The 72,089-nt window shown below is 37.4% G+C and overlaps 1 long non-coding RNA gene across 1 annotated transcript; it reads right to left on the bottom strand.

Annotated features, from left to right (window-relative positions):
• Positions 1-45,596: 45,596 nt before the first annotated feature.
• On the bottom strand, positions 45,597-66,678 carry LOC103100551 (uncharacterized). Its single transcript, XR_461758.3, has 4 exons — positions 66,361-66,678; positions 51,567-51,731; positions 50,938-51,083; positions 45,597-50,230 (listed from the first exon to the last, which is right to left on the bottom strand). It is a non-coding gene; the product is annotated as an uncharacterized LOC103100551 (long non-coding RNA).
• Positions 66,679-72,089: the final 5,411 nt, after the last annotated feature.

Below are 72,089 nucleotides of genomic sequence, written 5' to 3'. Positions count from 1 at the left end.
AAACATCAAACAGATAACTTCAAATTCATATTCTTAACAAAATTCTAAGAACTTAGATTATTATGCTTACACACACATGAAGATGAACATGAGTAAAGCTTACTTCCATGCATGAAGATATACATATGCAAAGGTTACTTCCATACATGAAGATATACATATGCAAAGCTTACTTCCATACATGAAGATGAACACAAGCAAAGCTTACTTTCACTCATGAAGTTAAACACATGTAATGCTTACTTCCACACATGAAGAATAATTAATGAATTCTGACAAGAATAAGAATAGCTTATTTCCATTCACAAGGAAATTTTCAATCCTACATATATATGCACATGTAAGAACCTTACACACATGCATGTTCCTGATTGTTCCAGTATGTTCCTGATTGTTCCAGTTGTTTCTGACTTGAAGAACATAGGACTACAATCAAGAATGACAGCAGACAAGAGTGGTATGCAGGGCAGATGATGAAGACACAGAGTTTCTACAATCAACATCAAAGGACATGGAAGGAATTTGAAAGTTTGGACTTGTGATCATGAGGTTATGTAAGAATGCATCATACATGTTAACATCACATATATGCATATACATGCTACATAGAAATATGATGTAGAAGATATTCCATGGAATGGGTAAGTATACAACATAGTTGCAAAAACCAAAAAGCACACTGATATAAATGTCTGTGGAAAAGTCAAAGAGACAAAGATATTTCTTTGAGTTTGTACAGAAATCTAGAACAATGTATATGGATGTACATATGTAAATCTGTATAGGTACAACTTATGTACACACGTAGATACTGATGTACTAACAAGCTAATTATATTAGAATAATTTATTAATGTTCTGATGACTAACTAATGGGACAGCTTAGAGAATTTATTCAAAGTCTTAGGGAATAAAACTACTTGAGTATATAAGTTATATTGCATTATGATTTTAGGTTTGCAATTGTTAGTAATAGAAAAAATTTACTTAGTGAATTATAGACATTAGGAGATAAGAGTTATATATTCAAAATGCTATTGTAATTGTAATTGTTAAAATTGTTACATGAGTTATGATGTCAAAACTATGTTCATATACAATCCCTATTAACTAAACCTCTTTCCTATACCCAAACTTAGCATAGAACTAGATAGACAGAATAGCTAAGTTTAGGATTTGTTATTTTGGGAGGGTAAAGGAATATTGAAGATAGTACAAGGTTAAGAATTAGTTAGCAGGTTGGAGGAGATAAGACTGAAGAGAGACTCTAAATGAACACTATAATGCAAATTCCAACAACAGGGAAATGGGTTCGAGTCAAGAACACATGTGATAACCAGTGGAATCATGCGTTGGCTATGGGAGAGGGAAAGGCGGGGGGGAGGGGGGGGAGGAAAAGAAAATGATCTTTGGTTCCAGTGAATAATGTATGAAAATGACCAAATAAAATAATGTTTAAAAATTAAAAAAAAAGAATTAGTTAGCTAGATATATAACTAAAAGTTAAGTATCATTGAAAATTGCAAGGTACAATTTTTTAGGACAAAAAGGGAGGTATGTGGAGGAAAGAATTTTCAAGGCATGCAGAGGACAGAAGCTGGGGATGGATCAGCTGTCAGTCAAATGAAGATTCCATTTGGAATATGACTGGGAAACAGTTGGAGGAAAGAGCCAATTGCAAAACTGTTTGGAAGTCTTTGGCTGATGGTGGTGACTGAAGCTGATAGGCTTTTGGCTTGCTAGCTGATGTGAAGGAAGAAGCTAGTTTATCTCTGGGACTTGTGATAATCAAATTGGAGGTGACCTGGCTGATTTGAAGGAAGAAGAAGAAAGACATATCTCAGATCTCATATCTCTCTGACTGATTGTGTTTCATGCTAGTGACTGAATTGCCATTTCTCTCAATATCCTCCAATCCAACACTCACTGTAAAGAATAGGGATATCCTACCCCTCTTACCTTATCCTCCATCCTTGTCCTATCTTCCCCAAATAAACCCCTTGGCTTGACAAAGAAGATTAAGAACTATTTCATTAAAACCTCACAGCTCACACTGAGTGACTTGAAGGAGACCGAAGAAGGGGGGAGGGGAGGCTGAAAGGCTTCTGAAGAGGGAGGAAAAGGGAGGAGGTTAGGCAAAAAGGAGATAACTATCTGATCCATTAGTTATCTAGTATCCATCAATATACACACTCAAATATCATCTATTACAGCACAGGGATTGAATTTTGTACAAGAAAGAGTCAGAAAAGTCACATAAACTCAAGCAGGAGTTAGTGAGATATACAGAGAAACAAAATTCAACTCCCTGCAGCAAAATGATTGTAACAGAAAATCAAAGCACAAATTTACTGTTATCAATGAGGTTACTATTAATGGAGAAGTAAATACATTGGAAACATTCACTGATTTTCACAAGATCCCCCAAAACTCAGTTCATTCTTCAAATAGCTATATGGCACAGATATCCTTAGGGGAAAAAAACAACATCTAATCTGAATCCTGAAGCCAAAACTTTCCATCCTGCAATGATTGATTTAAACAATACAAAATTTACTGAAAGTGGAGCTGACATGACATTTGAAAATAGTCATCCTATTCAAAGTAATGGAGGTGAAATGACAGTTAAATTTGAAAAGAAGAATGGAATGGAAGACTTAGGAGCATTGTGGCTATTGCTTTCATCGTGAAGAAAGCCTATGATATAGTATTGGGATGCAAGTTGCATCCCAATTCTGCACATTATAAAAGAGAATTTGCAAGGCAAGTATACAACACAAGGCTGAGGACAGAAGAGCTGTCAATCAAAAGGTAAATGTTCCATTTGGAATGTTCCTGGGAAAAGACTGTTGGAAGCTAACCCCACAATGGAAGAACTCTCTCTTGGCTTTGGAGAGGGGAGAGAAGAAGAAGATTTTGTGTGGCTGAGGGTGGTGGCTGAACTTGAAGAGCTAATTGTGTCTCTGGACTTGAATTAATTAAGCTGAGATTATCTGGCTGTTTGGAAAAGAAGAAAGAAGAAAATAACTATCCCTGCTAGTAACTCCCTGACAGACTTTTTGTCACAGTTGTGATTGAACTGCCACTTTACCAATACCCTTTATACTCTTACCTTGTCCTCCATCTTGTCCTATCTTTCCCAATAAACCTCCTTACTTGAGAAAAGAGAGGAAACAGTATCTTCTCCAAACCTCATAGAAGGGGACTGACTAAGAGGGGGGAGGGGAAAGGAGGCAGGAGGGAGTGGGTGGAAAAACAGGTGGCATTTGAGGGAGGAGGGTAGGCAATATCTTGATCCATTAGTCATCTAGTAGTGATCAATAGGCACCCTCTGGTAGTATTTTTCTGTCCCTCAGTAGTATCTCTTTATCTCTGAAGTATTCCCTCTATCTCCAAGTTTCAATAGGCAACCCCAATATCCATTTATAACAACTGGCACCTTTAAGACTGACAGAACCTCACAATCCTTAGAAAGGTAGAGTAGAAAAGAGTAAAGATGTCTAAACAAGTTATTTGTGGAGTTGTGGTGATGGCTGTCATTGCTTATTTCTGGGTCTACAACATACTGTACAGCAGAATGATCCACATGATCGCTGAATCTATTGATTACATAGGCAACATAACCATGTCTATCTTGCAGATACCTTTTCAAACTGAACTGGTACTCTGGCAGGTTTTGGTTCAAGTATATACACTTGTTATGGCAGCCCTTCAGACTCTAACCCATTTAAAGAAGGTATTTACATTTGTGATTCCCCTGAAGGCAGAAAAGATGCTGGCTATTGATAACAACCTGGAAAGCATGATTAAGACCATGTTTGAGGAATTGATTAAAGAAAAGGGGCTATATCAGGTTATTGGCAAGGACAGGTTGACAGTGTATCTGAAGAAAAGACAACTGAAGACTTCTGGTCAAGATGGCACCTTAGAGAAAGCTAAAGTTCAGATCTCCGGAAACCCTTCCCTACCGAACTCAAACTATATGCTCCTAGGGCACCAAAATTCAAAACGAACAACAGCATAGACCCCGGGAATCCTCCTCCTGGACCTGGATCAAAAGGTACGCCCCCCCAAAAAGCCAGAACCCGAGATCACTTGGACCTAAGGGGTAGGCAGAAGGAAGGTCCCAGGACCCATCCACCCTAACCCAGAGCGCTGAGTCCAAGGCAGCAGAGGGAACCTCAGAGCCTCAGAGCTGGCTATTCTGGAGGCCGCTTCCTGAAAACAACCTGACTCAGATGAGGGGGCACCCAACACAGACAGAAGGGAAACAAAGAGAGACGGGGGGGGCTGTAACCCCCTAGCTGGATCCTTCCATCCGAGTCTCACAGAAGATCCCTGCCTCAAGGCATACTCAGTTCAACCTAGGGAAAGCTAATCCTATCAGTAGCCCTCAGAGCTCCGGGAAGCCGTAGCCCCTCCCCCCTCAGAGTGCTGGCTCTTCTGGCCGGTTAAGGCACAGAAACAAACACCCCGAGGAAAGGGCCAAGCCAGGCTCAGAGTGTGGAAGTAAGGCAATGGAGAAGCATCGGGAGGGAACTGAGGAGGGCAGTAACATGGAAACATCAACAATTCCTGCCTTCCCCAGGAAGACAGAACAACAACTGCATAGAACGGACAATCTGCCTAGCGCTAAAACCTCTGAACACCAGACAGAGATAAGAAAAGCTAGTCCTCCCCACTCAGATAGAGATGGCAAACTCCACAGAAGCACAAAAGCCCCAAAATTCCAAGAAAAACAAGAAAAAGGGGGCAACTTTGGACACATTTTATGGAGCAAAAATACAAAATACAGAGGAGATAGAAGAGGAAACAAGCAAATGCTCTGAAACCTTCCAAAGGAAATGGAAACTCTCCACAAACCCATGAAGAATTTGAATCGAAAAGGATCAAAAAGATGGAAGCATTCTGGGAGGAAAAATGGGAAATAATGCAAAAGAAATTCATGCATCTACAAAACCAGTTTGACCAAAGTGAAAAGGAAAACCAGGGTTTAAAGGTCAGAATTAGGCAACTCGAAGACAACGAGCAAGAATTAATAAAGCAAAGCCAAAAGACCAAGAAATTAGAAGAGAACATAAAATATCTCACTGACAAGGTCATAGACTTGGAAAATAAAGGGAGAAGAGACAATTTAAGAATAATTGGACTACCAGAAAAGCCAGAAATAAACAACAAATTCGACATTGTAATACAAGATATAATCAAAGAAAATTGCCCAAAGATCCTAGAACAAGAGGGCAATATAGGCACTGAAAGAGTTCACAGAACACCCTCTACACTAAATCCCCAAAAGACAACTTCCAGGAATGAAATTGCCAAATTCCAAAGCATTCAAGCAAAAGAAAATATCCTACAAGAAGCCAGAAAAAGACAATTTAGATATAAAGGAATGCCAATCAGGGTCACACAAGACCTTGCAATTTCCACTCTGAATGACCGTAAGGCATGGAACATGATTTTCAGAAAAGCAAGAGAGCTGGGCCTTCAACCAAGAATCAGCTATCCATCAAAACTGACTATATACTTCCAAGGGAAAGTATGGGCATTCAACAAAATAGAAGATTTCCAAGTTTTTGCAAAGAAAAGATCAGAGCTCTGTGGAAAGTTCGATATCAAAAAACAAAGAGCATGGAATACCTGAAAAGGTAAATATGAAGGAAAGGGAAAAGGAGAAAAATGTTATCTTTTTCTTTTATTCAAATTCTTCTATAAGGACTACATTTATATCAATCTATGTATACTAACATGTGGGGAAAATGTAATGTGTAAATAGGGGGTAAAGAAAGACCAACTAGAACAATCTTTCTCACACAAAGATTCACATGGGAAGGGCAGGGAAAGAAAACTCCTATAAGAAGGAGAGGAAGAGAGTTTTTACTTAAACCTTACTCTCAGGGAAATCAACTCTGAGAGGGAAGAACATCAAGATCCATTGGGATCTTGAATTCTATCTTACTCAATAAGGGAAGGGAGAAGGGAAAACCAAGGGGGGGAGGGGAGAGGGAACACAAAAAAGGGAGGGAAGAAGGGGGGGGAGGGAACAAAAAGGGAGGGACTAAAAAGGGAAACATATCAAGGGAGGGGACAAGGGGGACTGATTTAAAGTAAATCACTGGACTAAAAGGTAGAGCTGAAGAAGAAAGGTTAGAATTAAGGAAGGATATCAAAATGCCAGGGAGTCCACAAGTGACAGTCATAATATTGAACATGAATGGGATGAATTCACCCATAAAACGTAGACAAATAGAAGAATGGATTAGAATCCAAAACCCTACCATATGTTGTCTCCAAGAAACACACATGAGGCGGGTAGACACCCACAAGGTCAGAATTAAAGGATGGAGTAAGACCTTCTGGGCTTCAACTGACAGAAAGAAGGCAGGAGTGGCAATCATGATATCTGATAAAGCCAAAGCAAAAACAGACCTGATCAAAAGGGATAGGGAAGGTAGTTATATTTTGTTAAAAGGGACTTTAGATAATGAGGAAATATCACTAATCAACATGTATGCACCAAATAATATAGCACCCAAATTTCTAATGGAGAAACTAGGAGAATTGAAGGAAGAAATAGACAGTAAAACCATATTAGTGGGAGACTTGAACCAACCATTATCAAATTTAGATAAATCAAATCAAAATATAAATAAGAAAGAGGTAAAAGAAGTGAATGAAATCTTAGAAAAATTAGAATTAATAGACATATGGAGAAAAATAAATAGGGATAAAAAGGAATAAACCTTCTTCTTAGCACCACATGGCACATTCACAAAGATTGACCATATATTAGGTCACAGAAACATGGCACACAAATGCAGAAAAGCAGAAATAATAAATGCAACCTTTTCAGATCACAAGGCAATAAAAATAATGATCAGTAATGGTACATGGAAAACCAAATCAAAAACTAATTGGAAATTAAACAATATGATACTCCAAAATCGTTTAGAGAAGAAATCATAGAAACAATTAATAATTTCATCGAGAAAAATGACAATGGCGAGACATCCTTTCAAACCTTTTGGGGTGCAGCCAAAGTGGTAATCAGAGGTAAATGCATATCCCTGAGTGCATATATTAACAAACTAGGGAGAGCAGAGATCAATCAATTGGAAATGCAAATAAAAGAACTCGAAAGCAATCAAATGAAAAACCCCCAGCAGAAAACCAAACTAGAAATCCTAAAAACTAAGGGAGAAATTAAATAAGACAAGAAGCTGGTACTTTGAAAAAACAAACAAAATAGACAATGTACTGGTCAATCTAATTAAAAAAAGGAAGGAAGAAAAGAAAATTAACAGCATCAAAGATGAAAAGGGGGACATCACCTCCGATGAAGAGGAAATTAAGGCAATCATTAAAAATTACTTTGCCCAATTATATGGCAATAAATACACCAATTTAGGTGATATGGATGAATACATACAAAAATACAAACTGCCTAGACTAACAGAAGAAGAAATAGAATTCGTAAATAATCCCATAACAGAAAATGAAATCCAACAAGCCATCAAAGAACTTCCTAAGAAAAAATCCCCAGGGCCTGATGGATTCACCAGTGAATTCTATCAAACATTCAGAGAACAGTTAATCCCAATACTATACAAACTCTTTGACATAATAAGCAAAGAGGGAGTTCTACCAAACTCCTTTAATGACACAAACATGGTACTGATTCTAAAACCAGGCAGGTCAAAAACAGAGAAAGAAAACTATAGACCAATCTCCCTAATGAATATAGATGCAAAAATCTTAAATAGGATACTAGCAAAAAGACTCCAGCAAGTGATCAGAAGGGTCATCCACCATGATCAAGTAGGATTTATACCAGGGATGCAGGGCTGGTTCAATATTAGGAAAACCATCCACATAATTGACCACATCAACAAGCAAACCAACAAGAACCACATGATTATCTCAATAGACACAGAAAAAGCCTTTGTTAAATTCCAACACCCATTCCTATTAAAAACACTAGAATGCATAGGAATAGAAGGGTCATTCCTAAAAATAATAAACAGTATATATCTAAAACCAACAGCTAATATCATCTGCAATGGGGATAAACTAGATGCATTCCCAATAAGATCAGGAGTGAAACAAGGATGCCCATTATCACCTCTACTATTTGGCATTGTACTAGAAACACTAGCAGTAGCAATTAGAGAAGAAAAAGAAATTGAAGGCATCAAAATAGGCAAGGAGGAGACCAAGTTATCACTCTTTGCAGATGACATGATGGTCTACTTAAAGAATCCTAGAGATTCAACCAAAAAACTAATTGAAATAATCAACAACTTTAGCAAAGTTGCAGGATACAAGATAAACCCACTTAAATCGTCAGCATTTCTATATATCTCCAACACAGCTCAGCAGCAAAACTAGAAAGAGAAATCCCATTCAAAATCACCTTAGACAAAATAAAATACCTAGGAATCTATCTCCCGAAACAAACACAGGAACTATATGAACACAACTACAAAACACTCTCCACACAACTAAAACTAGACTTGAACAAATGGAAAAACATTAACTACTCATGGATAGGATGAGCCAATATAATAAAAATGACCATCCTACCCAAACTTATTTATCTATTTAGTGCCATACCCATTGAAGTCCCAAAAATTTTCTTTACTGATTTAGAAAAAACCATAACAAAGTTCATATGGAAGAACAAAAGATCAAGGATATCCAGGGAAATAATGAAAAAAAAACACACAAATGATGGGGACCTTGCAGTCCCAGACCTTAAACTATATTACAAAGCAGCAGTCATCAAAACAATTTGGTACTGGCTAAGAGACAGAAAGGAGGATCAGTGGAATAGACTGGGGGCAAGCGACCTCAGCAAGACAGTATACGATACACCCAAAGATCCCAGCTTTTGGGACAAAAATCCACTATTTGATAAAAACTCCTGGGAAAACTGGAAGACAGTGTGGGAGAGATTAGGAATTGATCAACACCTCACAGCCTACACCAAGATAAATTCAAAATGGGTGAATGACTTAAACATAAAGAAGGAAACCATAAGTAATTTGCGTAAACACAGAATAGTATACATGTCAGACCTTTGGGAGGGGAAAGACTTTAAAACCAAGCAAAACATAGAAAGAATCACAAAATGTAAAATAAATAATTTTGACTACATCAAATTAAAAAGCTTTTGTACAAACACAACCAATGTAACTAAAATCAGAAGGGAAACAACAAATTGGGAAAAAATCTTCATAGAAATCTCTGACAAAGGTTTAATTACTCAAATTTATAAAGAGCTAAATCAATTGTACAAAAAACCAAGCTATTCTCCAATTGATAAATGGGCAAGGGACATGGATAGGCAGTTTTCAGATAAAGAAATCAAAACTATTAATAAACACATGAAGAAGTGTTCTAAATCTCTTATAATCAGAGAGATGCAAATCAAAACAATCTGAGGTATCACCTCACATCTAGCAGATTGGCTAACATGATAGCAAAGGAAAGTAATGAATGCTGGAGGGGATGTGGCAAAGTAGGGACATTAATCCATTGCTGGTGGAGTTGTGAACTGATCCAACCATTCTGGAGGGCAATTTGGAACTATGCCCAAAGGACGATAAAAGAATGTCTGCCCTTTGATCCAGCCATAGCACTGCTGGGTTTGTACCCCAAAGAAATAATAGGGAAAAAGACTTGTACAAGAATATTCATAGCTGTGCTCTTTGTAGTGGCCAAAAATTGGAAAACGAGGGGATGCCCATCAATTGGGGAATGGCTGAGCAAATTGTGGTATATGTTGGTGATGGAATACTATTGTGATAAAAGGAATAATAAAGTGGAGGAGTTCCATGGAGACTGGAACAACCTCCAGGAAGTGATGCAGAGCGAGAGGAGCAGAACCAGGAGAACATTGTACACAGAGACTAATACACTGTGGTATAATCGAATGTAATGGACTTCTCCATTAGTGGCGGTGTAATGTCCCTGAACAATTTGCAGGGATCTAGGAGAAAAAAACACCATTCATAAGCAGAGGATAAACTGTGGGAGTAGAAACACCGAGGAAAAGCAACTGCCTGAATACAGCGGTTGAGGGGACATGACAGAGGAGAGACTCTAAATGAACACTCTAATGCAAATATTAACAACATGGCAATGGGTTCAAATCAAGAACACATGTGATACTCAGTGGAATCACGCATCGGCTATGGGGGCTGGAGGGAGGAAAAGAAAATGATCTTTGTCTTTAATGAATAATGCTTGGAAATGATCAAATAAAATATTATAAAATTTAAAAAAAATCTAATTTAAATCCTATCTTCTACAGGCAGTATTTCCTGATTCCCTTAGCTGCTAGAACCTTCCTTTCTGAGATTAATTTCCATTTACTATCTATCTATCTATCTATCTATCTATCTATCTATCTATCTATCTATGTCTGTCTGTCTATCTGTCCACAAACACATAAGTGTATATGTGCACCCAATTGTTTACATGTTACCTCCCCCACTAGAATGGAAGGTCTTCATGAGCAGGAATGATTTATATGGTTTGGGGAACAAGGGGTGACCTTTTTCATATTCCCAGTGCTTAGCACAGTATATAGCATATAGGAAGTATTTAATAAATAAATGTTTGTTGACTGTTAAAAAAAAGAAAAGAAAAGACAACTAAAGTCACTGATAAGGGTCATGAAGGTGACAAGTACACTGTGTCTGCTAGTGAACTAGAGAAAATCTGTTCATTAAAAGAGGTCACCAAGCTATCCAGTACAACTGGTGTGCTACAGTCCAAAGTCCATAAGCAAATCACCTCACAGGAACTTGAATCTCTAAAAAGACATTTCCCCAAATACATAGAACAGTCATTCAAATCTCAAAACAAACTGAAACATGCTTTTAGGATTTTTGATCCTGATTTTGAGGATGTTGAGTTCCTACTGTCAGAACTGTTCAGCCCCCATGAACAAAGACAATTCTTAGAGAAGACAAGATCTGATAGTAGCCTGACTAGCTGTCCCACTGTGGAGCAAAGGGTAGATATGGACTTTGCTAACCCTACTAGCATGTCCTACCTAAGGAAATACAGGGAGGACTTACTTCAGGTTATAAAACAATGCTGCTCAAAACCAAATGCATGGACTAGGATTGATAAGATTGTACAGAATAAAGGGGAACATCCTGCCACATACATTGACCATTTATCACAGATGGCTGAATCAATCTTAGGTCTAGAAACAAATAGTGAAGAATATTCAAGCCATGTCTGTAGGCAATTTTTAAGGGGATGCACGCCTAATTTAAAAAATTTCTTCAAGCACTATTTCCCTAAGTATGACTCAGTTGGCCTGATAGAACTGTATGACACAGCAAGTTACTTGTTTGATAATCAGTCAGAACAAAACTAATAAGTCCAAGACCTAAAAGAAAAATTAGAAATGACAGAGAAAAATATTAAAGATGAGGAGATAGAAGAAATCAAGAGACTAAACACGGTTAAGACTTTCACAAAATCTAGTTACATAAGACCTAGTTACAAACCTAAACCTGTGCAGAGAGAAACTAGGGAATATTTCTTTTGCCACAAGAAAGGTCACCTGATTAAAAATTGTTTTTTAAAGAAGAAATATGAAGTCAGTAACAGCAAGAACACACAAAATTCACAAACTAGGTACAAAAAGTCCTCTTGCTGTTCTCATTGCATGTTAAAATCTTCAAAGCATGCTCCTGATTTGCAAGAGATGCAACAGGCCATAAGAACTGGAGCCAAACCTAAAAACTCAGATATGGTTAGGAAAGAGTTATGAAGCCAGGCCTTTAAAGTATATAGTGTGACAACTGGAGATAGAAGAAATAGTGAGAATGAGGCTGAAGTTGAAAATAGTAGAAAAAGAAGGGAAATGGTGTAAAATTTGTGCAAGAAAGTGAATCTGTGAATGATAGCTATTGCAATAAAGCAAGAGAAAGACTGAGACAAATTAAATAAATTGATGCAGAAATAAAGGATATAACATCTCAAATAGTAAATGAGATAAGAGACTTAGAGAAGAGCTGTACAGTAACCACACAGGAAAAAAGTTTAAATGAAATAAAATCATTGTTAGAGAACTTTCTTCAGTGTAGAGTGAGCAATGGGATTGAATTGTGCAAAAGAGAAAGAAAAAGTTACTAGAACTCAAGCAAGAGTTTGTGACAGATACATAGACACATAATTTCAATTCCCTACAGGTTACTGTTGCTAGAAATATAAAGGCTTGGAAACCATTCACAGATTTGTATCAGGAAATCCCACCAAACTCAGTTAATTCATCCAATAGCTACATGGCAAAGGTACCCTTAGAAAAAAACATCTAATTTGAATCCAGAAGCTGAAACCTTCCATCCAGCAATAAGTGATTTAGATAAGACAAAATTAACTGAAAATGGATCTGAAATTACTTTTGAAAACAACAATCCTATTCAAAATAATGGAGGTGATATAACAGTTAAATTTGAATATGGGGATGGAATGGGAGTCTTAGTAGCAACCAAGGATTCAGTTGAAGCCAACATTCTAAGTAGCAGAGGGGAATCTGACCAAGTAGACTTATGTAAAATAAACAGCTATGATTTAGATTCATGTTCCAATGTGGTAGAGAATATAATCTCAAATGAAGACTTCATAGGTAATGAATTAAATCTAAAAGAATTAACTGATCAAAAAATACAACTGGCTGAGGGTAGCAAAGGAATGAACACTGATTCAGTGGTTATGAACACCTTAGTTACAAAGCCAAAAACATGTATGTACTGTGGGACAAAATGAAAGCACACATGCGACTGATGATGCAGGGGGCAATGCAGATATACTAAACTTATTCCCAGAACAAGATAATAACATAGAGGGAATAATTCCTATTTCTACACAGTCAAAAGACAGGGTAAATGAACATAAACCTCAGACTGGTGATAGAGTAGTACCTATGATTACTAACTATGCTGAATATCTGCAAGAATAAACTATTCCTATACTATCAAGTTTATCAATTCAAAATGTAATTCTATAGCTTAGTAGTGACAAGCAAACAGAAACTGATTTGAGAAACACAAAAGCTGGTGATATAAGCTTAGATCAAAACACAAAGCCTGAGTTACGAACATCTGACAAAAGTTTACAGGACACTGAACAAAATCCATATAACATAGTGATTGGATTCAGTGATTCTGATACAGATACTGAATCATAAGGAATACCAGAAGGTGTAATAATAGTGAATGAATATGATTTAGAACAAATGCCTTATCAGTTTTATAAGCTTTATGAAGAGGTAGACGAAGAAGGGGATGTGTGGGGCACAAGTGAGAAAACTGAATACCTGAAACCAGTACAATCAAAATCTCACCAAGACTATGATGATGAGATATTCTTTGGGCACAGAACAAGTTGCATACCATTATAACTTTATGCAAGATTAGGGGGTTGATAATGAAGATGACTTTATAGAGAAGTTGAATTACATGGCTTGTACAGATACAGATTTTGAATGGGAAGGTGGATATCAAGGAACATATTGCGATATGGAGGAGGAGAGATAGATACACAATTTCATTTCTATTCTCTAACTTCAAAAACATTACAAGTACCATTCATGCTGTAACAGTGAAACCAAGATTTGTTGGCGTTCCATAGGGTAACATACTACACAAAAAACCTTAGGAGAATGCAGACTAGTCTTAGGTAGCATAGAAAATAAATATTCCAGCAAAAGAAGAACAAGTAATTCAACAATGAGAACAGTCCTAAACTTGTAGCATAAAACTTCAACTTCATGACTAGGACAGACAAACATCTAAAATGCTATACAGTCAGCCTCTTTGGCATGGTAGGACAGTAAAATCACCTTACTTGTCCATGTTAAGAGAGGAATGTATTCTTCATGAATACTTAAAACAGATACAACATAGAATTGAAGAAATAAGGAAACTAGGTTTGCTTGTGCAAAGAATACCACTAGATTTTTCATTGCATAAGATAAAACCAGGTGATAAGGTATATGTCAAGAACTTCAATAGAGAATCTCCTACAGAACCAAGATGGATCGACCAGCTATGGTTGTAATAACAACCCCAACTTCTATAAAGGCTGATCAAAGAGATCCATGGTTCCGTGCTTCACATGTAAAATTGCATCGCACCCATAATATTGAGTATCCCTAGGAAAATAATCAATAAACAATAACAGTCCCTACTGAAAACAAAGGAAAGCACATGAGAGTACTTGCCACCAGAATACAGACAAGAGAGCATTGCACATGTTAAAATGACAGGAAAGCACCCCTGAAGCACATACAGCCAGTAACACAGACAAAAGGAAAACATGCATTTGAAAGTTTAGTAACCATAAAAAAAGCCTCTCTATATACATATTATATATGAAGTCTCTGCCGGCCACAGTAACAGAACAGAAAAAAAACCAACAATGTTATTTCAAATGAATACATGATTCTTTAAATTTTATCTTCAAGAAATAATTACAGTAACCATACAATAAGCCTCCTTGTGAAACAGTCAAATAGTGAAAAGATTAGAAAAAACTTCAAATCAATATTCATACAAATAATCCTAAGAATTTATGCTTACTTACACCCACCCATGAAGATATACATATACAAATCTTACTCTCATGAATGAAGATATACACATGTAATGCTTACTTGCACACATGAAGAATTACTACTGAATTCTGATAAGCATTCATGAAGATCTCAGCTTACTTCCATGCAAATGTAAATTCCAATCTTACATGCATGCATAAGTAAAAACCTTATATGCATGCATGTTCCCAATTGTACCAGCATTTCATGATTGTTCCAGTTGTTACATAATGGAAGAACACAAGTCTTCAATCAAAAGTGTAACTGGCATGCTGACCAGACGAAGTACCAGAGATAAAGACAGGTTTATACAATCAACATTAAAGGACATGGAAGGATTTTGAAATTTTGGAACTTTTGCATCATACATGCATCATACATGTTAACACCACATATATGCATGCACATCCTACATAGAAAAGGAAGATATTTCATGGTATGGTTAAGTATGCCACGTACGGCATAGCTGCATAACAAGTGACACACTGATAAAAAATTTCTGTGGAATATTCAAACAGATATATTTTCTATCCACATGAGTTTGCACAGAAATCTAGAATGGATGTACATATGTAAATCTATATAAACAACACATGTAAATTCTAATTTACTAACACACTAACTTTATTATAATAATTTATTAATATTCTAATTACCAATAATAGTGACAGCTTAGTGAATTTGTTCAAGTCTTAGGAAAGTAGAGACAGACATAGACCTACTTAACTATAGAAGTTAGATTGCATCATAATTGTAGGTTAGCATTTGTTAGTGATAGAAAATTTTCTTAGTTGAATTTATAGACATTAGGAAATAGGACAGTTCCATGTTCAAAATGTTATGAAAATTGTTGGAATGATTTGAAAATTGATACATGATTTGTCATTATGTAAAAACAATATTCATGTAAATCCCTATTACTTAAACCATTTTCCTATACCCATTCTTAGTGTAGATCTAGGTAGACAGAAAAGCTAAGATAAGTTAGGATTTTTGTTATTTTGGGAAGGTCAAAGTATATTTAAGATAGTACAGAGTTTAGAATATATAGAGTCACATATAAGGTAAGTATCATTAATTTTGCTGGTTGCAAAATTTTTTTAAAAAGGGAGGAATTGTAAAAGAGAGAATTTGCAAGGAAAGCATGCAACACAAGGCTGAGGACAGAAGAGCTGTCAATCAAAAGGTATGTTGGAATGTTCCTGGGAAAAGACAGTTGGAAGCTAACCCCACAATGGAAGAACTCTCTCTTGGCTTTGGAGAGGGGAGAGAAGAAGAAGATTTTGTGTGGCTGAGGGTGGTGGCTGAACTTGAAGAGCTAATTGTGTCTCTGGACTTGAATTAATTAAGCTGAAATTATCTGGCTGTTTGGAAAAGAAGAAAGAAGAAAATAACTGTCCCTGCTAATGACTCCCTGACAGACTTGGTGTCACAGTTGTGACTGAACTGCCACTTTACCAATACCCTCCTAACTCTTTGTATAGATTAGGGAATACATCCCTCTTACCTTGTCCTCCATCTTATCCTATCTTTCCCAATAAACCTCCTTACTTGAGAAAAGAGAGGAAAGAGTTATCTTCTCCAAACCTCATAGAAGGGAACTGACTAAGAGGGGGGAGGGGAAAGGAGGCAGGAGGGAGTGGGTGGAAAAACAGGTGGCATTTGAGGGAGGAGGGTAGGCAATATCTTGATCCATAAGCCATCTAATATAGATCTATTAGCCATCTAGTAGTGACCCATAGACATCCTCTGGTAGTAACTCTGGTAGTATCTCTCTATCTCCAAGTATCTCCTTTATTGCAAATAGAAATATCTCCTGAGTATCTTTTTAGTACAACATCAAATAGAAAAACTGCTAAGATCACAAAATAGGTATTCTTTTACAGATGCAAGAATATCCTAGTATGAAATCATTTTTGCTAGGGATGATGACATCACTGTTCAAAGATGTGCACCATTAAATGCAGCTACACTGATTCCAGATTTGCCACTAGGTGGAGAGCAATTGCATGACTGCAACCAAGTTGTGGAAATGATGCATAAACCTAACAAAGATCTTAAAGACACACGTCATAGTGATCCCAACATGGAGTTATACACAGATGGATCCTTGTACATTGATGAAGGACATAGGGTCACAGGAGCTGCTGTAGTTGACAATGACAAAATGTTTTGGTATGCATCATTACCAAGTCATGTTAGCACTCAAGGAGCCAAGTTACAGGCTCTGCTCATAGCTCTGGAGTTATCAAAAGGCAAAAGAATGAACATTTTCATAGACTCATATTATACTTTTGCAACAATTCATTCTGCATTGATTTGGAAAAACAGAGGATAAAGACATCAGCTGGGAAACCAATTGCATATGGCAAATTAATAGATTGTCTTATAAAAGCTGTAGAACTTCCAAAGGAGGTGGCCATAATTCAGTGCAATGTACATACTCATGGAAAGGACAGAATATCCTTGGGGAATGAAAGAGCAGACATTACAGCAAAATACGCTGCAAAGTTCGGTCCCCACTGTTTGCTGAATTTCTCTTTGGTTGCTAAGCATAATTTCACTGAGGCTTACAATGGAGATGAGATTCAGTCATGGAAAGAGCAACTTGGTGCTAAATTAATCAAAGGCATCTGGATTGCTTGAGGGGGCAAACCAATTCTTCCTAGAAAATTATATCAATATCTATGCACCATAATTCATGCAAAAGGACATTATGGGGTACAGGGTATTCTGGATACAGTTGTGATGAAGAATGAACGGTTTGCAAAAAATTGAGAGGTGAAAACATCAGAGTGAGTGATTGACAGGAGCATGTGACTAAGAGTCACATGGGAGCCTAAGGCTAGAGATCTGGGATAAGAGTCTATGCCCCAAGGGTCAGACATCTTGCCTCCTGAAGGACCTTGGAAAAACAGGTATTCTAACTACTCCTAACACCAGCTAAAGAGGAAAATCTTTGAATCTAGCTGCTGGCAGTTTGAGGAAAAGAAGATTGAAGGCATACATCACTTCTGGACCTGTTTGGAAAGTAATCTACTGAAGATTCTGGCCTTTTTACTGGACTCCTTGTATGAGATTTGACTATGGGGAAAATTGCTGTTTAGTTTAGAAAAATAGTTTAGATAGTTTATAGATATTAGATTTTAATATAACTAGTATAATTTTCTCCTAAAATCCCTATTCCTTCCTCTCCTTCCCAACCAATAAATCTGAATTATTTATATGTTCCCTTGTGTTCATTCCTCACCAAAATTCCCAACATAACAGTTTTGGCAGAGCCAGCTAGGTCTGTATGTTAATGAGATAAAAGGTAGGGGGAAAAGGCAAGGTTTATTTGTATGTTTGTATTTCTCAAATAGTCATAAAAAAAAAGCAGTTTGAGCCAACATTCTAATCTATCTTTAGGTGGCTAGGAGTTTAGGGGGTAAGTCACATAGAATTCTAAGGGATTGGTTTGCTCAAGGGGGTTAGTGAGGCTGCACCACAGACCCCCAGCAGCCATCTTGGAGTAGTCATCTTGGGAAAACTGATTTTTTTTATTTGAAATTTATTTCTTGTTTATTTCTTTGTTGTATGTATAAATTACATTGTGATGATATTTTGTATAATATAACTATGGAAGTTGACATGTCAGCAGATATGTTTAGTAATGTGATAATGATGTTATTTCAATATGTTATGTATATTTCCTATATTGTGTTAGTATTCTTTCCTAGCTACTATCGCTATATTTTTGAAATGGATTGTATGAAACCACTAATGGATCTGAAACTATGTGATGCTATGGTATATGTACCCCTTGCTGTTATCTGTGGGTGTATTGTGTACAAGTCTTGTGCCTCTGTGTGCCTTTGTGTATATCGCCTGAAAGATCTAGAAGCTTGGTTTAGAAGGGATTATGGCTTAAAACTCATGGTTATACATATGAAACATCAAATGGATACACTGGAGCAATTTATAAACAACATTAATATGAACCAAGGCTGTGTAAGTGAAAAAAAACAAATTAAACAATAAAGGAAAAAATTAAATAGGCTAGAACAGGAAGAAGCAGCAGGAATAGTAAATTTATGTCACCTAAGAGATATGCCAGTGGTTGAGCAAAATAAGATACAAAAGGTTAAGATGCACAAGAGATTTTCCCCAGAGGACCTTGAATCCATCAAAAAGAGAACCCCAAATTTTAATGATGATTCAAATAAAGTGATTAAAGAAATGTGCAGGGCAATTGATTTATATGATCCTGATTTCAATAATTTTGCCCTATTAATGAAAGAGATCTTGACAAAGAGAGAGAGGAATAAGTTTATAGAAGAAACAAGAACAGATCCTCTATTACAATCTTGGCTAGAGGACTTAAAGCTGAATATGGCAGATGATGAGGGTTTATGATATGTTAATTGAAGCAAGAGATGCAATCCTAGAGGGTATGGGGAGATATACTAAAAGGCCCAATGCATGGGCAAAATTTGAGGCTATAAAGCAGAAGACCTCTGAAGCTCCTACGGTTTTCCTGGAAAGGATAACTGAGGCAGCTGAAATTCTATTAGGGATGGATGCACTGGAATAAAACACTATTGTACACATCAAATGGGTCTTTGTAAATAATGAAGCCCCAAAAATCAGACAATTTTTTAAATCAAATTACTCTGATTGGGAAGAACTAGATCTCAAAAATTAAGGAGAAAAGCTATGTATTTGACAAATGACCCAGAGGAGAAATTTGATGAAAGGGATTCCATTGTTGAGGACTCGAAAAGGAAATTAAAGGAACCTGAAATGAAAACTAAAGACAGTGAAATTAAAGAAATAAAGGCTGTGGCTGCTTTGAGATCTGTACAGCCAAGGTATAATAATAACTATAAGCCTAATGAGAGGAGATCAGGTCCTAGGCACTGTTTTCTTTGGGATAAGATTGGACATCTGTACCAGGACTGCAGATTCAGAAATCAAGTTAGAAGACAACTAAATAGGAATAATGGGTTTAATAGGCAATACAATAACTGGAGTAATAATAACAACAACAACAACAACAACAAATGGAACAAGAATAATAATAATCAAAGTAGATATGCAAATCAATGCTAGAATGCCTATTGCCAAGGGCAACAAGTACCGGATCTCAGTACTATGCAGTCTTGGGCAAATTCTGGAGCTAGACCTAAATACAGCCAAGTAGTAAAAGGTGACCAGAGTAAAAATTCTAGTGCCTTATGAAGGTTTCCCCTAAGACTGTGACAGAGACTGGCACTAAAGAAAAAGTGCCAGGTTGAAGAGTGTGTGAAATTGACAACCTCAACAGGGGAGGGGCCCCAAGGGATTGGTATTTGGAGGAGGAGAGAACTCTGGCTGGTTGAGGAGTTGGGCACTCTCAGTCTTGAGAAGTTGAAGGGAGGGGGTAAAAAAAAGATTTTCTACTGAGGGTTACCCACTTTTCTTGCTAGTGACTGGAAATCTTTCCCCCCAACATTTCCCAAATGAACAGACTTTCTGAAAAGAAACCTGAGCAGACTTTACCTCAGCTCCTATTGCCCAGGGATGAATCAACCTGACTTTCTCTCAGGGGGCTCAGGCTGCCAAGGCCTGAGCTCCCCCCAAACTTGAGGAGGGAAGGGAAAGAGTTTAGATAGAGCCAGGGACCCCCTTTCCCCACTTTCCTTTTCCCATTCTTCCCTGCCTATTATTCCTTTTGTATTACCTGATTGAGTTGACATTAAAAGTTATCTTTTCCCCAAGCTGTGTGAGTGAACAGATCAAGGAGAGACCCTTTGGTCTTGAGTAGTGGAGGGGGGGACAGGAGGGACAAGATCTAATTGGGGGGAGCAGCTTTGACTAAGGAGAAAAGGCAAAAGGGGGAAAATCTTTAAACCTCCTCTCCTCTCTCTGGGCCAACCCTAAACATCAGCTGCTCCTCTGAACCCTGCTTTGTGAAGGGAGGTTCTCCTCTATTTTCCCTCACTCAATACTAAAAGTCTTAACCCCTCCGTTACCACTTTCCTCTCCCTTGATAATACAGGACATATGAAAATGAATCAAGAAATGAGTGTGTTATAAAAGAAAATGAGTTGAGGATAAATGAAATTGGGAGTAATGATAATAAAATACATGGTGATACAAATGAATTAATTGAATCAAAGGAGGATATAATTGGTGTAAATAATTGTATGAATAATATTGTAATATAAACTTAATAGAAAATACTAATGAGTGTAGAATAAGAGAAATTAATGAATATAAACTAAATAATAATGAAATTATAAATGAGATCAATGATACTAAGATGGGGAATTTAAGGACCAATGAGAGTAATATAAAAGCTGATGATACAAAATCCTGAGAAAGTCATGTAATTCAAGCATATGTAGACATGGATGGACAGGAAATGACTGAGCTTTGTACTGATGTGACTGTGCTTGCACCAATTCTTGAAACTTTCCAACCTCCAAATAGTACTGAATCCTATGTTTCTGTTACTATAAGGGATCAGATATATGATCTTTTGGTGGATACTGGAGCCAATAAATCAGTTTTGCAAAGTCTTTCTAAAGATTTTAAAGCTGTTGGTATTATGGAAGTGATTGGAACTACTGGAAAACCAGAGAGAGTAGCAAAACTACAACCTAAAATGATAAATCTAGGTCCTTTATCTGTGGAACATGCATTTCTTGTATGCCTAAATGTCCAATGTACCTTCTCAGGAGGGACTTTTTTTGTAAATTACGAGCAACTATTCAATGTACTAACACTGGGGATATATCATTACAACTCCCAGAAGAATCTCTGAAAGCTTTTCCATTGCTGTTCTTAGATTAAGTCAGTACAGAGAATGAGTTGGATTCCATCTATCCTGTTTCTGAGGATATACCAGAAGACTTATGGTCTAAGTCTTCCACAGATATAGAGCTATTGAAATCAGCTACTCCAGTAATGGTGAGAACCAAGGAAGGACCAGTTCCTTGTGTTCCTCAATACCCTTTGAGTAAAGAAGCTATAGACAGAATAAGACCTATTACTGAGTCCCTAATTCAACAAGGGATCATAATACCATGTTTCTAAGAATACAATACTCCCATACTTCCAATAAAAAAAAAAAGCTGGATCAAGATGGCAGCATTGTCTATAGATTCATACAGGATTTGAGAGCTGTAAATTATCATGTAATAAAGACTCATCCTATAGTACAAAGCCCAGCTGCTATAATCTCATCCATTCCAAATCAAGCAAGATATTTCACCCAGGTAGATTAACATTCAGCGTTTTTCTCAATATCAATTCATGAGGATTCTCAAAAGATCTTTGCTTTCACATGGGAGACTAGCCAGTGGACCTGGACTCATCTTCCACAAGATTTCTGTGATAGCGCAAGTCAATTCTCTCAAATTTTGACCATATACCTTAAAACAATAACATTCAAGGAAAGTAAAATAGTGCATTTTGTAGATGATATCCTTCTAGCATCTCCATTTGCTAAAGTGTTTTTAAGAGATAGCAAGATTCTTTTGATTGAATTACATAAACAGGGATACAAAATCTCTAAAGCAAAACTTCAGTGCTTTTTGCCATGTATTTAATATCTTGGCTTTGTGTTGTCAGAGGGTTCCAGAAGTATCACTAAGAAAAGAATAGCTAATATCCAGAAACTGAATGCACCTAAGACCAAGAAGCAACTCAGAGCTATTCTTGGGACAATTGGTTTCTGTAGGCAATGGATACCTGGGTATAGTGAAATTACTAAATGTTTAACAGATCTAACTAGGAATATAGAACAAGAACCTCTAAAACTCAAACCTGAACATCTGCAAGCCTTAAGTAAGCTTAAAGAAGTGATTTTATTTGTACCAGCTCTTGGAATCCCAGACTATACTAAACCTTTTCAATTATTTGTGAATGAGACCAAAGGAATCTCATCTGGTGTACTGACATAGACTTTAGGACAAAGTTATCGTCCAATTGGATACTATAGTTGTCCGCTAGATTCAATTGCTGCAGGTAGAGTTCTTTAAGGGGTGTTAGTTCAAAAGTCATAAGAATTAGTTTTGGGATGGCCATTGACAGTATTCACATCAAACAGAAGCACTAATGAGGAAGTTTCGGACTTAAGCATATTCAGACCAAAGAATATCTGTTTGAAATTGTACTTCTAGGTAGTAAAAACATTCAATTGAGGAAGTGTAGGATATTAAATCCAGCTACACTTCTTCCTGATTTGCCAAAGAATGGTAAACCATTACATGAATGTGTAGAAGTAGTAGATCTAGTCGATATGCCAAGGATGGATTTAAAAGACACTCCAATCAAAAATCCAGATTTGGTTTTATTCACAGATGGTTCTTCATATTTGTGTAATGGAATTAGATGAACAGGTGCTGCAGTTGTCACAGAATTTGAGACACTGTGGTATGGATTATTTCCTAGTAATCTCAGTGCTCAAGGAGCAGAGTTGGTCACATTAAAGCAAGCATGTCTTCTGGCTGATGGTAAAAGTGCAAGCATGTACACAGACTCACATTATGCATTTTCAGTGTGTCATGCTACAGGAAAGATGTGGAAACAATGAAGTTTTATTAATGCATTGGGAAAACCAATTGCTCATGCGGAAATAATAAATGAGTTGTTGGATGCTATCCAGAAGCCTAAACAGCTAGCAGTAATCCACTGGAGGAGTCATACTAATAGAAGAGATTCAGTTGCTAAAGGAAATCATAGAGCTGACATAATGGCAAAATTTGCTACCAGAAATGCCCCAGTGTATTTCATGAACTTATCAACTATAGAATCTGATGATCTAGAAAATGTTTATGTAGATTCAGAAATACTAAAATGGAAGGAGAAGTTTGGAGCAAGAAAAGAACATGGTATATGGTTAACAGATACAGGAAAGTCACCATTACCAAAAGACCTGTATACCTATTTGTGTCAAGCCATTCATACAAAAGGTCATTTTGGTACTCAAGCTATAATCGACACCGTAAAAAGGCAATGGGTTGCTCCTGGAATAAGTACTGTAGCAAATAAGATCTGCTCAAGCTGTTCTGTTTGCCAAAAATTCAATAAGGAACATTCAGACAGAAAGGATTAGGTGGTAGACCTTTAGCATATTGTCCATTTGAGAGTCTGCAGATTGATTATATCAGCATGCCAAAAGATGGAAGATACAAGTTTTGCTTGGTAATTGTTGATAGATTAACTAAATGGCCTGAAGCTTTTCCATCAAATACAAATACAGCTAGCTTTGTGGTGAAAGTGATGATTAAAGAAATTTACCTAGATTTGGAGTACCACTAACAATAGACTGATAAAGGATTGCATTTCACTCAAGGCATCCTCAAAAGAGTCTATGAGAATCCAAGAATAAAACCAAAATATCATATGCTTTCTCATCCACAAAGTTCAGGGTAAGTGGAGTGCATAAATAAGGAAATAAAGACTATGGTGGGGAAGCTCTGTGCTGAAACTCATCTCAAATGGCCAGAGATTCTTCCCATAGCTTTGTTTTACCTATGTACGAGATCAAGAGCAGATTTACATATATCATTCTATGAAATGCTCTTTGGGCATGTTCCACTACAAGCAAAAACTTGTAAGACAGTCTATACATCTCCCTTAGGAGGATATTGTCAACTTGCTTCTGTAATAAAGGATGTAAAGGCTTGCAATTTGCAAAACTGTTGAAAAAACTGAGAAATGCAAACCTTAGGAATGATTGACAGTGGCATGTGATCAAGGGTCACATGGGAGCCTGAGCCTGAGGATCTGGGAAGATTCTATGGACCAACAGTTGGTCTTCAGAGCATGTCTGCTCTCCTTGAATGACCTAGTCTACTCTCATGGAAGACCTTAAGAGAAGTTTGCCTGTGATCAACAGAGGAAAGAATTTTTCTGGTTCTGGCTCCTGGCAGCATCAGTCTGGATTTACTTGAACATCTAACAGCAAAAGATCCTGGATCTTTTGATTTGGACTCCTGTTGCAGTCAGATAAGTGGACTATCTTTTCTGGTCATAGAGGGAGCTGAACTTCAGTTTCAGTCATTCAAAGACAAACAGACCTCTTTGGACCCCTGCTGTTTCCTCTCAGCAGGGGGCATCTCCCTCCCTTGCCTCACCAAGCAATATACCCTCTCTCCCCTTAACTCCTCATTACCCCTATACAAACCTCCCATTATTCCCCATTTATTCCCTGTTTTCCAATCTTCCTATTTCCTTTCCCAATAAATATTACAATTAAAAGAGGTCACTAAGCTAACCATTAATGCTGGTATGATACACTCAAAAGCCCATAGACAATTCTCACAGGAACTGGAATCCATAAAGTGCCATTTCCCTAAATTTGTGGACAATCCTTTTAAGACACAAAAGGAGCTTAAACGTGTATTCAGGATCTTTGATCTGGATTTCAAAGATGTCGAGTTCCTATTGTCTGAACTGTTAAGCCCCCATAAACAGAGGCAATTTTTGAATAAAAGTAGATGTGACAGCAATTTGATTAGCTGGCCAACTATAGAACAAAGAGGGGGTATGGATTTTGCCAATCCAACTAGCATGTCCTACCTGAGAAGGTGCAGGGAGGATTTGCTGCAGGCCATTAAATTATGCTGTTCTAAACCAAATGCATGGGCCAAGTGTGGTAGAGGCATGGAGAGAGAGAGGGTACTTGTAAGCCAAGATGCAAGAACCACGGCTGGGGGCCTGCCTGTCAATCAAGAAGAAGGTTCCAAATGGAATGTTCCCAGGAGGAGAGGGAGTTGAGCTGGCCAGGGGGAGAAACTTGTGACTTGGTCTCTGTCTCTCAGGCTCTGGGAAGTTGAAGCTGGCCGGGGAGAAGTTTTGGACTTTGTTTCCCTCTCTGGAGTTGAGGCTGGCTGAGGATCCTTGTGGGGCTGGCTTGGTTTTGGGGGGGCTTTCTAACCAAGAGAGAAACCTCTACTCTCTCTGAGATTTTGACTGATCAACAGTTGGAGGAAAGCCAAGATGAAGGAGAGATGTTTAACTTTGTTTCTCTCTGGGGTTAAGCTAAGAGAACCTTGGTGACTTTGTGAAGAAGAAAGAAGAGTTTAAACAGCTCTTGTCCTCCATCTCTCTAACTGTCCATCACATTAATTGTCTCAGAGTCACAGTTGTGACTGGACTCCTTTCCCAAACCCTCAATTCTCCCTCATATTAGATTAGGGACATCCTCATCCCTCTTACCTCAGTTTCCCATTCTGTTATCCCAATAAACTCCCTGACTTGAAAAGGAAAAGAAAAGAATAACCTCAGCCAGATAGTATACGATAAACCCAAAGATCCCAGGTCTTGGGACAAAAATTCACTATTTGATAAGAACTGCTGGGAAAATTGGAAGACAGTGTGGGAGAGATTAGGAATTGATCAACACCTCACACCCTACACCAAGATAAATTCAAAATGGGTGAGTGACTTAAACATAAAGAAGGAAACCATAAGTAAATTGGGTAAACACAGAATAGTATACATGTCAGACCTTTGGGAAGGGAAAGACTTTAAAACCAAGCAAGACATAGAGAGAATCACAAAATGTAAAATAAATAATTTCGACTACATCAAATTAAAAGGCTTTTGTACAAACAAAAGCAATGTAACTAAAATCAGAAGGAAAACAACAAATTGGGAAAAAATCTTCATAAAAACCTCTGACAAAGGTTTAATTACTCAAATTTATAAAGAGCTAAATCAATTGTACAAAAAATCAAGCCATTCCCCAATTGATAAATGGGCAAGGGACATGGATAGACAGTTTTCAGATAAAGAAATAAAAACTATTAATAAGCACATGAAGAAGTGCTCCACATCTCTTATAATCAGAGAGATGCAAATCAAAACAACTCTGAGGTATCACCTCACACCTAGCAGATTGGCTAACATGACAGTTATGGAAAGTAATGAATGCTGGAGGGGATGTGGCAAAGTAGGGACATTAATTCATTGCTGGTGGAGTTGTGAACTGATCCAGCCATTCTGGAGGGCAATTTGGAACTATGCACAAAGGGCGATAAAAGAATGTCTACCCTTTGATCCAGCCATAGCACTGCTGGGTTTGTACCCCAAAGAGATAAGGGACAAAAAGACTTGTACAAAAATATTCATAGCTGCGCTCTTTGTGGTGGCCAAAAATTGGAAAATAAGGGGATGCCCATCAATTGGGGAATGGCTGAACAAATTGTGGTATATGTTGGTGATGGAATACTATTGTGCTCAAAGGAACAATAAAGTGGAGGAATTCCATGTGAACTGGAACAACCTCCAGGAAGTGATGCAGAGCGAGAGGAGCAGAACCAGGAGAACATTGTACACAGAGACTAATACACTGTGGTATAATCGAATATAATGGACTTCTCCATTAGTGGTGGTGTAATGTCCCTGCACAATCTGCAGGGATCAAGGAGAAAAAAAACACTATCCAAAAGCAGAGGACAAACTGAGGGAGTAGAGACACCAAGGAAAAGCAACTGCCTGACTACAATGGCTGAGGGGACATGACAGAGGAAAGACTCTGAGCGAACACTCTGATGCAAATACTAACAACATGGCAATGGGTTCAAGTCAAGAACACATATTATACCAGTGGAATCATGCGTCGGCCACGGGGGGTGGGAGGGAGGAAAAGAAAATGATCTTTGTCTTTAATGAAAAATGCATGGAAATGATCAAATAAAATACTATAAAAAAAAACAAAAAAAAAGAAAAGAAAAGAAAAGAATATCTTTATAGTTCACTCAGGGGGGAGGGAAGAAGCCAAAGGCTTCAAGAAGAACTGGGAGGTGAGTGAGGCAGGGAGGAAAGGGTTGGAGAAGGAAGGGAATGAAAGGGAAGAGGAGATTAGGAAATAGATTGATTTATCAGCCATTAGTAGGGATCAATAGACAAACCCCAGAGCAGTTCCCCTGTGTACCAGAATCTTTGTACTAGCATCCCTCAGCATCTCTCATTCCTACCTCCATTACAACCAAGCAGTTTCGGGTTACCTTCTAGCAGCTCTCTCTAGAGTGTCAGAGTTACAAGCAACCAGAAATAGTGTAACACAGATTATCATTTCTATTTCACAAGTTTGACAAGATCAGGCAGGATAAAGGGGAACATCCTGCCACATACATAGACCATCTGTCAGAGATGGCAGAGTCAATCTTAGGTCTACAAGCTGATACTGTAGAGACAGTGAGCCAGGTTTGTAGGCAATTTCTGAGGGGATGCACACCCAATATGAAAGTATTTTTCAAAAACTATTTCCCTAAGTACGACTCAATTTCCCTGATTTAATTGAGAGACTCAGCAAGTTACCTATTTGAAAATAATTCAGAACACAGTAAGCAAGTTCAAGATCTGAAAGATAAGTTAGAGAGGATTGAAAATTATTTGAAACAAAAGGAAGTTGATGAAATTAAAAATCTGAACATGGTTAGGACTTACAAAACATCTAGTCCCCAGAAACCTAGTTACCAGGGAAGACCAGTACAGAAAGAGACTAGGGAATGTTTCTTTTGCCACAGGAAAGGGCACTTGATTAGAAACTGTTTTTTGAAGAAGAAACATGAGAGTAATAACAAAGACAAATAAAATGCACAAACTAGGTATAAGGAGTCCACTTGTTCACATTGCAAGTTAAAGTCCTCACGGCAAGCTCCGGACTTGAATGGAATACAATTGGCTATAAAAACTGGAGCTAAGCCTAAATATTCTGATATGGTTAGAAAAGAGTTATGAAGCCAGGCCCATGAGTTATATAGTGTGACACTTGGAGATAGAAGAAATAGTGAAAATGAGGCTGCAGTTAAAAACAGTAGAAAAAAGTTGGTAAATAGTGTAAAATTGGTGCAAGAAGGTGATTCTGTGAATGATAGCCATTGCAATACAGCAAGAGAAAGGCTGAGGCAGATTAAAGAAAATGAGGCAGAAATTAATGAAATACCATCTCAAATTGCAAATGAGATGAGAGTTTGAAAAGAGCTATATAGTAACCAAAAAGGAAAAATGTTTAAAAGACATCAATTCTTTCTTAGAGAACTTTTTCCAGAGTAGAATGGATAATGGGATTGAATTATGCAAAAGAAAAAGAAAGAAAGAGTCAGAAGAACTCAAGTAAAAAAAGTTTGTGACAGATACACAGACACATAATTTCAATTCACTAAAGGTTACTGTGGCTAAAGATGACAATGCTTTGAAACCATTCACAGATGACTTCCCACCAAACTTAGTTAATTCTGTAAATAACTTTATGGCACAGGTACCCTTAGAAACAACATCTAGTTTGAATCCAGAAGCTGATACCTTTCATCCAGCAATGAGTGATATAGATAAGGAAATATTAACTGAAAATGAAGCTGACATTACTTTTGAACACAATAAATATCCTATTCAAAGTATTGGAGGTGACATTACAGTTAAATTTGAATCTGGGGATGGAATGACAGGCTTAATAACAACCAAGGATTCAGTTGAATCCAACATTCTAAAGGGCAAAGGGGTATCTGGACAAAGCAAAGGTTCATGTTCCACTGTAGTTGGAAATGGATCTAATAAAAGAATTAACTGAGTTACATATGCACCTGGCAGAGAGTAGCAAAGAAATGGAAACTGATTCAATGGTTACCTTAGCTACAAAGCCAGAAACAGAGATATGTTGTAGTGGGGAACAACATGAAGTAACACATCCTGATGGTGCAGGGGGAAATGTAGATGTACCAAAATTATTCCCAAAAGAAACTACTGGAATAGAGGGAAAGATTCCTATATTTACACAGTCAAATGAGAATGGAGTTAAACATAAACCTCAGACTAGTGGTAGAGTAGGATCTATGATTATTAACAGTTTACAAGATCTAGAAGAAGAAGCTAACTCCATACCATCTAGTTACCAATTCTAAATGACATACTTAAGCTTAGTAATGAAAAACAAACAAACTGATTTGAGTAACACAGAAGCTGGTGACATAGGCTTAGATCAAAACACAAAGCCTGAGTTATCAACATCTGACAAAAGTTTACAGGACACTGAGCAAAATCCAAATAACATAGTGATTGGATTCAGTGATTCTGATTCAGATACTGAATCAGAAAGAATTCCAGAAGGCATGATAATAATGAATGAAGATGATTTAGAACAAACACCTTATCAGCTTTATAAGTTTTATGAAGAGGTAGACGAAGAAGGAGATACGTGGGACACAACTGAGAAGATAGAGTACCTGGAACCAGTGCAAACAAAATCTTACCAAGATTATGATGATGAGGGATTATTCTTTGGGCACAGAACAAGTTGCATACCATTGGAAGAAATTTATTTATTTAGGAGTTGATAATGAAGATTGTTTTATAGATAAATTGAGTTACATGGCTTGTGCAGATACAGATTTTGAATGGGAAGAATATTAAGAAACATATTGCGATATGGAGGAGGAGATGTAGATACACAATATCACTTCTATTCTCTAACTTCAGAAACACATGACAAGTACCATTCATGCTGTAACAGTGAAACAAGACTTGTGGGAGTTCCATAGGGTAACATACTACATAAAACCTTATATGAATGAAGACTAGTCTTGGGGTAGCATGGAAAATACATTATTCCTGCAAAAGAAGAATATGTGGTTCAACAATAAGAACACTCCTAAACTTATAGCAAAGTTTCAACTTCATAACTCGGAGAGGCACAAACATCTGAAATGCTTATGGTAACATGGATTCACATTGGTTGAATCTGTTATAACAAGACTTTAACAGCAAGTTATAGATGAGAACTGAAAAAGGTTATCCATATCTCTCAACCTCCATCCTATAACAGTATCTACCAGGGGAAGGAAGAGAGAGAGGGGATGCCATGAAGATATTATTATCTCATAATTTCAGATACCTCACATGTCATCAGTGATGATACATTTACAGATGACATATGAAAAAAAGTCCTACTCATGAACTGCAACATGAATAGCCCAAGAAGAAATAAAAAGCCTTGTGAATGAAAACCTAATGAAAGCACTGGCGAATACTTGCCACCAAAAAAGAGAGAGCCCTGCACATGTTGAATGGTAAGAGATTAGCACCTCTGAAGAAATGCAGTCAGTTGCAGCCAAAAGGAAAAAATTAGCAGCCATAGAACAAAGCCTCAATATAAAATATAAAATAGTCTCTGCCTGACACAATAACAAAACAGAAAGAAACAATGATGTCATAAATGAATACATAGTTCTCTAGATTCTATCTCCAAGATACAGAACTAAAGTAACCATAAGATAAATCTTCTAGTGAAAGGTGAAACAACAAGAATTAGATAACTTGCACTCACTATTCTCATGTATAATATTCACATCCATCCATGTAACACCTGTACATCTTATTTGCAGGCACAAAGAGAAACATAGGCAAAGCTTACCCCCATGCACAAAGAAATCACATGTTATCCTAACTTGCAGACATGAAGAAAAATTGATAAATTCTGACATACATGCACAAAGATTTCAACTCACTTCCATGCAAATGTACTTTTCATTCTTATTTGCACACATACGTAAAATACTCACTTGCACACATTTGTTCGTGGTTTGTTCATGTGTTCCAGGTTCCTGATTATTGCAGTGGATCCTGATTTGAAGAACACAAGTCTTCAATCAAGTGACAAAAGACAGATGAGTGATTTGCTGATCAGAGAGAAAGGAAGAGTTTCTATAAGCAACATGAATGGACATGGAAGGACTTTGGAACTTTAAAATCTTGGAACTTTTGACCATGAGGATATGTAAGGATGTGTCGTACACGTGAACATCACACATATATGCATGTACATCCTACCTAGCAAAGGAAGATATTTCATGGAATGGGTAAGTATACAACTTGCATAGTTGCATATTACAAGACACACTGATGAAAATTTCTGTGGAAAATTCAAACAGGCAAAGATATTTCTTTTCTGCATGAGTTTGCACAGAAATTTAGAATGTTGTACCTAAGTAACTCTGTACTAAATTAACTAACTTGCTAACTATATTAGAGTAACTTATTAATAGTCTAACCACTAAGAATAGTAATAGCCTAGTGAATTTAAGGCTTAAGGGAGTAGAGACATAGAAGTTCTGAAGTATAGGAGTTAGATTGCATTATGATTGTAGGTTAGCATTTGTTAGTGGTAGGAATTTTTCTTTGTGATTTTATAGACTTTAGGAAATAGGACATTTTCATATTCTTAATGCTAGTGGAATTGTTGAGATGATTTGAACGTTGTTAATTGACTTGTGATGTAAAAAACTATGTGCATGTAAATCCCTTACCTAAACCATTTTCTTATAACCCATTGTTAGCTTAGCATTTAGATAGATACAATAGCTAAGACGAGTTAGGATTTTGTTATTGGGGAGGGAGTAAGGGTATATTTATAGCAGAACAGAGTTAAAAACATAGATAGAATTATTATGAAGGTAAGTATCATTAAAAAATGCAAGTTGCATTTTTTATGGAATAAAAGGGGGGATTGTGATAGAGGCAAGCCAGAAAGAGAGAACTTCAGGCTTGCAAACAAAAGCTGGGGACATGTCTGTCAATCAAGAAGGTTCCAAATGGAATGTTCCCAGGAAAAGATAGTTGGAGGAAAGCCAGGCTGTGGGAGAGGCTTTTCTTGGTGGCTGGCTGAGAGGAAAGAAGCCCTGAACTGATCCTGTTATCTTTTGTCCCAGGCTGAAAGACCCTTGGGGGGGAGGGGCTTCTGGAGTTAAACTGAGAGACCTTGGTGGTTTTGTGAATTGAAAGAAGAAAAGAAGATTTTAAACAGTTGTCCTCCATCTCTCTAACTGTCCCTCTGAGTCACAATTGTGACAAGACTATTTCCATAACCCTCCTAAATTCTCCTTATAGATCAGGGACACCCCTATCCTTTTCACCTCAATCCCCATCCTGTTTGTTTCCAATAAACCTCCTTACCTGAGAAAGAGAACAAGAGCAGTTTCTCTAAACCTCACAGTAACCTTTAAGTTACATAGAAAGGAGACTGACTGACAAGGGGGAAGGGAAGGGAGGCAGGTGGAAGAGGGTGGAAAGGGAGGGAATGAGGGAAGAAGACTGGTAGAAAGAATATTGATTTATCAGTCATTAGGGATCAATAGGCAAACCCCAGAGCATTCCCCTGTAGCAGCACCCCTCTATCTGTAGCAGCATCTCTCTCTAATTCTATCTCTCAGTGTCTCTCAAAATACTTTTATCCCCACACTTAGGAGCCCCTAGTCCCAAGTCAGAGGGCACTCCAGTCACTGCAGCAACAAGAAATAGTGTCTCACAAATTTACATTTTTATTACAATACATGTATATATTGTGTGTATGTACTATATGTATAAATATGTAAATTATGTACATAGCTCACTAATATTTATTGTTACATGTATTTCCATAAGTGAGTTTAATGTTTGGTTTGATTTTCATTGTGAAACTTATGCAATCTTGTGTTTATTGTAATTTTCAAAAATTTTCTCTAAATTTAATGTTAATATACTGCAATAGTAGTACAATTTTCTGTATTAGCTGATAAGAGTATTTTAAGTTTGATATTTGCATGGTAGTTATGTTCATCTTTTGTTTGATGTTGTTTGCTGTTTTGATTTTGCTTCTTTTTGACATTTGTACTTGTTCATTATTTAATTCCTTTTCCTTTTTCCTTGTTAAAACTCTCTAGAATTGGTTAGTATTAGTTAGACAGTTGAGTGTAGGCTGTTTGTTATTTTGGGTAGATTTCTTAGTTTAGGTAATTGGTAAGTATTTTAGATTGTGCACAAATACAAAAATAGTGTTTCCAACACGATTTTTGATTCATGCAAAAGGGGGGAAAATGATGAAGAATGAATGGTTTGCAAAAAACTGAGAAGTGCAAACATCAGTGAGTGATTGACAGGAGCATGTGCCTAAGAGTCACATGGGAGCCTAAGGCTAGAGATCTGGGATAAGATTCTATGCCCCAAGGGTCAGACATCTTCTCTCCTGAAGGACCTTGGAAAAACAGGTATTCTACTTCTCCTAACACCAGCTAAAGAGGAAAATCTTTGAATCTAGCTGCTGGCAGCTTGAGGAAAAGAAGATTGAAGGCATTCATCACCTCTGGACCTGTTTGGAAAGTAATCTACTGAAGATTCTGGCCTTTTTACTAGACTCCTTGTGTGAGATTTGGCTATGGCGAAAATTACCGTTTAGCTTAGAAAAATAGCTTTAGATAGTTTATAGACATTAGATTTTAAGATAACTAGTATAATTTTCTCCTAAAACCCCTATTCCTTCCTCCCCTTCCCAACCAATAAATCTGAATTATTTATATGTTCCCTTGTGTTCATTCCTCACCAAATTCCCAACATAACACAGTACAGCATTTTTGGATGTCACCTGGAATAACAATAAATGCCATTAGAACTTGTCAGGCATGTGAAACATGTAGAAAATACAATCAAGGACATTTAAAAAACAGCATTTGGAGGCCGACCTCTCAGCTACATGCCTTTCCAATGTATCCAAATTGATTATATTAACATGCCCAAAGACAAGGGATACAAGTATGCACTGGTAATTGTGGATAGACTGACAAGATGGGTTGAAGCGTGTCCAGCCAAGAAAAATGGCACAGCCACAGTAGTAAGATTTCTACTGAAAGAAATTATCCCTAGACATGGCATTCCCGATACCATAGGTTCAGGCAGGGGATCTCATTTCACTTCCTAAGTTCTACGAGAAATATACAAGATCTTGGGGATCAAATGCAATTATCACAATGCTTATAGACCCCAAAGTTCAGGCCAAGTGGAATGAATGAATAAAGAATTAAAAACACAAATAGGAAAACTCTGTTCAGAAACACACTTGAAATAGGCAGATGTTATGCCTCTTGCTTTGTTTCATGTAAGAACGAGACCTAGAACTGATTTGCATATATCACCATTTGAAATGCTGTATGGTCAACCACTTTGGCATGGTAGGACAGTAAAGCCATCATATCTATCCATGTTAAGAGGGGAATGTGTACTTCATGAATATCTAAGACAAATACAGGATAGGCTGGACAAACTGAGAAAGCTAGTATTACTTGCACAAAGAATACCATTAGATTTTTTATTGCATAAGATAAAACCAGAAGACAATGTATATGTCAAGAATTTTAATAGAGAATCTCCTATAGAACCAAGATGGATAGGACCTCTAACTGTTGTAATAGTAACCCTGACATCAGTAAAGGTTGAACACGAGGATCCTTGGTTTCACATTTCACATATAAAATTACATTATACCCATGACATTACTAGCAATAAAGAAGAATAAAATAGCAGCAACAATAAGAATAGCCCTAGCCATAATTAACAATAGTCCCTATAAATGGAAAGCTATGAATGAAAAAACATAAATAGCAGACATATAATCATTGCATATGTTAATATACCAGAAACACACAAGAGTAATCATTAAAACAGAAACAAGCACTGCAAAAGGAAAAAATGGAATAGCTCTAGACAGACAGAAATACATACATACTATAATTAGCTTCAACAGAAAAAGTCTTTGCCAACAATTGTAACCACAAGAAAAAGTAACAAAGTTGTTTGACTAGGAAGACATAACTCTATGAAATACATTATATCATCACTCATAAGCTAATAGCAGAATTCTATCTCCAAAAAAACTTGTCAAGAAAATCTCTTAACTGAATATTTTAGAGAAGCAAACAATATAAATAAAGCCCCCCTTGTGAAAATCTAATATCAACAAAGATAATATCAAATTTATAATCATAGCATACATCTGAAAACTTATACAATATGACATACTACATACACCCACACATGAAAATGATCATATGAAAAACATACTTCCACACATGAAGAATCAACTTACAAACACTGACAAACCCACATGAAGAATTCAAACTTTACTTCCATGCCCAATGAAACAACTCAATCTTACATAAATGCACATGTAAATCTAACACACATGCATGTTCCTGAAGGTTCCTGTACATTAAAGAACATGAGAGTTTAATCAAGAGTGGATGACAGTCAACAAGTGTATCCAGCACAGATGAAAAAACAAAGACACGTATGTTTATACAATCAATATCAAAGACATAGAAGGACTTTGAAATTTTGAACTTATGGTCATGAGGTCATGTAAGAATGCAACATGCATGTTAATTTAACATATAGGTACATACATATGCAAATACACATAAACACAATGTGGAAGATAATCTCATTGACTGGTTAAGTATATAACACATTGCATGATTGCAGCATACAAAATTCATACTGATACACTTATAAATTCCTGTGGAAAATTCAGACAAAGAAATTTCTTATCTGCATAATTTTGCACAGAAATCACAACACTGTATTATATTTGTACATATGTAAACTTTGTATAGATACAACCTATGCACATATGTAAGTACTAATGTACTCACAGACTAACAATGTTAGAATAATTTATTAATGTTCTAATTACTAATGACAGGGAAAGCTTAGGAAAGTTCAAATTCTTAGGTAATGTAGGGACAGACATATAGCTAATTATAGAAGTTACATAATGATTTTAGTAACAATTGCTATTCATAGAAACTTTTACTTAGTATAAGTTATAGGCATTAGGAGATAAGACAGTTACATTGTCAAAATATTGTTTAAATTGTTACAGTTTATTATGTTCAAAACCGTATTTATGTTAATGAAGCCCTATTACCCAAACCATTTTCCTAAACCCAAAACTTAGAGTTAGCTAGTCAGAATAGTTGAGACAGACTAAGATTTCTTGGGGGGGAGGGGGGGGTTGAATAGTTTAATGTATCATAGTAAGGATTAGATAGTTAGGAGTTCATCAATATAAACTTATGAGGTAATTAAAGTTAATACAAAATGCAGCTTGCATTTTGACCAAAGACAAAATGATGGATTGTGGAAAAGTAAAATGGAGGAAAGCCTGCAAACAGAGGCAAAGAGGTGCAAGTTTGTTCAGGGAGGGGTAGTATCTCTGGTGTGGAGGGCTTGTCGTACCCTCCTAGGGCAGCTCTCCAGCCTCTGACCCCCACCTGACACCCAGCTGTCACTTGTGGCTCCCAGTAGCTGCTAGCATGTGGCAGCAGCCACACCCCGGGCAACGGCTTCGACAGGCCGGCTAAACCTTGTGAGGGTAGCCATCGGGTCATCGCTGACCCCTGGTGAACCAGGGCTTTGCTCACCCAGCATGTGAAGACTGCTTCGGCTGAACAGACGGAAGAAACCAACAAGAAGGTTCAACTGCTGAGAGGGCAACACAGCAAAGCAGTGTGGAGTGCTTAGGGCGTGTTGGAGCACAAAAGACAACATGGATATCCAATGCAACTGAGGAAGTCTCCAAGTGTAATGACTTTTCATGCCAATGGACCCAGGCTTCCAACGCCAAGAGTGGGACTGTCTCTGTGCAACGACTTTTCCACTTAAATCTCCTTCACGCACAAGTGTCTTTGTGTACACTCATCTATCATAGATGAAAACGCACAGAGACAATTGTCATCCTCGGTTACCAAGAGACTACTACTATACTATAATCAAGGAGCACTCTGGAAGAGAATGTCACCAGGAAGAAGCAATTAAATGAGATCCAAACTGCCTGGAAGTTTTATTTCTTTATCTCTTGGCTGCTGGCACCTAGAGATTACTGAATCTTTCCTCTCCTGACCTGGAAGTTACTGACTTTTCCTTTGGCCCTTGAATGTTACTGACTCTACTTTCTAGAAGAATTCAAAGATCCTCAATCCTGTTAGCCCTGTCTTCATCTAGGACATTATAATTTCATTCTCTGTTTGAGACTACTCAAGATCAGGGAAAACCAAAACCCTCTCTCCTATCCAAATACCCTTCCTCCCCTTCCTTAAATAAACCCTTATTCCAATAAGTCAAGAGTAGGTGAGTTATATATCAAACAAAATCAGGCAACTTACTCATTACTGAATCTCAGTTGAACTCCATCTGAAACCTAACTGAAAGTGGGAGGGAGAGGCTGGACTCAGAGTCTGAGTCCTCAATATCCCATTGGTCTGTAGGGTTACCCAGCAATCTTACAGTGTCACAAAATATTTAAAGAAATACCACCCAATACATTGCTCTGAAGATCTGTGCTGGCAAGTCATTATATCTATCTGTCATGGGAAGGCCTGAAGCCAATTTAGGCCTAATCCTGAAAGGGTTGAACCCTGCTACAAAGGGTTCACCCTAAAGCTACTCTGAAAGACTGTAAATCTTACCAAAAGTTATCTGGGAGGATTAATAGCATCAAGTAGTCAGATAACCAGGAATTTTAGACAGAGTAGGGATTTAAGGAGCTTGGAAGAAAATAGAAGAAATCCCCATGCAGGGGTTATAGAGGTGGGAATTTAGCTAGAACCTTTAGTGTTAGGATATCCTGATTCCTTAATCCTCCCCTCCATCTTACCTTGGTTCAAAAATAAACTCTGCCCTGTTTTGAAATCTGAAAGTCTGAGCAGTGCACTGGCCCTCAGAGGAGGCTCACAAGCCCCTTCCCTGGAGTCAACTAAACCTTGTTACCTCACCATTAACAACATCAACCATCCAGTATATTCACCAATTTCAGCATATATCTTGCTCTTTTTAAAATTCTCTATTTCTCAATTAAATTGGTTTATTCAATAAAGATTATTAGTCATCCTGAAGGTTCTCTTTTTGTCACCAGAGAGCTCAGGGTGAACTTTTGGAGTTTTTTTTTTTCTTTTTAAAGACTAAGGAAGGATTTTTTTTATCAATTAAAAAATTTTAACATTCATTTGAAAAAAAAATTAAGTTCTGAATTCACTCCTTCTCTCCTGTCCCTCCCCCACCCATTGAGAAGGCAAAAAGTTAGATATCAGTTATTCATTTGAATTCATGCAAAATGTATTTCCATATTACCCATGTTGCAAAAAAAAGCAAGAAAAATTAGAAAGTTAAAAAAATTATGCTTCAATCTACATTCAGACTCCATGAGTTTTTCCTCTGGAGGTGGATAGTATCTTTCATCATAAGTCTTTCAGAATTGTCTTGTACCATTATACTGATCAGAATAGCCAAGTCACTCATGGGTGATCATCATTAAAAAAAAAATGCTGTTATTATGTACAATGTTCTCTTACTTCTGCTCACTTCACTCTGCATCAGTTCATAAAAGTCTTCCCAGGTTTTTCTGAAACCATTCTGCTCATCATTTCTTATAGCACAGTACTATTACATCACAATCATACAGCACAAATTGTTTAACCATTCCCCAATTGATAGAATCCCCTCAATTTCTAATTCTATGCCACCACAGAGTTGCTATAAATATTTTTGTCTGTATAGCTCTTTTCCCTTTTTCTTTGATCTCTTTGGGACACAGATTTAGCCATGGGTTTGCTGAATAAAGGATATGCACAGCTTTATAGACCTTTGGGTATAGTTGCAAATTGTCCTTCAGAATGGCTGGACCAGTTCATGATTCCATCAACAGTAACCCAATTTTTCCACATCTCCAACATTTGTTATTTTCCTTTTCTGACATGTTAGTATATCTCATTGATAGGTGTAAGGTGGTACCTCAGAGTTGTTTTAATTTTCATTTCTCTGTTATTAGTAATTTAGAGCATATTTCATATGTGAAAAGGAAATTGCCTTTGTTATTATTATATCAGTGATTACAAAACAAGAAATCACACATAATTCTTTAGGAGGTAACTACAATTATGATTTTAGAAAGAATTAGACCCAGTAAGCAAAATAATTATCTAAGATTTAAATTATAATAATATAAACCACAATAGTGGAAAAGACAGATGTAGTGTGTGATATCAGAATATTATAGCTACTATGGAAAAGAGAAAAGTTATAAGAGAATTTGCAAGGCATGCATGCAAGACAGAAAGCTGAGGACATCATCTGTCAGTCAAAATGAAGATTCCATTTGGAATGTGAGACAGTTGGAGTGAAGCCAATGGCTGAACTGGGCTGAGGGGCTTTTGACTTCTGACAGAGATGGAGAAGAAGCTATTTGTATCTCTGGGACTGGTCTGGCTGATTGGCAGAGGAAGAAGAAGAAAGACAGTTGTCCTCATATCTCTATGACTGATTCTGTTTCACAAGAGTGACTGGATTGCTATTTCTTCAATATCCTCCTAACCCTCATCTTAGAGAATAGGAAAATCCTGCCCCTCTTACCTTATCCTCCACCCTTTCCTGTCTTTCCCAATAAACCCTTACTTGAGTTAAAGAAAAGAGTATTTTCTCTAAAGTATCATAGTTCACACTGAGTGAGTGAAGAAAGGGGAAAAGGGAAAGTTGAAAGGCTTCTGAAGAGGGAGGAAGAGGGAGGAATAGGGAGGAGGGTAGGCAAACCTTGATCCATTAGTTATTTAGTATATCAATCAATATACACCCTCAGAATTATTATCTATTACACTACCAATAAGATTAAAAGATTCTGATAATAACTGGAATGTTGTGTTCAGCTTAACTTAATCCCGATTCCTCTTAAAGCTGACACAAAATCATTTGAGTCAGTCATAGAAATTAAGAATGTTTTACAAATAGTTCCTTTTGTGACAGGTTTATATTTACTATAGGTTCCTTAGGGTTAATGACCCATCTTGGTGCCCTTAGCTTATCTTTAAGTTTCCTCTCAGATTCAGCATAATAAGTCCAATTATGTCAGTCTATTGTTTATAGTATCAATTAGAGATGCCTGAAAATTGCATCCTGATCAGATTAATTCCCATATTATCTGTTGTTATTTTCAAACTGCAATGATGAACAGTGCCTGTGACATACCATGAGCCATACATTCTAGAAACAGATATTTAACAGAGGCCCTGATCTTTGTAAATTCTTCTGATGTCTAAACAAGAAGTCTTAATTGGTGTTAAATCACCAGAAGTACAAGAGCAAATGGGGGATGCCTGTCTTAAACCTTTTATTGGAATTTATTAACTCTTAGCAAATATTTCCCAAACTCTAGTAATATATTCAGTACATTTGGTTTTGTTAATTATTTATGTTAATTGGCTAGCCAAAGTCTATCACAGACCTCCAACTTTATTTCACCCACAAATTAAAGTTTAGATCTTCAACTTAGAATGATGGCCCAGATTCCTTATTTCTAACATATGACTAAAATAGCTTTGATTTCTTCTTCTGAAAACTACTTGTTCATATCCTTTGATCATTTATCATTGGAGACTGACTCATTTTTATAAATTTGACTCCATTTAGGGAAGGAGTTTTTAACCTGGACTCTATGAACTTAAAAAAGTTTCTAACTGTATATCAATATAACTGATTTTCTTTGTAATCTTTAATCCATCAAAACCATTACTAAATCTGTATCCCAAAGAGATTTTTTTTTCTTGTGCTATAAGAAATGACAAGCAGGATGATTTTGGAAAATCTGGAAAAGACTTATATGAACTGATACAGAGGGAAGTGAGCAGAACCAGAAGAACATTTTATACAGTGACAGCAATATTTTTTGATGAATGACTATAAGTAACCTGGTTATTCTCAGCATTACAATGATCCAAGCCAATCCCAGAGATTCATGATGAAAAATGCCATCTGCCTCTGAGAAAGAACTGATGGACTGAATGCAGAGTGAAACATGCGATATTTCACTTTCTGCCTTTTTTTAAATTTGTTTTGTAGTAGATCTCTTCCACAAAATGACTAATATGGAAAAGATGTTTTCCACAATTGCACATGTGAAATCTATATCAGATTGCCTTGCCATTTCAGGAAATGGGGAGAGATGAGAGGGGAGGCAGGAGGGAGAGGGAGAAGGAGGGAGAGAATTTGGAACACAAAACTTATTTTTAAAATGTTAAGTTTTTTACATGTAATTCAGGAAAAAATAAATTAAAAAACAAATTTATAAACATTACTCTATGAAAGGATTAACAGCCTTTTGATAAAGTCTGACTATCAAAGGAGGTCCATGGCACACCCAAAAAAAATTTTAAAAAATAACAACATAGGTCATTAGTATCATGGGTTTTTATTGCTTAGTTGTTTTTCAGTTGTGTTCTACTCTTCATGATCCCATTTAGGGTTTTCTTGGCAATGATATTGTAGTGGTTTGCCATTTCATTCTCTAACTCATTAAATGGATGAGGAACTGAAGCAAACAGGGTTAAGTGACTTGCCCAAGGTCATGTAGTTAGTAATCCTATTGAGTCTGATTTTGAGCTCTGGAAGATGAGTCTTCTTGATTTCAGGCCCCACACTCCATCCCCTAGTAGCCCATCATGGGTTTGTTTTTGCTATTTTCATTCATATTTCCCCCTTCTATCCTCACTCCTCTATGGTAACCCTTAGATTACAATAAAACTTAGCTTATCTTTATCTGGAGACAACACCCATTAAAAATACATACAGCAGATAAACAAGGTTTAAAAAGAATCAATATGTTTAAGTTGTAAAGGAAAACTTTAGAAGTTTCCTCAACAAATGCAGGTTTAAAGCAAAGATGTCCTCTATTTTTACTGTTATTTAACAAAGCTCAAGAAATCCTTCTGACAGGAATAAGAGAAAGAAAGTAAAGGTATTATATAAGTGAAGAACACAAAACCATACCATTTACTGCTGTTGTTGCTGCTAGTTGACTTAAACAATCCTAGAGAATGGATATATCAACTAATTGAGACAATAGCTTCAGTAAAGTAGGGCACAAAACAAACACAAAAATTATAATATCTCTCTATAGAAATAGAAATAAAAATCCAGGAAGAAATAGAGAGGAGAACCACTTTAAAATAACTACAAAATGTATATAATATCAGGGGGTCAATCTACCAAGAAACAAGCAAGATTTTATATAGATACAATTAGAAAATATTCTTCAGAGGGCAGAGATCAATGATTTGGAAATGCAAATCAAAAAACTTGAGAATGAACAAATTAACCCCTCCCCAGAAGAAAACCAAACTAGAGATCCTAAAAATTAAGGGAGAAATTAATAAAATAGAAAGTGATAGAACTATTGCACTAATAAACATGACTAGAAGCTGGTACTTTGAAAAAATAGGCAAAATAGACAAAGTTCTGGTCAATCTAATTTAAAATAGGAAAGAAGAAAGGCAAATTAACAGCATCAAGGATGAAAAGGGGGACCTCACCTCCAATGAAGAGGAAATTAAGGCAATCATTAAAAACTACTTTGCCCAACTATATGGCAATAAATATACCAACCTAGGTGATATGGATGAATAGTTACAAAAATATAAATTGCCTAGACTAACAGAAGAAGAAATAGATTTCTTAAATAATACAAATCAGAAAAAGAAATCCAACAGGCCATCAAAGAACTTCCTAAGAAAAAATCCCCAGGGCCTGATGGATTCACCAGTGAATTCTATCAAACATTCAAAGAACAGCTAACCCTAATACTATACAAACTATTTGACATAATAAGCAAAGAGGGAGTTCTACCAAAATCCTTTTATGATACAAACATGGTACTGATTCTAAAACCAGGCAGGCCAAAAACAGAGAAAGAAAACTATAGACCAATCTCCCTAATGAATATAGATGCAAAAATCTTAAATAGGATACTAGCAAAAAGACTCCAGCAAGTGATCAGAAGGATCATCCACCATGATCAAGTAGGATTTATACCAGGGATGCAGGGCTGATTCAATATTAGGAAAACCATCCACATAATTGACCACATCAACAAGCAAACCAATAAGAACCACATGATTATCTCAATAGACACAGAAAAAGCCTTTGATAAAATACAACACCCATTCCTATTAAAAACACTAGAAAGCATAGGAGTAGAAGGGTCGTTCCTAAAAATAATAAACAGTATATATCTAAAACCATCAACTAATATCATCTGCAATGGGGATAAACTAGATGCATTCCCAATAAGATCAGGAGTGAAATAAGGATGCCCATTATCACCTCTATTATTTGACATTGTACTAGAAACACTAGCAGTAGCAATTAGAGAAGAAAAAGAAATTGAAGGCATTAAAATTGGCAATGAGGAGACCATGTTATCACTCTTTGCGGATGACATGATGGTCTACTTAAAGAATCCTAGAGATTCAACCAAAAAGCTAATTGAAATAATCAACAACTTTAGCAAAGTTGCAGGATACAAAATAAACCCACATAAATCATCAGCTTTTCTATATATCTCCAACACAGCTCAGCAGCAAGAACTAGAAAGAGAAATCCCATTCAAAATCACCTTAGACAAAATAAAATACTTAGGAATCTATCTCCCGAAACAAACACAGGAACTATATGAACACAACTACAAAACACTCTCCACACAACTAAAACTAGACTTGAACGATTGGAAGAACATTAACTGCTCATGGGTAGGAAGAGCCCATATAATAAAAATGACCATCCTACCCAAACTCATTTATCTATTTAGTGCCATACCCATTAAACTTCCAAAAAAATTTTTTACTGATTTAGAAAAAACCATAACAAAGTTCATTTGGAAGAACAAAGGATCAAGGATATCCAGGGAAACAATGAAAAAAAAAATACAAAGGAAGAGGGCCTTGCAGTCCCAGATCTCAGACTATATTATAAAGCAGCAATCATCAAAACAATTTGATACTGGCTAAGAGACAGAAAGGAGGATCAGTGGAATAGACTCGGGGTAAGTGACCTCAGCAGGACAGTATACGACAAACCCAGAGAACCCAGCTTTTGGGACAAACATAAACTATTTCATAAAAACTGCTGGGAAAATTGAAGGACAGTGTGGGAAAGATTAGGTTTAGATCAACACCTCACACCCTACACCAAGATAAATTCAAAATGGGTGAATGACTTGAACATAAAGAAGGAAACTATAAGAAAATTAGGCGAACACAGAATAGCATACATGTCAGACCTTTGGGAAGGGAAAGATTTTAAAACCAATCAAGACTTAGAAAGAATCACAAAATGCAAAATAAATAATTTGGAATACATCAAATTAAAAGGTTTTGTACAAACAAAACCAATGTAACTAAAATCAGAAGGAAAGCAACAAATTGGGAAGCAATCTTCATAAAAACCTCTGACAAAGGTTTAATTACTCAAATTTACAAAGAGCTAAATCAATTGTACAAAAAATCAAGCCATTCTCCAATTGATAAATGGGCAAGGGACATGAACAGGCAGTTCTCAGCCAAAGAAATCAAAACTATTAATAAGCACATGAAAAAGTGCTCTACATCTCTTATAATCAGAGAGATGCAAATCAAAACAACTCTGAGGTATCACCTCACACCTAGCAGATTGGCTAACATGATAGCTATGGAAAGTAATGAACGCTGGAGGGGATTCGGCAAAGTTGGGACACTAATTCATTGCTGGTGGAGTTGTGAATTGATCCAACCATTCTGGAGGGCAATTTGGAACTATGCCCAAAGGGCGATAAAAGACTGCCATAGCAGACATAGCACTGCTGGGTTTGTACCCCAAAGAGATAATGAAGAAAAAGACTTGTACAAGAATATTCATAGCTGTGCTCTTTGTGGTGGCCAAAAATTGGAAAATGAGGGGATGCCCTTCAATTGGGGAATGGCTGAACAAATTGTGGTATATGATGGTGATGGAATACTATTGTGCTAAAAGGAATAATAAAGTGGAGAATTCCATGGAGACTGGAACAACCTCCAGGAAGTGATGCAGAGCAAAAGGAGCAGAACCAGGAAAACACTGTACACAGAGGCTGATACATTGTGGTACAATCGAAGGTAATGGACTTCTCCATTAGCGTCAATGCAGTGATCCTGAACAATCTGCAGGGATCTAAAAAACACTATCCACAAGCAGAGGAAAAACTGTGGGAGTAAAAACACCGAGGAAAAGCAACTGCTTGACTACAGGGGTGGAGGGGATATGACTGAGGAGAGACTCTAAATGAACACTAATGCAAATACCAACAACACGGAAATGGGTTCAAATCAAGAACACATGTAATACCCAGTGGAATCATGCGTCAGTTATGGGAGAGGGGGGGAGGGGGGGGAAGAAAATTATCTTTGTTTCCAATGAATAATGTTTGGAAATAACCAAATAAAATAATGTTTTTTTAAAGAATGTAGAAATAAAACCATAAAGTAGAAAATGAAAAGAAAATATTCTTCAAAGAAACAAAAAATTACTTACATAATTTGAGTAGTATTCAGTTCTCATGGCTGGGCTACAGCAATAAAATTCAAATGATGGCACAAATTAGTCTACAGATCTTAGACTATACAAATCAGACTCACAAAGAAATACTTTCTAGAACTAGAAAAAAACAACAAAAGTAATTTGGAGGAATTAGAATGTAAAGGGAAATAATGACAGTAGTGTGGCATGGACTTGCTCAAAGGTATAGAGAAATGTCCAGTTTGGCTATACTATAGTATATGAAAGGGAAAAGAATAAAATAAGTATGGAAAGTTATGTTAAAGATAGATTAAGGAGAGTTTTAGATGCCAGGCTATTTATAATGGAAAACCTTTAGAGATTTGGGGGACTAGATATAATCAGATCTGTATATTAGGAATGTTATTTTGTTAACTTTGTGAAGAATAAATTAGAGGGGGGAGAAATTGGTCACATCAGAAAGACAAGTTAATTTTCACAAGTTTCAGGTGATGAGGACCTGATACTAGAAAAGCAGACACATGAATGGAAAGATTGGTATAAATAAGAGAAAGATTGTAGTGGTTAAAATTGGTAAAGCTTTGCTATATGATTAGAGAGGGTGATAGTTACTTTGAGTGTTCAGTCCTGGTTAAATAGAAGGATGGTGGCACAGGAGAAAACAGATTTGGTGGGAAAGAGGAGACTAGTTTTGGATCTGTTGAATTCAATGTCTACAGACTTGAAAATTTGCTTACCAGATAGACACAAGTGACCAGAATGATTCCAAAATTAGAGTGCCTTGTAGGCAAAGAGACAATGTTAAGATGTTAACAGCTGTAGTAAGTTTGTGAGTCTTATAATAAGAGTAATTAATAACATTATGGAATATACATAATCACAAATTTAGTTCTTAAGATATGTGACTTCCTCTACAAAGTATGCTAAGATGGGACAGAAAATTGATGTCTGAAGGAAAAAATGGAAACTACTTATTCCCTGTCCAAATTCACTCATGTTCCTCATACCTGGAAGGAGTTCAACCCTCTTCTTCATAGCTGATCCAAAGCCTATTCTCCCAATCCTCAGAACCAAGCTAAAGCTTTTATCTCCTTTATGAAAACTTCCCCAACTGTTCCAGCCCTCAGTAATCTCTGTCTCTGGACACTGAGTAAGAATTTATATTGATGTCTGAATATTTCACATTTTGACTTCCTAACTACAACTTATCTCCTTAAGGTCAAGAGCAATGTCACATTTCCTCATATCTCTCTTCAGTTTGGCAACTCTTCAAAAAAATAAAATTAACTCTGAATTGCTGAACATAGCAGCATATCTACTTGGGAAAAGAGAATCCCCTACATGGATGACTTGATAGATCCAGGCAAATACATGAATGAAAAGAAATAAAGAAAATGAAACGAAGAGTCAATGACTTACCCAATGTCACATACCTAGTAAGTGGCTAACTGGGACTTGAAGGACTTCAAGGTTCTCCAATTTTCAAGCCTGGGGGATGGTGGTCATAATTTCAAGAGAAAGTAGACTCTTGACTCTACATGATGATACCCTTTTTAATGATCAGGGTGCTAAATCTCAGAATCTTATCAATAATAAGAAAAAAATAAAACTTCTCTCCAGAAGAATAAGAAAGGTAGGGTGTTGAGAAAAGGCTGAAGAGAGCCACGCTAAGCTTCTTCTAGTCTACTCCTAAAACAGATTGGAGAAGTAATATTTGGCACATAAATTAGAGAATAAATGAACAAGAAAAATGTAAAATTCAAATGGTAAAATAAAGCCTTCTGTCTGGCTTTATCTGAAGATTGTCTTTTGGGTATGCATCACTTTGGCAATAGGCTTGGGTATGTTTTTTTTAATCCTTATCTTCTGTCTTATAAACAATACTAAGTATCAGTTCCAAGATAGAAGAATGGTAAAGGCTGGGCAAAGACTTGCCCAGAGTCACATAGGTAGGAAGTGGCTGAATCCAGATTTGAACCCAGGACCTCCTGACTTCAGTCCTAGCTCTCTATCACTAGGCTACCTTAGCTGCCCCAGCAACAGGTTTTAATGAAAGGGAAAGAAGATCCTGAACTTCACTCTGCCACTAACTAAATAACTATGAGACTTTTTCACTTATCAAAAGGATGAAGAAGTTGGATGACAAAATCTCTAAGTTTCTTTTCAACTAATATTTTATGACTCTATTATATGAACAATTTTATAATGGACTACAGACATTTATCATATTACTGGAAAATGATCAGTAAAGAGATAGCTTTTTAGGGGTCTCTTACTTAGGCCCTGGAAGGCTTTAGTCTGAAAATGTAGCATTAGATGTAGCAGCCCAGTGCTGCTTTGTGTTTTGGGAAGAAAACTTCAGAAATACCTTGCCTACAGAGCAAAAGCCTTTCCTCTGTTTCCACTGCTCACAAGTGTCCATCCAGGCTCTGGGTGGCAGCAAAATTCTCTCTTGGTTGTATTATAACCTTGTAGGCTTATTTCACATTTCCTATTGAGTCATTCAAAATTCTGTTAATGTTTCTTTCCGTAGTCTGTAAACCAAAGTTCATATAGGATGATGAAATTTTCCAAAGAACAGATAACAGCATCTGGTTTTCCAATGAGTAGATAGTAAGTTCCTTGAGGGTAGATTCTCTCTATCCCCCTCTCCTCCCATTTCTCTATCTATGAATATTCCTCCTAATTGTCCAAATATTGATAAAGATTACAGCAATTATAAGTATGATCTTCTCACATAAGAATAAGTTTAGCAATTTAAATTTATTGAATCCTTTCATTTTCTCTTTCCTATTTACCTTCTCATGCTTCTCTTGAGTCTTCTGTTTGAATGTAATATTTTCTATGGAGCTCTGGTCTTCTTAATAATGAAATCTTAAAGTTCTCAATGTCATTAAACATCTGTTTTTCACTGGAAGTATTATGCTAAGTTTTGCTGGGTAAATGATTCCAGGTTGCAGTCCTAGTTCCTTTGCCTTCTGGAATGTCATATTCCAAGCTCTGCAATCTTTTAAGATAAAAACTGATGAGTTCTGTGTAGTACTGATTATGGTTCCATGATATCTGAATTGTTTCTTTCTGACTGCCTGATTTTTTTTTCTTTGTCTGGAAGCTCTGGAATTTGACTATAACATTTCTGGAATTTTTCCTTTTAGGATCTCTTTCAGGAGGTGATTGGTGGATTATTTTCATTTTTATTACATTCTCTGATTCTAGGATACCAGAGCAGTTTTCCTTAATAATTTCTCTTAGTATTATATCTAGGTTCTTTTATGCTCTTGGTTTTTAGGCAGTCCAATAATTCTTAAATTGTTTCTCCTTGATCTATTTTCTAGGTCATTTCTTTTTCTAATGAGAAATTTAACATTTTCATCTTTTTTCCCCACTCTTTTGCTCATTTGATTGTTTCTTGAAGCCTCATGGAGTCATTCTTTTCCATTTCTCTAATTCTAATTTCTAAGGAATTATTATCAACAGTGAACTTATGTATCTACTTTTCTATTTGGCCAATTCTACTTTTTAAAGAGTTGTTTTTCTCAGCAAATTTTTGGATATCTTTTCCTATTTTGTGGTTTCTTTATTAAGGTGTTGATTCTTTTTTCATGGTTTTTTGCATTATTCACCTCCCCCCCCCACAAAAATTTTTTTTTCTTCTAACTCTGATTTTTAAAGTCCTTTTTGAGTTCTTCCATTAGATCTTTTGGGGTTGGAGACCAATTCATATTTTCCTTTGGTGCTTCACATATAGCTATTTCGTCAACACCTGTCCTCTTCTATGTTTGTATCTTATCACTATAGTAACTATTGAGTCAGCTTCTTTATTTTTTGTTCATTTCTTCTCAGTTTATTTTGTGATATTTTAATGTATAGTAAAGTTGAGCCCTGTTTGTGAATTGGAGAGGATGTCATTCCATGTTTCTTGTGCCTGGGCTAGGGGCTTTGCTTTTGATTTACACTAAGCCCTCAGATCTATTGGCTTACATTAGTAGGGGATTTCCCCTGCTGGCTTGCATTGATAGGAAGCTTCACTGCTGCCCTGCATTGGTGGGAGATCTTATTGTGGGTTTGTAATGAGGCAGAACTCACTGCTGGACATCTTCAGGAGAAGAGCTTGCTGGACAGTTTTGGGGGTGAAGCCTCACAACTGGCCCATCCCCCAAGGGTGGGGGTTCTGATTGGCCCTGGGAGTGCAGCCTACAGGTGGCTTGCTGGCTGGTTGGGGGCCTGAAGCAGGTAGGGTCCCATGTGGCCACTGGGGTGTGGTCTGCCCTCACTCCCTCCTGCCTGCTCCCACCCCAGTGAGACAGACCTCTCATGCTGGTCCTCCAGGCTGCCCTGGTCAGGTGAGGTGATTCTCTCCTCCACAGCTTCTTGTGAAACTGAAGAAAAGTGCTGTTTGGAGGGGAATTTGGGAGGGTTGATGACGGCAGCTTCCTTACTGGGCCATCTTGAGAATGGAAGTCTTCCCCAATGAGCTTGTCATCTGTAAAATAGGAACTCAAGTGATTATCAAAAATTTCTCTAACAAAATTTGTTTTGTTAGTCCAAACTTGTCATTCCATAGGTGTGGAGAACTCTGAGTATAAAAATTCTCCCTCACTTCAGATCTGGAGCTCCTCATAACTCAGGATCTTTCCCAAGAGCACTTAATGGTTAAATGACTTGTGTGGAGGTCACAAGGCCAACAGATATCTGAGATAGGCCTTGTGATCAGGTACTTACTCCTAACCCTAAGTGCATCTGCACCCTACTCCGCTCATTGCTTCTTCCTCAAACAGTGGCTCCTCATTACAGAGTCAAGTTCAGATTCATTGGCTTTGCAATTAAGACTACCAGGATCAGCTTCCTCGTACTTCTTACTGCTCTGTTGTTGGAACCTTCTGTTACAGTTGCCCCTCAAACACAAACCTTGCTGTCCTGCCTTCTCTTATATTAGGACAAGAGAATGTGGTGGTTGTATATGATAGAGGAAGCCCAAATGGAAAGGGCACTGGACTCAGTCAGGAGATGTGAGTTCAAGTCCCACTTCTGGTATTAACCATGTGATGGTGGTCAAATCACTTCAGCTCTTGGGGCTTCAAAAACTGCCCCCTATAGAATTAGGGCAATTTCAATGATTCTATGGTTTCTATGGATTCCAGATCTGGACCATATCCACCTATCCTCTTTATCCCCAAATCTTTTGCTTACCTTACTTTTCTCATTAGTTGTATGAGCCAAGAGAAAGAGCACAATCCAGGAGCCAGAAAGTAGAGCTCTAGTTTTGGCTCTATTGCCAACTACCTCTGAGATTTTGGACAATTCTTGGAATCATCCAGGTCTTCATTTTTTTTCACCTATAAAACAAGAAGTTAGACCAGTAAGGTGCCTTCCAGTTCTAAGACTCTGAATGCAAATCTGAGTAATGTCCTTCATTCTGCCATCCCACCCTTTACCTTAGACCCTTCACTTGATTTTGTGACTTCATGGCTCATTGGTAGCATGCTGTAACAGGACAAGAAGCCAAGAGTCAAGAGATTTGCATCCTAACCCTGACTTGGGTACTCACTAGCTCTAGGGAGACCTTAGGCAAATGCCTTTTCCCTCTCAACTTCAAATTTTTTATCTATCATATGGGGTGGGGGGCAATAATATCTTTTCTACATATGTCACAGAGTTGTGGATGTGAAAAGTCTCTGGAAAGAGTTAAAAGTGTCACACAAACACAAGGTCTTCTAAGAGGCTATGTCCACTCCTTGCCCTCCTATCCCACAACATTTTAGGTTTTAATGATTTAAGTACTAATCACCCTAGAGTCAGCAATATTGGGAGTTGCTTACTCCTTTTACGTTTCCTGATTGAGTAGCTCTTCATGTTCGCTGGTCAATTCTCTTTGGCAGAACTCCTCCCTTCCTTTGTCTTTCTCCTCATCCTCCCAATCACAGGGACTTTTACAAAACTCAAGTCCTCCAGTAGAGAATAGCTCTGCTCCAGAAGTGGTCCAGCTGCAACATATGAAGAAAGCAGGCAGGGAGGTGAGAAACCCCTCATTTTGTGTGACAGCCATTCAGAGGAGAGTAACCAAAAGGAAGCTGTGAGTGCACCCAAATAGGTGACCTCACTAGATAAACTCCCTTTCAGGATCTAAATTCATGATCCTAAATGATTCCAGCAGTGGAGTAGGGGGCTGAATACCTATTTAAGGATTCCTTTGCAGGCCAAGGTTGAACTAAAGGACTTTTAGAGGGTTCCATCAAATGTGATATTTTGTTTTATTTTTAAATCCTTACCTTCTGTCATAGAATCAATATTGTATATTGATTCCAAGGCAGAAGAGTGGTGAGAGCTAGGCAATTAACTAAGTTAAGTGACTTACCCAGGGCCACCCAGCTAGGAAGTGTCTGAGGCCAGATTGTAATCTAGGATCTCTAGTCTCTAGGCTTTGCTCTCAATCCACTGAGCCACCCAGCTGCTCCCAACTCTGAGATTTTATAAAAGTTGCTTCTCTATAAGGCTAAACAACATGTTACAAGTTTACAGGCAACCAGCTCAATACTGTTCCAACTAACCACTCTCTTTGTCCTTACTGTGGACCAGGTCCAGGGTCTTTCCAAAGGAAGGACAGAAATGGGGCCTGTGCTTTCCAAAGGTGGTGGGAAGGGGGGGGGGAGGTGGTTTGAGGGCATAACCTCTGAAGAGGATCTGAACAGTTTGGGAGAATGCAGCTTTTCCAGAGATACAGCTTTCTCCACCAGCTGGGGAAATTGCACAATATAATATAGAAAGAGTCTGAACTTGTAGTAAGAAGACTTGTCAAATGGATCAAATCTCACTGATATCATGAATCCCTGGTGAGATCTGGGACAGGTAGTTTTCCACTGGGCTTCAGTTTCTGCATTTGTAAAGTGACAATAATAATATTTAGTCTATTTATACCATGGAAGTTGTAAGTTTTAGAGTTAGAAGGGACCTCTACAATCATCTTTTTTTTCAGTGTCCTTAAACTTCCTAAGCCTGAACACAACCCTTCTCACATGATCTTACTAGGGCAGAACCCAGAGGAACTACTATCTTGTTAGTCCTGGAAACTATATTCTCTGATGCATCTGAAGATCCTGTTAGCATTTTTGGCTATAGTAGTGTACTGTTGACTCATAGTGAGTTTATAGGCTATTAAAACCCCCTATATTTTTTCGAATAATTTACTAACCATACCTCTTCCATATTGTATTTGTGGAGTTGATTTTTTTTAATTTAAGACTTCACATTTGCCCTATCATTTCATCTTATTCAATTCCATGTCTAGCCTTATCATCCCATTGAAATTGTTCTCTTGGAAGTTACTAACGATCTTATCTGCCAAATCCAATGGCCTTTTCTCAATCTTCATTCACCTTGGCCTCTCTGCAGCCCTTGACCATGTCGATCACTCCTCCTTCATATTCTCTTCTTGCTAGGTTGTGGGGTTTGGGTTTTTTGTTGTTTTAATTTTTTTAACCCTTACTTCCCATATTAGAATCAATTCTAAGTATTGGTTCCAGGGCAGAAGAGAGGTAAGGGTTAGGCAATCAGGGTTAAGTGACTTGTTCAGGGTCAGTACCTAGGACAGATACCTAGGAAGTATCTAATACTTCATCCCTGGAATGCTTTCCCTTCTCCATTCTGACCACTGACCTCTCTTGGCTTCCTTTAAGATCCAACTAAAATCTAACCTTCCATAGGAAAACCTATCCCTGCCCCTCTTAATAATGGTGCCTTCCTGAACAGTGGTAATAGAAACACAGAAGAAAAACAACTGCTTGATCACAGAGGTCGATGGGGATATGATTGGGGATGTAGATTCTAAACTATCGATCACCCTAGTGCAAATATCAATAATATGGAAATAGGTCTTGATCACGGACACATGCAAAACCCAGTGGAATCGCACTATGGGAGGGGGTTGAGGGAGGGGATGGAAAGAACATGAACCATGAAAAAATATTCTAAATTAACTAATTAAATAAAATTTTCCAAAAATCAAAATAAATCAATAAAGTTGTTGGGAAAAAAATAATGGTGCCTTCATTCTGTTAATCATTTCCTACTTATCCTGTATATAGTTTGTTTAGTATATATTTGTTTGCATTTTTGTCTCCTCCAGTAGACTGCAAGCTATTTGAAGGCAGAGATTGTTTTTTGCCTCTATTTTTGTATCTCAGGCAGGCAGGTACCTAATATTGATTGATTGATTGATTGATTAGCCTCTCAAGATATTTTTTCATTCTGATTCTGTCATTTTCTGCAATTTTGTTAAACTTGCCATCTATACCTGTGTCTAAGCTGTTAAAAGAAATGTTAAGTAGCATAGGACCTAGTAGCATAGAACATCCCACTAGAAATACCTACCATGTTGGTGCTAAACTATAAATAGCTGTGATTTTGATCATTTAACCAGTTCTAAATCTATTAAATTCACCTAATTATATTATGGTTTAGTATATACCTCTCTATTTTTTCTATACTGCTGACATGAGATACTTTATTAATGCTTTGTTGAAATCTGAGTAAATTATATGGGTTGCATTTCCCTCAGATTACCAGTTTAATTAATAAACCTGTCCAAAAAATAAAAGAGAAATAAAATCAGTCTGAGATGTCCTTTTTTTAAAACTTTTATCTTCTGTCTTACTATTGATAATTCGAAGACATAGCTGTGGCAAGGACTAGGCAATCAGGATTAAATGACTTGCCCAGGGTCACACAGCTAAAAAGTTCTCAAAGAAGCTTTGTGAGCCCTTTGAAATCACTAATACATTTTCAAGATGTTTACCAATTAACTTTAATGATCTTCAAGGATTGAAGTCAAGTTCACTGTCATCTTTTTTTTTTTTTGCAGATTCTATTCTCTTCCTTGTTTTTTGAAAATTGAAACAACTTTCGCCCTTTTCCACCCATTAAGTACCTCTCCTATCTTCCCTGCATTTCCCATATTTTTTCAAATGTCACTGACAGTGGCTTAGAAATCATCTTTGTTGACTTCCGGTCAAGATGGCGGCTTAGAGAAAGCTAAAATTCAGATCTCCGGAAACCCTTCCCAACCGATCTCAAACTATAGGCTCCTAGGGCGCCAAAATTCAAAACAGCATAGACCCTGGGAATCCTCCTCCTGGACCTGGACCTGGATCAAAAGGTACAGCCCCCTTCAAAAGCCAGAACCCGAGAACACTCGGACATAAGGGGTAGGAGCGCAGAGTCCAAGGCTCCAGGAAGCTGCGGCCCCTCCCCCCTCAGAGAGCAGGGTCGTCTGAAACAACAGTAACCCTCCGGGCGGCAAGACAGCCTCAGGGCCAGCTATTCTGAAGGCAACTTCCAGAAAGCAACCCGACCCAGTGGAGGGGGCACCCAAACAGCAGGGAAACAGAGAGAGCCGGGGGGGGGGGGGGGGCGAATGTAAGCCCCTGGCCGGATCCTTCCATTCCAGTTCCAAAGTCACTGCCTTAAGGCATACTCAGTTCAACTCAGGGAAAGGTCATAGAACGGATAATCTGCCCAGGACTAAAGCCTCTGAACACCAGACAGAGATAAGAAAAGCTAATCCTCCCCATTCAGAGATGGCAAACTGCACAGAAGCACAGAAGCCCCAAAATCCCAAGAAAAATAAGAAGAAAGGGGCGACTTTGGACACATTCTATGGAGCCAAAATACAAACTACAGAGGAGATAGAATACGATACACAAGAAAATGCTCCAAAACCTTCCAAAGGAAATGGAAACTCTCCACAAACCCATGAAGAATTTGAATCAGAAATGACCAAAAAGATGGAAGCCTTCTGGGAGGAAAAGTGGGAAATAATGCAAAAGAAATTCACGCATCTACAAAACCGGTGTGACCAAACTGAAAAGGAAAAGCAGGCTTTAAAGGCCAGAATCAGGCAACTGGAAGACAACAACCATGTAAAAGAGCAAGAATTAATAAAGCAAAACCAAAATACCAAGAAATTAGAAGAGAACATAAAATATCTCACTGACAAGGTGACATATCTGGAAAATAGAGGGAGAAGAGATAATTTAAGAATAATTGGACTTCCAGAAAAGCCAGAAATAAACACCAAACTCGACATCATGATACAAGATATAATCAAAGAAAATTGCCCAGAGATTCTAGAACAAGGGGGTAATACAGCCACTGACAGAGCTAACAGAACACCTTCTACACTAAACCCCCAAAAGACAACTTCCAGGAATGTAATTGCCAAATTCCAAAGCTCTCAAACAAAAGAAAAAATCGTACAGGAAGCCAGAAAAAGACAATTTAGATATAAAGGAATGCCAATCAGGGTCACACAAGACCTTGAAAGTTCTACTCTGAATGATCGTAAGGCATGGAACATGATCTTCAGAAAGGCAAGAGAGCTGGGTCTTCAACCAAGAATCAGCTACCCAGAAAAACTGACTATATACTTCCAAGGGAAAGTATGGGCATTCAACAAAATAGAAGATTTCCAACTTTTTGCAAAGAAAAGACCAGAGCTCTGTGGAAAGTTTGATACCGAAAAACAAAGAGCAAGGAATACCTGAAAAGGTAAATATTAAGGAAAGGGGAAAGGAGAAAAATGTTTTCTTCTTTTATTCAAACTTTCTTCTATAAGGACTACATTTCTATCAATCTATGTATACTAACATGTGGGGAAAATGTAATGTATAAATATGGGGTAAAGAAAGACCAAATAGAATAATCTTTCTCACACAAAGATTCACATGGGAAGGGGAGGGGAAGAAAACACCTATAAGAAGGAGAGGAAGAGAGGATTTTTTACTTAAACCTTAATCTCAGGGAAATCAACTCTGAAAGGGAAAAACATCCAGATCCATTGGGATCTTGAATTCTATCTTACCCAACAAGGGTAAGTAGAAGGGAAAACCAAGGGGGGGAGGGGGAGAGGGAAAACAAAAAGAGAGGGAAAGAGAGAGGGGAGGGGGAGGGAACAAAAAGGGAGGGACTAAAAAGGGAAACATCAAGGGAGGGGACAAGGGGGACTGGTTCAAAGTAAATCATTGGATTAAAAGGTAGAGCCGAAGAAGAAAAGGTTAGAATTAGGGAAGGATATCAAAATGCCAGGGAGTCCACAAGTGACAGTCATAACTTTGAACATGAATGGGATGAACTCACCCATAAAACGTAGAAGAATAGCAGAATGGATTAGAATCCAAAACCCTACCATATGTTGTCTTCAAGAAACACACATGAGGCAGGTTGACATCCACAAGGTCAGAATTAAAGGATGGAGTAAGACCTGGGCCTCAACTGACAGAAAGAAGGCAGGAGTGGTAATCATGATATCTGATAAAGCCAAAGCAAAAATAGACCTGATCAAAAGGGACAGGGAAGGTAATTATATTTTGTTAAAAGGGACTTTAGACAATGAGGAAATATCATTAATCAACATGTATGCACCAAATAATATAGCACCCAAATTTCTAATGGAGAAACTAGGAGAATTGAAGGAAGAAATAGACAGCAAAACCATATTAGTGGGAGACTTAAACCAACCATTATCAAATTTAGATAAATCAAATCAAAAAATAAATAAGAAAGAGGTAAAAGAAGTGAATGAAATCTTAGAAAAATTAGAATTAATAGACATATGGAGAAAAATAAATAGGGATAAAAAGGAATACACCTTCTTCTCAGCACCACATGGCACATTAACAAAGATTGACCATACATTAAGTCACAGAAACATAGCACACAAATGCAGAAAAGCAGAAATAATGAATGCAGCCTTCTCAGATCACAAGGCAATAAAAATAATGATTAGTAATGGTACATAGAAAACTTAATCAAAAACCAATTGGAAATTAAACAATATGATACTTCAAAATCATTTAGTTAAAGAAGAAATAATAGAAACAATTAATAATTTCATCGAGGAAAATGACAATGGCGAGACATCCTTTCAAACCTTTTGGGATGCAGCAAAAACAGTAATCAGAGGTAAATTCATATCCCTGAATGCTTATATTAACAAACTAGGGAGAGCAGAGATCAATCAATCAATTGGAAATGCAAATGAAAAAACTCAAAAGCAATCAAATTAAAAACCCCCAGCAGAAAACCAAACTAGAAATCCTAAAAATTAAGGGATAAATTAATAAAATTGAAAGTGATAGAACTATTGATTTAATAAATAAGACAAGAAGCAGGTACTTTGAAAAAACAAACAAAATAGACAAAGTACTGGTCAATCTAATTAAAAAAAGGAAGGAAGAAAAGCAAATTAACAGCATCAAAGATGAAAAGGGGGACAGCACCTCCGATGAAGAGGAAATTAAGGCAATCATTAAAAATTACTTTGCCCAATTATATGGCAATAAATACACCAATTTAGGTGATATGGATGAATACATACAAAAATACAAACTGCCTAGACTAACAGAAGAAGAAATAGAATTCTTAAATAATCCCATAACAGAAAATGAAATCCAACAAGCCATCAAAGAACTTCCTAAGAAAAAATCCCCAGGGCCTGATGGATTCACCAGTGAATTCTATCAAACATTCAGAGAACAGTTAATCCCAATACTATACAAACTATTTGACATAATAAGCAAAGAGGGAGTTCTACCAAACTCCTATAATGACACAAACATGGTACTGATTCCAAAACCAGGCAGGTCAAAAACAGAGAAAGAAAACTATAGACCAATCTCCCTAATGAATATAGATGCAAAAATCTTAAATAGGATACTAGCAAAAAGACTCCAGCAAGTGATCAGAAGGATCATCCACCATGATCAAATATGATTTATACCAAGGATGCAGGGCTGATTCAATATTAGGAAAACCATCCACATAATTGACCACATCAATAAGCAAACCAACAAGAACCACATGATTATCTTAATAGACGCAGAAAAAGCATTTGATAAAATACAACACCCATTCCTATTAAAAACACAGGGTTTTTAATAGGTTTAATAGGTTTTTAAAACACATTATTAAAAAACACATTCCTATTAAAAACACAGGTTTTAAAAAACAGGGTCATTCCTAAAAATAATAAACAGTATATATCTAAAACCATCAGCTCATATCATCTGCAATGGGGATAAACTAGACGCATTCGCAATAAGATCAAGAGTGAAACAAGGATGCCCATTATCACCTCTACTATTTGACATTGTACTAGAAACACTAGCAGTAGCAATTAGAGAACAAAAAGAAATTGAAGGCATCAAAATAGGCAAGGAGACCAAGTTATCACTCTTTGCAGATGACATGATGATCTACTTAAAGAATCCTAGAGATTCAACCAAAAAGCTAATTGAAATAATCAACAACTTTAGCAAAGTTGCAGGATACAAAATAAACCCACATAAATCATCAGCTTTTCTATATATCTCCAACACAGCTCAGCAGCAAAAACTAGAAAGAGAAATCCCATTCAAAATCACCTTAGACAAAATAAAATACCTAGGAATCTATCTCCCAAGACAAACACAGGAACTATATGAACACAACTACAAAACATTCTCCACACAACTAAAACTAGACTTGAGCAATTGGAAAAACATTAACTGCTCATGGATAGGATGAGCCAATATAATAAAAATGACCATCCTACCCAAACTTATTTATCTATTTAATGTCATACCCATTGAACTACCAAAATACTTCTTCACTGATCTAGAAAAAACCATAACAAAATTCATTTGGAACAACAAAAGATCAAGGATATCCAGGGAAATAATGAAAAAAAACACATATGATGGGGGCCTTGCAGTCCCAGACCTTAAACTATATTACAAAGCAGCAGTGATCAAAACAATTTGGTACTGGCTAAGAAACAGAAAGGAAGATCAGTGGAATAGACTGGGGAAAAGCGACCTCAGCAAGACAGTATATGATAAACCCAAAGATCCCAGCTTTTGGGACAAAAATCCACTATTCGATAAAAACTGCTGGGAAAATTGGAAGACAGTGTGGGAGAGACTAGGAATAGATCAACACCTCACACCCTACACCAAGATAAATTCAAAATGGGTGAGTGACTTAAACATAAAGAAGGAAACCATAAGTAAATTGGGTAAACACAGAATAGTGTACATGTCAGACCTTTGGGAGGGGAAAGACTTTAAAACCAAGCAAGACATAGAAAGAATCATAAAATGTAAAATAAATAATTTTGACTACATCAAATTAAAAAGCTTTTGCACAAACAAAACCAATGTAACTAAAATCAGAAGGGAAACAACAAACTGGGAAAAAATCTTCATAGAAACCTCTGACAAAGGTTTAATTACTCAAATTTATAAAGAGCTAAATCAACTGTACAAAAAATCAAGCCATTCTCCAATTGATAAATGGGCAAGGGACATGGATAGGCAGTTCTCAGATAAAGAAATCAAAACTATTAATAAGCACATGAAGAAATGTTCTAAATCTCTTATAATCAGAGAGATGCAAATCAAAACAGCTCTGAGGTATCATCTCACACCTAGCAGATTGGCTAACATGACAGCTATGGAAAGTAATGAATGCTGGAGGAGATGTGGCAAAGTAGGGACATTAATTCATTGCTGGTGGAGTTGTGAACTGATCCAACCATTCTGGAGGGCAATTTGGAACTATGCCCAAAGGGCGACAAAAGAATGTCTACCCTTTGATCCAGCCATAGCACTGCTGGGTCTGTACCCCAAAGAGATAATGGACAAAAAGACTTGTACAAAAATATTCATAGCTGCGCTCTTTGTGGTGGCCAAAAATTGGAAAACGAGGGGATGCCCATCAATTGGGGAATGGCTGAGCAAACTGTGGTATATGTTGGTGATGGAATACTACTGTGCTAAAAGGAATAATAAAGTGGAGGAATTCCATGGAGAATGGAACAACCTCCAGGAATGGATGCAGAGCAAAAGGAGCAGAACCAGGAGAACATTGTACACAGAGACTAATACACTGTGGTATAATCCAACGTAATGGACTTCTCCATTAGTGGTGGTGTAATGTCCCTGAACAATCTGCAGGGATCTAGGATAAAAAGCACTATTCATAAGCAGAGGACAAACTGTGGGAGTGGAAACACCGAGGAAAAGCAACTGCCTGAATAAAGCGGTTGAGGGGACATGACTCTAAATGAACACTCTAATGCAAATATTATCAACATAGCAATGGGTTCAAATCAAGAAAACATGTAAAGCCCAGTGGATTTACGTGTCAGCTATGGGGCGGGGGGGAGGAAAAGAAAATGATCTATGTCTTTAATGAATAATGCTTGGAAATGATCAAATAAAATATATTTTTTTAAAAAGTGCTTAGTACAGTGCCTGGCTATTAGTACACACTATATAAATGCTTATTCCTTCCCCTATGTAAAATGAATTGTAAAACTTTGTGTTGTATAAATGCTGGTAATTTTTATATGGCATACTGATTTTTAGTGTTACATTTTTGTTTTTGTATCCCCTGCACCTAGTAGATTGACTTGCATCTGGTAGATGCTTAATAAACACTGCATTGTATTGAAAAAAAAAAAGAAATCATCTTTGTTAGTTCTTTCCGTGTATGATGATGTTTTTCTTTTGGGTCAGGTGATTTGAATTCATTAAGGGTGTCTATGTTCTTTGTTACTATCTCCTCTGTATTTATTTTGGGTATCAAATTCATGTTAGCCATGTGTTGTCCTATCCCTTCTGCTATAAAGGCCTTTCTTCTTGGAAGACAGAAGGAAAATCAGAACTGCAATAGTTCTGCTCCATTTCTGCCTTCAGTTAACATCACCTTAATGTCCCTAAGGAGCTCTTCTATTCCTTCTTTATGTAATAGGGGGCTGACAAATGGTCCCATTTCCTGATGGTTCTCAGAATATCTGATCCTCCACTCGGAAGTAGTTTTGAGGCCTTCTTTGAGGAGAATTGGGATGATACATAATGGAAGAACCTTGGAGAAATTTTAGAGCATACTTAAACTCTTTAGTTTGCTTCAGTCCATTGAGCAGATGCCCAAAAAACAGCCTCTCTGACTAACTGAACAGAACTTTAGAATCTTCTTTTGATTTAACCTTTTCTCTTTTTATGACTTCTTGACAAGAGTCTGGTGAAGGACAATGATGAAAGAGGAGAAATGGCAGGCCCTTTCCCCATCCAAGACCAACATGTGCCATGAATATATGGATGGGCCTTTTCTTTGTTCACTTGTTTTATATCAGGTGAAAGAAGTTGGAGTCTTCTGAGTTTTATAAAGTCAAGAGAGGGATCCAAATGGGAGTTCAGAGGTACAGGAGTTATGACCGACATGTTTTACAGCCAACCTAGCATCACCGCCCTTTGGAGCACTAGAAGCCCAGCAGCAGCTGTGATGAGGCCTCATTTGGACCAAAGCTATGTAGAAACTGTGTAAAGAGTGTGTCCATTCTCTCCAGAGTCTTAGGTGATATAGAGAAGAGTGTACCTCAGAGGTATTAGGAAAGAAATGTTTATACCACTGTTTTTGCCCTATATTTGAAGTAAATATACCATTGTAAAAATCTAGAGATTTTAATTGGTTAAATAAAACTGAGATGCTAGTTATTGGTGGCTAATAGTGGGGAGAATTACCCAGAATATGGGCCCAAGCAAAAAAAAAGAAAGCATTAGAGAAGAAATATTCCAACCCCTCAAAAGTATTCCTAGAATCCATAGGGAGAGATTTAGTGGCCTGATTCTGAGATAATGGACCCTAAAATACATTTGCCCCACCTCTTTACACAATATAGCTAAACTTCAGAAATGTTTAAAAAAATGTTAAAAAAAATACATATTATTACCTAAGAAATGATGGTTCTGGAAAAGCTACAGATTGTAGTTTTTATCTTTTTCTTCAGTCAAAAAAACTAGGGGAAAAAAACAAAATGTCTTTGTTGATCCCCTTTGCTCTCCTTTACCACCCCAAGGACTTGGAAGATGAATTTACTTCCTGATTGCCTACCCTTCACGTTAAATTTCAGCTACTTTAGCTTACACTTATTTCCTGCTACCAACACAGCCACCAGCCTGTTTTACTTGGCTTCTGCTTTGGCAAAAGAGGCAAACTGGGCTTGCATCCTGACTCAAACACTTATTGGCTTGGTAATCCTGGACAAGCAAGATACTTAAGCCTTTAGTACCTCAGTTTCCTCATCTGTAAAAATCAAAATAATAATACTTATGGAATAGAGTTGTTGGAAGGGAAGCATTCTGTAGGCCTTAAAGTGCAAAAGAAATGTAGGTTGTTTCTATTATATTAGCAACAACATTTTTCCACTTGGTCTCCCAATTCACTTCTTGTACAGTGACCATATTGGCTTTCATCTCTGCAATGCTAAGCTCTCACCTACTCTCTGTTTTTGCTGGCCTTAAACATGACTCTCCCTTCTCTCTCCCTAGTCTTTGAATGCTTTAGACCCTCAAGTTGCATGCTGAATTAAGAGTGCCCTCCCTCAGGACAGAGATTCTTATTTGTCCTTCAGTATCCCACAAAGAGCCAATAGCCATATTTCATGGTCCAGGATAATATCTCCTTCGATAGAGGCAACACTGATGATTCCCTCATTTTTACAGTATAATAACAAAGATATAATGTTCCCAAATGGATTATGATTTCATTAATTCAGCTGCTTCCTGCACTGTTGCAGATCCCCATAATAATTTCCATTATTTTTCATCCTATATGATTCTTGTGTATATTCCATTAATACTTTATGAAAAATCTACCCAAAGTGCTAAAGCCCTCCCTCTGGTTATTGGAATATATTAAGCAGATCAATCTAGCATCCAGATTGTCCATCCCTTGCCACTCACGCTCACTAGATGAGCAACCTACTCTCTTTTCAGTTATCTAGGCTCCTGACAAGGTCTCATTTCTTCTAAATCAACACTGGCAACATGCTGGTGATTTGCTCTCGGTTTACTTGCACCCACCGTATATCTTTCCATTGCCCTGAATCACCAACAATTCTTAACTCCTCTGAGATAATACTATTTAATGATTCAGTCACACAGCATCTCTGATTCCTAGCAGTGAGCAAGCTTAGGGCCATTCAAAGGCACTGAGCAATCTCCCAAATGCAATCTAGCCTGCTCTCCTCCTGCTTGCTCAACACTAAGCTCACTGTTTGGCTGTAGTTCATGTTCAAGTTATGTATTCATCTACTGGTCAATCAATTAGAAAATCCTCATTATGTTTCAACTGAGTGCTAGACACTAGGGATAAAAATACATGTTCCTGGTAGGCTGTCACTACAATACCGCAATCTGGGAAACACCTCCTTTTCACCCACTTCTGTTCTTTGAGTGTAGATGATTAAACTAAAACCATTCAAAGAATTTTGCGTGTTTCACTGAGTAGGCTTTATAATGTCTTAGAATTCTATTCAGTGAGCACAACACAATGCCATCTCTCAGGAGGATCATCTGCAGAACCTTGACAGCCGTAAGGAATTCTCCTTCTGTCTAGATTCTGCGTGGGACACCCTATATAATAATGGTTGGTGGTCGACCTTTGGACTCCAAGAGGACCAGAATGACATCACTCTGCTGGGGTCAATGAATAGTGTCTGACTGTGGCTGATCAGACCAATGAGAGCTTGGAAAGCTATGCCGAAGGTCAGGCACAAATAGCCTGTGTATAATATTATATACATACATGCAATATAACTATATGCATGTTATATATGACAATGTAATAATGATATATAATAAAATTATGTCACTTCAAATTTATAAAGCACTTTGCATGCTGAACATCTTAGGTCGTCATATGCCTAATACTTGACATCAAAGTTCTGTTGGTCATTGAACGCTGTACTTGTATCTCTGTTATAAAGATTTATGTTTAATGAATGTTCAGAAAGCACCTCTAACAAAAGCTAATATTTTGTTCTGCTGAATCATGTGCTTAAAAAAATCAACAAAAGTGCATCAGTCAATATTTTATATTCTTGGGGATAGCTGGATAGCTTAGTAGATAGAGAACTAGGCTTAGAGATGGAAGGTCCTTGGTTCAAATCTGAACTCAGATACTTCCTAGCTATATGACCCTGGACAAGTCACTTAACCCCCATTGCCTCACCCTTGCCACTCTTCTGTCTGAAACCCAATATACAGTATTGATTCTAAGATGGAAGAGTTTAAAACAAATTTCTTTTTTATATTTTCTATACCTTACACTTACTGGAAAGGTGTGGTTTGCTGAAAACAAAACAAAACTTCAAAAGCCTCATTCTTCCCTTTGCATGTATTTGCTAAATGAATTACAACAAATGTAATTTCTAAGTCACAAGCAGATGTTGTGACAAGGGCCCCTAGCCTCGCCTCACCTTCCTTACCCATTGATCCTGTGCTGACCTTGTTCTCCTGGATATTGGATGGATAGAGTTATCGACCAGGAGAGAGTTAGAACAGATACATACACACACACATATACGGTGGACAGTGAGTCCCTAGCCCCCTTTCTCTAGACCAGGTGAGCCCAGCAGGCATGTTCAGGTATAGTTTGAGACAGATAAAGAGGTACATCCCTAAGGAAACTGGGGCTTTACTTCTACGGCTTCCCCAAACCATCCTGGCATCTTGAAATATTCCACCATGTTGGATGCTCCAGCTCTAAATTTGGCTGCCCATTCATGGGTCCTCAGAAGCCTTCTAGTCTTCTCAATTCTTCTTAATTTTTAGTTGTTGTTTTAAGGACCCAGGGTTTTATTATAGGTAAGAAAAAACTGCTCAACCAAAGCAGAGTAATAGTTACTGGGCAGTTTAGTCTTAGGGAGATGAAGTAACTTGGCCAGGACCACAAATCCTCCATCAGGAACAGTTTTGAGACCCAGGATTTCCTTAGTTTGAAACCTACTTTCTATCATCTTCTTAATTTTACTTTATCAATAATCCTTTAACAAAAAAAATAATGATCTTTTAACTTTATTCAACTTAAAAATCTCTCTTCTCATCAAGAGGGAGATGATGAGATTCTGGTCCAAAGGCCTAAAACTTATCAAGCAGGTTTTTGGCTTCTTTGTTTTTTGTTGCTTTATAATTGAATCCAAAAACAGTCTCTTAATTTCCCATCCCACTTTCCCCAGTCTGGCCTCCTTTCTTTGCCTAAGGTCTAAAGCAAGAAACCTAATTCTAGCTCTATGTCTCTCCTATTCACTCCATCATCTCTATGCATACAGCTTTCAACTTGTACCTAAATCATTCTAATGCTCTCTTTTTTGTTGTTGTTTGAAGCCTTACCTTCTGTTTTAGAATTGATATCAAGTGTTAGGTTCAAGGCAGAAGAGCAGTAAGGGTAAGGTAGTTGGGGTTAAGTGACTTGCCTAGGGTCCAGGAAGTGTCTGAGGACAGATTTGAACCCAGAATCTCCCCTCTCTAGGCTGGCTCTATCCACTGAGCTACCTAGCTTCCTCTACCCCTAACAGTTTCTTAATTAATTTTCTGGCTTCTAGTCTCTCTAACTATCCCCTATATCACTTCTAAGTCATATTACTAAGGCACAAGACTGGCCTTGCCAACTCCATAAACCAAAATTCTCACTGGCTTCCTATTTCTTTCAGGATAAAATACAAGTTCCATAGCTTAATATTCACACTCCTTTATAATCTAACTGAATTTCACATCCTATAATTCTATGAATACTCACAGCTATGAGATCATGATCCCTCTTTAAGTATTATCTGTGCTCTTGTGTCATTTACCAGAAGTGTAGGGTTGGCATCACTTCATTTGTTTTCCTCCAGGATGCTTGGTGAAGGGCTCTGTATATGGAGCATCTGTTGGCCAATAAACATTGGTTGAGTTGAAGAGATAGAAAGCTATCTCTGTCTTCTCAAGGTAGAGCAGGAACATGCTGGCCTCGGATCTTCAGATCCCCCTGAATGGTCTTTGTGAGAACTGCTTGTTCTATGGGTTAGCTGGCTGCACAGGCCAATGCCAATGGAACTTTCAGCCAATGGCAGTTAAACTGATTGTTTAACTGACAAACCCCACAACCCAAGGGCAAAGATACCAAGGCCCTGTTCCCAAGTTCTATCTCTTTCTGGAGGTCATTCATCCCCCACTAGGTTCAGAACTCCGGTCTGGTTCTCATATACTGTCTTCAAATTCTAACTCTATGCTTGCTTCTTTGTTCTGGATCCCAACCATGATTCCTTTTTTCATTTCATTTTCCTTTTTTTTTTAAATAAGCATTTAAAAAAAAAAAGTAATCTCCCCCCCCCCACTACCTCCCCTCTCCATTGAGCAAATAAAAAACAAAACAAAACAAAAAACAAGATGAAAAATAAAACTCCATACATAGTTGCTAAATCTGGGGGGAAAAAAATTAAGTTCATCACCTCTTTCCCAGGAGATGGCTGTCTTTTCTTCTTAATTCTTGTTGACTTATTTATCATTGCATTGATAATTCTAAAGTCTTTCAAAGTTGTTTTTCTCTAAAATGTTATCATTATGTAATTGGTCTCTTTTGGCTCACATAGTTCTGCATTAGTTCATAAAAGTCTACCCATTTTCCTCTGAAATTGTCCATTCCATCATTTCTTATGGCACAATAATTTCCGATTTCATTCACATGCCATAATTTACTTAGCTGCTCTCTCACAGGATGACCCTTTAGTTTCCAATTTTTAACTGCTGTGAAAAGCACTTCTGTCAGTACTTTTAGGGCAGCTAAATGGCATACTGGATAAAGTGTCAGGCCTAGAGTCAGGAAGACCTGAATTCAAATCTGACCTCAGATGCTTACTGTTGGGTGACCCTAAGCAAGACACTTAACTCTGTTTGCCTCAGTTTCCTCATCTGGAAAATGAATTAGAGAAAGAAATGGTGAACTACTTCTGTATCTTTACCAAGAAAACCCCAAATGAGGTCATGAAGAGTCAAACACAACTGAAAAATGATGGAACAAAAGTCAATACTTTTCTATGGAGAGAGCCTTTTCTTCTATTCTTCTATGGAGAAACCCAGTAGCAATATGGCATAGTCAAAGGGCATGCACAATTGGGTAACTAGTTTAAGTATTAAGATCTTATTTACAAGATAGAAAGATACTGGATTGGCTTCTTCTTTTCTTATTATTGCAATCAATTTATATAATATTAGACAATTCTTACCTAATGAATAAAGTATCAGGATTAATGGATAGAGTACCTGGATTCAATGGATTGAACCCAGGAAGATCTGAATTCAAATCTGGCCTCCGACATTTACTAGTTGTGTGACCCCGGGCAAGTCACATACTCTGCCTCAGTTTCCTCATCTGGAAAATGAGCTTGAGGAGGAAATGGCAAACCATTCCAGTATCTTTGCCCAAAAAATCCCAAGTGGGCCGACACATGAAAATGACTCAACAGCAACAACAAAAATATTTAATACAATTCACTTATAAATCCATCTGATCCTGGAGCTTTTTCTTTGGTAATTCATATATGACTTTCATTTATGGCAGTTAGGTGGCAAAGTACATAGAGCACTAAGCATGAGACCTCTGCCTCAGACACTTAAAAGCTGTGTGACAAAAATAGCCATGTGGGCAAGTCATTTAACCTCTTATTACTATTATTACATATAACAATACTATTATTACATATAACTACTTTAATCAATTCCCTTTTTTTTTTAACTCTCACCTTCTGTCTTAGAAACAATACTGTGCAGTGATCCTAAGGAAGAAGAGCAGTAAGGTCTAGGCAACGGGGGATAAGTTACTTGCCCAGGGTCATACAGCTAGGAAGTGATTGAGGCCAGATTTAAAGCCAGGACCTCCTCTCTCTAGGTCTGACTCTCAACTCACTGAACCATCTAGCTGACCTCTCAACTCTTTAAAATTATAAATTGCAGAGAAGGTACACTGATAAAGGAAGATCTTCACTAGGAAGTTCCCTACATGCATGAAATCCCAGATTTGATTTAAAGAATACCCTGAAATAAACACTAAATGTATAAATTAATTTAGATAATATCACATTTTATTATCAAAACATACATATGTGCACACACACAAAGAATGTGACCTAAAAAAGTGTTCATGCTTTTGGAAGATTTAGTTGTCAAACATTTACCAAGCACATCCCTCATTTGATCCCAGGTCATCTGACTTCATTATTCTTTCAACCTCATGTAAAACAGCTCAAGTGGCTCAGGTCTGGTAGTGTTCTTTAGCTGAAATGCAACCCTGGGAGCCCTGGCCAGAATACCAAGGCCATTGCCTATACTTGCTTCCAACCTGAAGACACAAGCATTTCGAGTGGAAAAAGAGCAGTCTCTCTTGCTTCCGTTGTTGGTGCCAGCTTGGATCTAGGTAGATAAGAAAAGGATAAAGATATTTCCCTCTTTTGTGCTGGGCAATCGCAATTTTCTAGCATCTTCCTCTGGTCCAACCCCAAACTAGAGCTAGAATTCTACAACTGTGATACAGGGGAAAAGATCCTCAGCTGGAGACTAAGTGGCATGGGGACCCATGGAAATGGAATATAGATGGCATCACAGTTGCCCTCCACTAAGCCCCATAAAGTCAGCAGCACCTTCTATTCTATCCATCTTATGAGGAGGTGCAGCAGAAGTGATAAAATGCAATGATGAGACTTTAAAAAAAGCCCAGTGGAATGAGTATCCCTTGCTCATTTTACTTTAGTATTCTGTTAAAAAAAAAAAAGTTCCCATATTTAATTCATCAAATAAACACTAAACATCTACTTTGTGTAGTAAAGTACTCGAGTTTAACCTCTTCTTCATATCTGCTGCCATATCTACAGATCTATAGATCAGAAGATTGAGAGGTAGAAGAGATCTCAGAGATTATCTAAGATTAACCAAGATTAACTGGCTCATTTTATTGATGAGGAAACTGAGGAAAGACAGGGGAGTTGATTGGTATAAGGCAATTCAACAAGCATCTACTGTGAGACCTTTAAGTGCCAGGTTTTGCCCTAGGCAGTGCTAAGAATACAAAGACAAAAATAAAATAAGCTCTGCTCTTAGGGAACACATTTTACTTAGGGTGAAGGGAAGGGAACAAGTACAGAGAGAAGTGAATACAAATATATGCAAAATAAATGCAAAGTAATTTTTCAGGGAGAGAACAACCAACTGGAAGGGAATGAAGAAAGACCTTCTATAGGAGATAACATTTGAGATAAGCCTTTGACTGGAGCTAGAGATTTCAAGAGGCAGAAGGAAGAGGGAAGAGCATCTCAGACCAGGAGGACAAAGGCAAGGCATGGGGGAAGGAATGTCCTATCCAAGGAACATGGAGAAGTCAATATGGAGAATTAGAAGTGTGGGAATTGTAATAAGCCAGGAAACAGAGGATGAAGTCAGACTATGAGACTCCAAAATAAAGGAATTTATATCTTATCCTAAGGACAATGGGGAACCACAGAAGTTTTTTGAGCAAGGAAGTCATAGTAAGACTCATGCTTTTGGATTATCAATTTGGTAGCTATGTGAAAGAAGGATTGGAGAGGACAGAGAATGGATGAAAAGAGACTAATCATGAGACTTTTGCAGGAGTCCAGGTGAGAAGTGAGGCGGGTCTGAATTAAGGTGGTAGTTGAGAAGGAAAAGAAGAGGAGAAATGTAAGACAACTGATAAGCTTTGGCAACTGATTATATATATATAGTGGAGGAGTAAGAATAAAGAATAACACCTCAAAATTTATGAATCTGGTGACTAGAAGAATGGAGGATGATACTGGAAGAACAGGGAATTCAGGAGTCTTGTTTTAGACTGAATGGCACATCCAGGTAAGAGATAAGGAGGGATAACTGGATATTTAGATTTTGGGGAGTCACCTGTACATAGAGATGATAAACTCATGGGATTTAATGAGCTCATCAAAATAGAGAATGTAGGGACAGAAGGTAATGAAGGGGTGGAGCTTATCCAGCAAAGATAACTGGTCAGAGAGATAAAAGGTAAATCAAGAGAGACCATCACTAAGAAGGAAAGACTGTACTGGAGGAGGAGGTGGTCAACAAAATCAAATGCTGCTGAGAGTTCAAAGATAATCAGGACTAAGAAGAGGCCATTGGATTTGGCAATTAAGATCACTAATGGCCTTGAAGAAAGCAATTTCATTTGAATGGTGGGGGGTCAGAAGCCAGCACATAAACAGCATGGAGAGGTGTGTGGGAGCTAAGGAAGCTGAAGCAAAAAGTGTAAATAGCTTTTTCTAGGAATTTTAATGTGAAGAGGAAATGAGATATGCCATAATGAACTAAAAGGATAGACTTTTTTAAAGCATGGAGGACACACCTCTATTAGAAAGTTGCCCTCGAAAAAATGGGTCTTGGCAATGACTAACAACAACTACTCATATTTATAAAGCACTTCAATGTTTCAAAAATGCTTTCCTTGACACATTGTGTGTCAGCTACAGGGTCAGGGGTGGGGGTGGGGTGGAGAGGTGAGGGAAAGAACATGATTCATGTAACCAGGGAAAAATATTCTAAATTGACTAATTAAATAAAAATTTAAAAATAATGCTTTCCTTATAACACCTCTATTAATGCAAATACCATTACCTTCATTTTACAAATGAGGAAACTGAGGTTCAGAAAGGTTCATTGTCTTGCCTAGGGTCACAAGCTAGTAAATACTGGTGCCAGGAATTAAATCTCACCTACTCTGTTTCCAGGTCTATTTCTATTTCATCCTGTACCTTCATAGATCACCTAATCCCTGAAGTCTTCAGGGGGCTTTTGGGCTAGATGTTTCTGAGCAATAGGATGAAATAGGCAGAGACCATTTGTCAACCAGGGCCAGGTGGTAGAATGTATATTTACCATCTGACTAGGGGCTTTGACTTCAGACTCAATGGAAGTCAAAGCAATTGGCCATTAATTAATTCAGCATTTATTTCTTGTATGATTCTACTATATAAGAAGGATGAAGTTAAGTTAATGGTGGGATCCCTGAGAAGAGCAGACAAAATTCCTGAAGTCAGAATTTAGAGTTAGGATTTAAGTTAGGCCAAAGAAGAGGGTAGGATTACTCCTCCTGGGTATGTTTTCTCTTTACATTCAGTTAACAATTTCTGGATGAATCCTTGACGTGGGACTCTGGCCAGAGGCACAAACTCCACTCTGACTGGTGGCTCCCAGAAGAATGGGGGACAGTGATGGTTTGAAGCCATATCCTGGGCAACTTCAGCCAAACACAGAACCCATAATGGCCTAGGAGGCAACCCTGCTCCAGCTCTCCCTGTTGTTGTTCTTCAGCTAAAGAAAACACCTCTCAGCAGCACCTTTGTAACCCCAAGGTGACAGGACAAATGCTCATTGGAGGCCTAGGCTTTGCATTGCAAAGGAAGTAAGAAGTGTTTCCTAAAGGTGTTGAAGGAACTGGATGTTGAAAGGAAGGGGCACCTATTC

This window comes from Monodelphis domestica, chromosome 2 (assembly GCF_027887165.1).
Source record: "Monodelphis domestica isolate mMonDom1 chromosome 2, mMonDom1.pri, whole genome shotgun sequence".
NCBI lineage: Eukaryota > Metazoa > Chordata > Mammalia > Didelphimorphia > Didelphidae > Monodelphis > Monodelphis domestica.
Note: the sequence above shows the minus strand (reverse complement) of the source record. Positions and strands in the feature narration are given on the sequence as shown.